General features: G+C 58.0%; 1 protein-coding gene across 7 annotated transcripts; it reads right to left on the bottom strand.

Moving 5' to 3' along the window:
* Window positions 1–38,889: 38,889 nt before the first annotated feature.
* On the bottom strand, window positions 38,890–67,942 carry TLE3 (TLE family member 3, transcriptional corepressor). Of its 7 annotated transcripts, none has more exons than XM_062584162.1 (20): window positions 67,698–67,942; window positions 67,185–67,332; window positions 66,937–67,037; window positions 66,650–66,713; window positions 65,694–65,738; window positions 56,550–56,612; window positions 55,688–55,792; window positions 50,299–50,503; window positions 48,940–48,956; window positions 46,693–46,812; window positions 46,243–46,449; window positions 45,991–46,123; window positions 45,170–45,366; window positions 44,537–44,613; window positions 44,186–44,435; window positions 43,757–44,004; window positions 42,970–43,117; window positions 41,011–41,161; window positions 40,363–40,439; window positions 38,890–40,171 (listed from the first exon to the last, which is right to left on the bottom strand). In XM_062584162.1, the coding sequence occupies exons 2-20, from the start codon at window positions 67,206–67,208 to the stop codon at window positions 40,064–40,066; spliced, it is 2,340 nt and encodes a 779-aa protein (XP_062440146.1). In that variant the 5' UTR covers window positions 67,209–67,332; window positions 67,698–67,942; the 3' UTR covers window positions 38,890–40,063. The 7 variants fall into 7 exon arrangements, with proteins under 7 accessions (XP_062440146.1, XP_062440148.1, XP_062440147.1 ...); XM_062584164.1 differs by having other exon boundaries at window positions 45,185–45,366; XM_062584163.1 differs by having other exon boundaries at window positions 50,299–50,500.
* Between the last annotated feature and the right edge of the window lie 994 nt (window positions 67,943–68,936).

Raw genomic sequence — 68,936 nt, 5'->3', positions numbered from 1 at the left:
TGGCGCACACGCACAGATGCCTGTCTCCCTCCCTGTCAAAGCTCGAGGCATTTGGAGGGGGAAGTCAAACGGCACAAATGTAATCCGGCCGTTCCGGGGCGCGCAGGATCCGTCTGGAGACGGGACGCTTTTAACGAACGTTTGCCCCTGTTCGGGGTCTGTGGGAAATGCATTCAGACTGCAAAAAGCAACCCAGCCGTCCTGCTGGATGCTTCAGCAGGTTGGCGTGAGGTGGAACAGAAACGGGCCCCGGCTTCCTCGTGCCGTCAGGGTGAGAGGGTACGGTTGCCCTTACGGGCACAGCTGAACCCAGCCTTTGGATAGAAAAGCTTTAAGTGTCTCAGGATGCCGGTTCAGCCACTTTCATTTAAACTCACATTTGAAAAATTAGACTCATCCTATCTTGTTCAATTTATCTTCTCTCTACCCCCCTTTCCTGTGGGGGGTGAGGAGATTAGGACGAGACGTGGACGTGCTGCTGCTTGCAGTAATGCTGTTTTCTGGTAATCATGAGAATTACCGCAAAGCCTAAAAGGCTTCTGGGAGACGTTCTGGAGCTGGAGCTGTGCTGAGCCACCTGGAAGGATGCAGGTGGAGCTACTGGGGCACATGGTTCCTGCACGGGGCCGCCTAGCTCGCTCCGTCGTCATGCTGTTGCACTCGGTGCCGTTTGGTTTCCACGCACTCCGTATTCCCAATCATTTCCCTCCCTGAGAGACCATCCATGAGCATATCCGCAAAAAAAGCAGGCTTTTCACCTCGAACCTCGCCTTAATCCGGCAGTTCTCCTGGCCACCAGGAGAAGGTTGGCTCCCCGAAGGGCACGAGACTTCGTGGGCTGGCGAGCGGGGCTTCTCGCGGGTGCAGCGAGCCCCGGCGTCCCGGCCAGGATGCATCCTGAGACGCAGGTAGTCTGGAGCTTTTGGAAATTCCTCCTCTCCTGCAGCAGCTCTTCCCGGTGCCGCTGTCCGTGGGGCGGCAGGGACCAGCGTTCGCCATCCAGCCACTGCTGCTCCTGGCTCGGCGATGGCGGCGTGATGACAGCTGAGTCCAAGGAGGAGGAGTTAACGAGCAAGGAAAATAGGAGATAAATAGCAAAAGCGCTTCAGCCCATCCATCCTGGAGCCTTACTAAATGTACCATGAATGATCCCTTACAAAACTGAGCTGTATGTACGCCGGCTTGGTGGCACTGCCGTGAATTGCTGCTTTACTGAATCTGTCGTGTGTGTGTAGGGTGGGTGGGTGGGTTGGCTGGTTTGTTTTAATGCAAGAACTGCTCCTCTCTTCGGCTTGAGTGTCTCTTGCCACGAGCAAAATTAGGTCCCATCGCGTCCGCCTGCGTCCCCGGTGTTCTTGCTGGGGGCTGCGGTAGGGGCTGCCCCCGCTCCTGGGGTGTCTCTGGGCGCCTCAGGTGCAGTGGTTTTTGCCCCGGGTGCGAGGGCCCTGCTCCCCGCACGAGCAGGACCACTGCACTTGAGGCAAATTCCTGGACGTCCTCCACGGCGCTGGAGGCCTCGTGCAGGCGCCCTGCAGCACCCTGTGCAGGTGCCTGGTTTCCTTATCGGTTAGTCTGGAAGAGGAATATTTCTTACTTTTACTCCACAGGGTCACTGAGAGGGTAAACACGTTAATGGGACTCCTGGGCGGATGGTGCTGTTAAAATAAAAAGTCTGGCTGTTATTTGTACACTGGATTTTGCTCCAAGGGCTGCCAGCAGCCGGCTGGTGGCTGTGTATTTACACGCTGTACTCCCAGTGCATGGGACAGAACAGATATATTTCTTAAGATACCTTCTTTTCCATAAAAAATATTTGATTGCACTATTGACAGAACTACTGATGTAAAAGGCCAAGGAAATATTTCCAAATGGTTTATCTGACAGCTGTGAATTTCATCTCATGTTGCTTATTGACCTCTAATTGTTTCCAGCGGTAGCAGGAGACAGGAAGATCAATAGGACCGTGGAGATAGTTAATATCCTCATGGTGCACTTAACTGTAGTTGGGAAATACTGGAATTCATCTTCCTGCAATTTTTAGCAGGTTTGTAATTGAAACATTAGGCGCCTGTATCTTGAACTTCTCCGTGGGTTGGTTTCTGTATAAAGCATTAATCTCATTGAGACAAGAGATTAGGGTACAAGATTATTTCCTCACTAAAGCATTTCCACATGAGAATGAGCAGAAACAGGAGGGACAAGTCAGCTGGTTTCCAAAAATGAAAAGAAAAAAAAGATCTGAATCTTTCCCCAGATCTCTTAGTGGTTTTAGGTCTGGATCAACCTCCTCCCTCCCTGTTCTCCTTCGTTTCCGAGCTGCTGGAGAGTTTCTGGTTCCCATTAGCAATACAGCAAGGGAAGCCCGGGCCGGGTGCGCGGAGCCGCCCTTCCCGCGGCTTTTGCCACTGGCGTTTGCATCGCCCGGCCTCAGTCGTTCATCTCGGGGCTCTTCCTTCTCCGGTGGTGGAGGTGCTGGCCGGAGGCGTTGCCTACCCGGGCCGCTGTTGCGCCCCGGTGCCTTCGCTTTGCTTTCGGTGGCCCCGCGGCCGCGCCAGCTCCATCCCCTGCGCGGAGAGCCGGCGCCCGCGCGCGCGGGTCGAAGCCTCCCTGCGCTGGACGCTCGAGCTCCCTTCCCCTCCTAGGCAAGCCGAACACCACGGAGAAGCGTCGTTCCCCGCGCGTGCGAAGCGACCCGTCCCTGCGGCCGCCCCGCGGGAACGGCCGCTCCTGCCCTCGCCCCGGTCAGACTCGCGGCTGCGAAGCACGATCGCCCGTCGTGCTCCCTGAGCTTTGCCTGCTCTGCTGGGAAAAGGCCGTGCAGAGCCTCAGTCTCCTCCCCAGGCTCATCTCTTACAATTCTGTCTTTTTTCCTCCGAAAACGATGACCTAATGAAGAGCGGCACTGGAGCGGGCTTGCCTGCGTGGGGGCACGTCTCCCGCGAGAAGGGCGAGTTTCCTGCTCTGTTGACATCAGCAGTTACGTGAGATATGACGTTTCCTTTGCAGCATTCTGGGTATATGTAACACTTTGTGTTTCATTTGCATTTTAGAAATTCAGATGACCCTAACCTAGTGCAAAGATGCAAATCGAGTTGCTCTTCCAAAGAGCCTGACCACCTCATTTGCGCAGTAACAAGCAAGGATTGTACTCTTTTTGCTGGCTAATGAGGAAATGCTGTGCCATCATCTGCAAAACAAACATTCATTCTTCATACATTTCAAATAACTCACTTGTATGTGGTTGCCTAGAGCTTTATATGGTCTCAGGAGCCTTGTTGCTTATCTCCATTTTTTTCGTGGTAACCCAACCAAACCACCTTTTCCCACATATTTTAAATTCAGCAGCTTCTCAGCAATACACCAGTCTAAGTGCTGCAATTTTCTTATGCTATGGAGGAAGGACATTTTGCAGTTTTCAACTTATGACCTTTAATGCCTCAAATAGTGAAATGATTTCCAGTTGCTCCTTTCTGAGCTGAAAGGCATGTGTATTGATTGGCTGCACATCTTATTCCCTCGGAGGTCTTGCTGTTATGCCATTAAAGCTACACAATTGGGTTATCCCTATATATCTCCGTGCGGGCAGGCACAGGCTCCAAGGTGATTTACGGACGATGCAGGAATATTGCCACCAAAACCTCCTTCCCAGAGCTGTCCTTGCCGAGAGCCGCGGTGCACGCGAGCCGGGAGGCTGCCGGAGGGCGGGGTGGGCGCTCGGCTCGGGTTTGGGGAGGGTTTAGCAGCCCTTGCTGTGCAGGGGTCACCGCGCCGCTGCCCCGGGGCGGCTCTGCCAGGTCTTATTGCAGTTTCTACCATCTTTCCTTTGGTTCCTTGACCTCTCTGCGCGCTGCTGGTGGCCAGGCGTCCGCTGCTCGCTTTGTGTGCTAACCCTTGACCCGCGGTGGCTGCACGCCCTGGAGGGCACGTTTACAGTGCAAAGCTAAGGCTCGCCCGCGAAAATCAGGTGCGCTTGCAGGTGTGCGGAGCAGAGCGGGCGCTACTTGTGTTTGCGGGGCGCTTCCAGCCGGGCTGCACGCCCGGCCGCCCACGGGAGCGGAGCCGGCGCCGCGCCGCGCGCGCTGTGCACGCTGCCTGGCAGCAGCACCGCTTGCAGCCGGAGCCAGGCAAGAGGAGGAATTCTTAGCAGTCCTTTAATCGTTCGTGTCGCTACACAGCAGATCTGTTTGGATTTTGGAGATAGTTTGGGCTGACCCAAAGTGAACTGTTGCAAGAGGTGAACATTTGCAAGAGGGAAATTTTTGTTTCCTTAGAAAAGGAGGAGGAGGCCCAGACCTGCAGGTACCTCCAGGGTTCAGCGGTGAGTGAACGGTCCTTGGGAATCGTAACAGCGCTAACTCCACCCGGCTCCTGGTTTCTGTAACAGGCAAAAGCAGGTCTGGTCCTGTAACCCCCCTTCTGGCCCTTGGATTGTCCCATCCCGGCGGGAAGAGGTGGTCTTCCTGTTGCACTCCCACGAGATCCCCGCTGGCGCGGGTTGCAGCGGGGACGAGAAGCGGCGGGGCCGCGTGCAGGACGGCCCGGCTGTGCCGGCGCCCGCGCGCGCCGCTCCGCTTCCAGCTTTTCAGGGGGAAGGTTTCCATTAAGATCAAGCGCATTCCCGTGCAGCGCAGAGACGTTTCATCTCCGAGCGTTTCCTCTCCTCGTGGCGTTTCCAGCGTATATTCTGTTCAGCGGCAACGTCTTGCGGGTTTAATGCATTTAGTGCAGTGTTACATTTTATTGCATAAACATGTGTAAACACAACAGTAATGGGCTATACGAGTGACGGCGCGGCACAATGAAAACCAGATTATATCCCATATGGACCAGTTTTGTTTACTCCAGGCCCCGGTGGCATAGGCTTACTTCTGGAAGTCCAGAAAGTGCGAGCAGACCTTCTCAAAGGTCTCGGAGCAGCGGCACGAAGTAAAGCCTTGTTCCGCTTTTCGGTGGGGGGGAATGTTTTCTTTCATCCCTTACAGTGGCAGAATTGGTCCGCCAAGCGTGGGATCCAGGCAAGCCAAAAGCCATGTGTCAAACAGGACAGAGACTTCTTCTAAATCGCCTTCCGTCCCGTTTTCTCAACGGATTTTCAGGAGCACATAGGAATTACCGTAGGCAGAGCTGCGCAGAGGAAAAGCAGTCGGATTCCATGAGTAATCTTGGCCAAAAAAAGGGAAAAATATGATAGTTTCCAAGTAGATTTCAAAGTCTTCCCTGATTGGTTGAAAACAAAACAAAAATTCGAGCAAAGCCTTTCAAGTGCTGTGCTGCGTTTTTGCATTTTTGCACTTTTGGCTGGCCGAGGGCCCAGCGCCGCACCGCCGCGGGGAGCGGGAACGTGCTCCGAAGGGCAGGCACGGCCCAAAATCCCGTTCCCTGCCCGGCCGGCGCTCGCCAGCCGCTGCTGGAGGGGAGCCGGCTGCGTCCCTCCGGCCCCACGGGAGCTTTGCAGGGCGGACGCGGCCTCTCCGCACGGGCACGCGGCGCTCGGCAGGGCGGGATCCTCGGCTTGTAGTTCCACGTGTTTTAGCATCCTCTGTTGTGATGCTCTAGAAAGCAAATTCGTACTCTGCCATTTGCCATTGTTTCAGCAAAATATTACCATAATGTATTTTACTTTGTCCAGTTAAAATGTTACAGCTTCTCTCATCTATTAAGTATTTCTGGATTTCAGCTCCTCAGCGTAGCTTGGCTCACTTCTGAGCCTGGAAGGTTGGAAATCCCAGTTCCTGAGCAAGTCTCAAGGACGGGGGACAGCGTAGCTCCTATAGCACGTGCCAAAGTCTGCAGCGAGCGCACTGCGAGGTGTATCCTGGAGCAGGAGAATTTCCTCTAGCGCGATCAAAAGTATCAATCAGATGATAGAAGATCTTTGCAAATCTTTGTCTACTCCAGCTCTGACTAAGAGTCTTCATTTTGCTTTGGGACACATGCTGTAGAGACTCTCGTGCCTTGCAGAAATGAGATTTTCTGTGAAAATTGCATCTCCAAATCCCTTAATTCTGAAAATCCTGCGCTTTCTCCCTAGTGCTCCGTTTCTAGCCGTTGTTTTGGGCAAGGCAGGATTTGTTCTCTTTTAAACTTGGGGGGGGGGGTCATGCTAAATTAGCACTCTCATAACGTTCTTTGGCATCTTTTTCTCCCTAATTCCTCAGATCATTTTACACAAATGCAGCCGTAAGAAGTCATTAGTGTAATCTGAGATGGTACCAAGGCAATCCATCGCAGCCGGCCGCGCGGGGCGGGAACAGCGGCTGGTGCTTAGCTTGTTGGCTTGAATTTATTTCTTCTGCAAGGTGCTAAACTGAAATCCCCGGAGGGCTGGGGATTGCTCCGTGGAGAGCGGCGGCGCGCCGGGCGGGACGGCGTTTGCTGGGGGGGAAACGTATCGGCCCCCCGGGAAGGGGCTGAGACGGCCCAGCGCCGACTCCCAGTGCAGCCCAGGCTCGGTGCCGCTGGATTTCCGGGTGGAAAGAAGGGTTTCCAGGCTGCGGGGCGGCGGGGAGGCGGCCGCTGGCCGGAGCGCAGCAGGGCCGGTGCGTCAGCCGGGACCGCGAGCGCGGGAGCCGCCGGCGAGCCGGGACCGCCCCGAGGACGCAGGTAGCAGGGAGTGAGTTACTGTCCGCCCAGGAAGCGAGGAGCAGCGCTGCCGCGACGCCTGTCATAACGAATCACGGCGGAGCAGTAATCTGTCATTAGAACATTCAGCACTAATTGCTGGCAAAACGCCACGTGCCTATTTTCTCATTTTAACAAAACATTTATGCATGAAAGATTTAATGCCAGGTATCAAGCATATCATTGTAAATTTACCACTAATTAAGCCTAATTAAAATAATTAAATGGCTGTGGAGTCACAATGTGAATTAAAATCGCGTTTCCTCTTGTGCATGCGCCTCTTACTACCCTTACTTCGAATTTAAGAGGTGAATATTTTCCTATGCAGATTCCCGCGAAGCGTCTGCGTGGCAGAGGGGATTTGATCATTAAGATAACGCTGTGATTCGATGGTAAGTTTTTCAATTTCAGGACCTCTTGAGATTCTCCTTTATCTGGATGAAGTATGGACAATTTGACAAATCTGTTCCTCCAAGCAGTCACTCGCTTTTGCATATTCATTACTCATTGGATTTTTAATCAAAGTCGCTGATGGACCCTTTGCACCACAAATAACTCGGTCATGAATAATTTATCGTGTTTAGCTCGTCGTTGTTTAGAGGCTCCGGGTGCGGCAGGCCCGGCGATTGGTCGTGCGCCTGGCCTACTGCGAGCACCACATGGCCGCTGCAGATGTTAGGTTTTCACATGTGCATAGCTCATCAAAACCAAAACCGACCTGTACCCATGGGCACGAGCCGTCCCTCGATAGGCCATCTGCTTCCCACCGAGTGCGAGGTGAAAACAAACCTCGGTGAATTGTGGGAGCGATATTTATTTTAGTGCATTTGGTGCAATCGATGCTATGCCTCCACGTACGTGCCTCTGATTTCCCTTTTTTTTTTTTTTTCTTTCCTGTGGAGGCTTTTTTCCTGCCCCATTTTCACAGCTGCATGTGATTTAGGTTATGTGAGCTTCAAAAGGTAGGTTGGCTTGGGGGCCTGCTCCATCAAAGCGTGCAGAGCTGCGCGCCGCTGCGCCCGGCGGAGTCTCGCCCGGGGCGTCCCGCAGAAGCCCGGCTCCCAGCGCCACGAGGATTTGCAGGGTTTTGCAAACCGGGCTGCGCCTGCGCACGTACAAGATTGCTCAGCCCGGCTGTCCGGCGGTGCTTGAGCTCAGCTAGTCCACCACGGCCCTTGCAGGAGGTGCTCTGAGCAATGGAGGCGCTGGAGGAGCTGCAAGAATTGCGCTCTCATCACCGAAGCAATTAAATGTGAAATATTTGTGGTTTTACCCTAAGAGGAGGTGGGGACATGAGGGGCAGGGGAAAGGAAGTCGTGGCTGAAGTCCGTGTCGGGAAACAGCACTGAGACGGCGGCGGCGGCCGGCGCTTCCCGGCGGGAGCCCTGGAGCGTCGGGGCTGCGAAGCGGGCAGCAGCGCGGGACGGCGGGCGCGTGGCTTCCCCGCGGAGACGCGTCCTTCCCCGGTGGCCCCCGGCCGCCGCGAGGCCTCGCGGGCAGCGCGGGCTCCGCTAATCCTCTCGGCTCTGCTGCAAGAATTGGAAACCGTTCAGCAGCTCGAGGAAATCTCTGCTTCAAAGGGGGCTGACTTCTCCTAGAGTCGTTATGATTATAAAAAAAAAAAAAAAAAAAGCTTATAACGCTGGTTTCTGTGGATAAAACTGCAATTGGTGTTATGAGGAAGCCAAAAAAGGAAAAACCCCGTTTGCGCTATAAAGGAGTTCTTCCTCGGCGTGTTTTCTGGGTGAGCGTGCGCTCACCCCTCTGCGCTCGCGCAGCGCTGGGCCAGTTCTGGAGGGCCCGAAGGGGCCGCGGGGGCCGCGGCTGTCCTTCCTTGCCCCTCGCGGGAGCGCGTGTTGCTTTGCTAACGGGCAAAGTGAGTTTGAGCCTAGACCTGGCGAGAAGCTTCCCCCGGGACGCAGGTTCGTCCCGCGAACGTCCCTTTCGCCCCGTCGCAGGGCAGCTCGCCGCGTCCGTCCTCTGCCCGAGCCGTCCGCGGGGCGGGAGCGGGCCGTGTCCGTGCAGCCCCCGACCCAGGCCGCTCGGAGCCCCTCCGAAAGCCTCTCCAGCTGGCCTTCTCTCAGAGGCACGAGGTCCTCAGCGTAGCACCAAACATATCGTCAAGCAGAAATTCCACGCGAGGGTCACTTTATTGACTCCTTTCCTTGGTTGATCATTGAGTTTTATCGACTGGTTATTGATTGCGTTGCTTGGTCCGTACCTAAGTGCTGTCTCGTTTCCGTGACTCGCTGGTGGTGGCACGGTGCCCTTTCGGGCTCTAGCACAACCCCGTCTTCCCAGCGGTTCTCCGGGTAGAAAAGGGGGGCAGGGTATTGCTGGCTCAGGGGAAACGCGGTGTCACGCACGAGTCAGGTGTGTTGTGCATCGAAGCCAAAACTGGCGGGGCCACCGGCTGGGGAGTTTGGGGCCCCTTTCGGGCAGAGTGACAGTGGTAACAACACTTGCTGACACTTTACTGCTGCAAACCCCGTTGTATCATCAGAGGTGACGGACCCTAGCAGAGCCTTCTGCTTGGATTATCAGTAGCAGACAAACGAGTGTGGGCCCCCGGGGCTCTGTTTGAGGCCTGGTGATAGCCAGAGTCTCCAGCAGTATCTGGGGGAAAATTAACCATGAGCCCTGGTAGCCGTCCTGCTGCTGCAGACGTTGGAGGGGTGGTAGATCGTGGGGGAAGGTCAGCTGTACAGCCACACGGGGCGCCCTGCGAAGGGGAGCGCACGCCAACCCAGCGAAATAAGTGCCAGGATGCACACGTGGGAATGAAGAAGTTGTCAAGGGTTCAAGAAGCGAGCTGATCACGGACAGGTCAGAGGAGGACATCTCCGGGCACGTCTGATTGCTAGAAGCCAGAAAAGTGCCGCGAGGAATAAGGCAAGGAAACGAGACGGTGGGCAGCTGGCTGGGGCCTGTGCTCCTGGGGAGGACACAACCCACCGGCCGCCTGAGCAGGCGGCTCCGGCCGGGCGGAGAGCTTGCGGGCTTGATGCGGAAACCTGGGGGAGCTCCTAAAGCTGGTAGCGCTTAGGAGCTTGCTAAATACTTCCTTGTGTTCTCGAACCCGCTGACGCTGAGGCTAATTGGAAATGAGTTACTCCAAGCCTCGTCGTGGCTTGTGTTTGACAGAGACAAAAGAGGTTCTTAGTTACTGCGTTCTTCCACTGCAACGCTGGAGACTTCCCTTTACTTTGAAGACTCTCAGCCTCCTTTTGGAGGCTCACCCGCTTGCGGAAATTCATCCTTGTCTGCGATGTGATTAGGAGGCTGTGGCAGCCTTGACAAACTTCTACCGGTGATGCACAGCTTGTTGGCCGCTCCTCGGGGGATACAGGCACAGCCGCGTCTTTGCTGGTCTCCCAAAGGCGTTTGTCAGTCAGCGTCGACGTGACACGCTGTTGTACGATTTGTCGCGGCTCAGGTCTGAACGTCGCCGTTGCTGTTTGTTCTGTCCGACCGCGCGCGGAGCTGGCTGCAGGTTAAGACGACGGGAGGAGAAGCCTGGTCCCCGCGGTGGGGAGTCACCGACCCGGCTCTGCGGGCTCTCGAAGGAAAGGGAAACTTCTGGCTCTTCTGGCTGTGAAGAAGAGCTTCAAAGACCGGAGCCGTGCCCGGAAAGCTGGGCGCACGGCTGTGCGCCGTGTCGCCTGCCCGTTGACCTGGAGGGTTTTACCCGAAGGTCCCTTGCTTTTCTGCCGGGCGAGAAAGGGGGGCGAGGGCAGGACTGTGCGCAGGAGACCCCCGCAGGGGCAAACCCGTGTCTCCGGGGGGGGCTGGCGGGGCGTTTGTAATCCGGCCGCGGTCATGCAGCCGGGCAGCGCGGCGCTGGCGCCTGGACCGGCGCCTGGCGAGGTAAACCCGGCCCGGCACTGCCCCGCGCTCCTGGGGCTCCTGCGAGAGGGGAGCGGGTCCGCGTGCTCGGCGTTACTTGTTTGCGTTCCTTGCCAAGGCTCTCGGCAGCCCCGCGCGCGGGGGGCTCCACGGAGGCAGCGACCGAGAGGGAGGTGGGGAGGAACCCGGCCCCGGCGGGGACGGGTGCAAGATCCCGCTCCCGCAGGGCCCCGATTTCCCGGGCTACGGCACGAGAGGTCGGGCGCACCGAAAGGAAGAGCGAGAGGGAGGCGGAGGTTATCGCAGCCGCGACGAGAGGCAGCGCGGGAGCAGGGCCCGGGGGGGGGGGGCGCGGGCCGGCCCCCGCGCACGGCGCTGCACCCGAGCTGGCCTCCGCTCGCGCCGCTGGACCCTCGTGTCCTCGGCGTGTGCGGTTACCCACCGAGCACGCGGTGTCCCGCGGCTGCACGGTGCTGCCCGGTCACCTCCTCCGTCGCCGCGGCTTGCGGCAGGGGCTGTATTCCTCTTTCTATAACCCAAGAAAGAAGCAGTTAGGTTTTCTTCTTTCTTTCTTTTAAAAGAAGGTGTTGGTTTTCCAAGCAAGCTGTCGCTAATTGTGTCTGTGGAGGTAGGTGCTCTGAAGCCTACGGGGAAACCCCCCTCCAGGTCCATGAACACCCGAGCGGTCTCTCGCAGAGAGACCCCGGCCCCCCCGCAGCCCCGGCCCCGAAGCCTGCCGTGAGCCCCGCGGCAGCGCCCGCCCGGCGCCTGGCCGCCCGCCTCCTAAAACGCTCATTGCCAAAGCCCTTCACCACCTTCTTCCTAACGATATGATGAATAATTAACTTCCCTGACTAATCACTCTGGGGCTTTATGCACCGGGTGCCTCATAAAGGAGCACTTCTGCTTCCCAGTTTAAATATTAAAAGCAACAGCAAAACGTTACGTCGGTGTCTGCTACAGGCCGGCAGCACTTCCAGAGCGGTCACCCGCGTGGCGGACCCTCGCTAGGGTTTCCCAGGGCCTGGAGCACCCTGCTCGGCCCCAAACGCTTCCTGGCAGGGCGAGAAGCAGCGCTGGAGCGGGAGCGTCGGGTGGGAGCGCCCGGAGAGAGGGGAAGGCTTCGGGAGCGGGGGGCAGCCTCCGCTTCTGTGACTTGGACCCCAAATTGACATGAGCCAAATGCCAAGGGAAAATACCCGAATAGCGTTTGCTCATGAGCCCCGCAATCATTTCACTAGCAGCGCTCCGCGCGTGACGTTTAAAAGTAGTTTTGCAGTTTCGGGTTTAAATGTAACCAGCAAGGGAGATGGTTAGAACCGTTCTTTATCTTGTTTTCTGAAGCGCAGTGGCTTGCAAGACGCACGATTTGCTGCGAGGTATCGTTTTTCCGGTTGTTTGCTATGCATCATATCTTCCCCAAGTGATAACGCTAACACAGGCACCTGTACGGACACAAGCATGTTGTTACAGAGTATTTAGAGGTACCTCTTGGCACAGTTATCCTGCCCCTTGTTGAACGCACTAAAAAGATTCCGATGCTTCAAATGGATTGAGCATTTAGTTTTACTTAGATTTTTTTTTTCCATGAGTATAAACCATTTTGCATTTCAAAATCCTTCAGCAAACAGAGCAGTTTGTCTTTGTGTTTGCTAATTTAAAAACAAATATTTGCCTGCCAAGCAAATATAGTCTCTTAGGATGTGCTATTAATAGGATAATTAGGCAGCCGGTAATGAAAAGGATTGCTGGTAATTATGGCAAGATTTGTTTTGGCATTTGAAGGCAGAAAGGGAGGCTGAAGTGCAAAAATCTACCTTAGAGTTAATTAGTGCTATTAGAATACACCTGAAAAAATAGGCCAAGTAATGAACACTTCAGTGTGCTTTTAAAGAGGCAGCGCGGGAATTTTGCCCTGGGGCGCTCAGCGAGGAAACACCAACCGGGAGGGAAAAACCCGGCGGGCGCCGGACCCCGGCGTCCCGCCGAAAGGGCCCTCGTTCCCCCGGCGTTTGCAAACGATGGCGCGACGGCAAACGCGGTTGTTCGGGAAGGGGAGCGCGGCTCCGCGGGGGCTTCCCGGGCTCTCGGCCGAGCGCGGGCTCGAGGGAGCGAAGCCGAGAGCTTTCTGCCGCGTCAAACCGCCCCTTTCTAATGACCCGCTTTTGTCTCGGGACCCGCTTGTCGGCGTAGGAAAGTGCGGCAGCGGGATCTAAAATGATTAATTAGAAAATTACGTTTATATAACCCTCTAATCTGTATTTATGTGTTGCCAAGGGCAGAGGGAGAGGTGGGGGAATTACATCCCGATTAGCTCTGATCCAAAAGAAGCCCAGATCTGAGATTATTTTGAGAGCAGAAATGATAAAATTGTAGTGATTCGAGGCAACAGAGCCAAAATTAGGATTTTTCTTAATTCTCCCTTCCCACGATTAAAAAAAAAAAGAGAGAGAGAGAGAGAGAAAATGAGTGGGCTGAGGTGGTGCCTGTCGGAGGTTACTGGGTAACGGCTCTGTAAAGCAAGAGGTGAGATTATAGAAAAAGCTTATTTCCAGCTGAACATGGCCTTCAGTTTCCCAAACAAAATTGCTTTTATTCTTCTCAACATGTGTTCAAAAAGATTAAAGAGCTGTAAGCTTGCACAGCTTAATAAGAGTATGCATTAGAAGAGTGGCCTGGAACAGCAATGCAGAACAAGTCCACTCTGGTTTGGGGAGGATTTGAAATCCTGTTTATTGAATTATAAAGAACCTTAAAGGATAAAGGATATTGAAGTAGGGATTTTAATACTTTGCGGTATTTGGGGGAGTTATTTGATCGCAACAAATCATTTAAAAAGTATTTTGTTTTCTGTGTGTGAGTGGTTTTCTCGATGTAAGGGAGTGGGATTGATTATGAAGAGTTAATTGAAAAATAGGACGTGGCTCTGATTGTTTTATCGATTTGGAACCTGATTGTTCAAAAGAATATGTTTGCTCTGTAATTATATGGGCAAATTAAAGAAGAAGCCTAAAGGCTTTTGTGGCTGCACTATTAACTGAAAATGTAAGACTCCAGAAACGTTCCCGAATAGATTCATGCGTGGCTTTTATGGTAGAAGGAAATTTTGGTTTAAGTTAATTCTGGAAGTCAGACGTAGCCGAACGCGTATTTTTGGTGTGTCAATCACAATGGTATTTAAATTGCTAATAAGATCCAGGGACAGGCAAATGGGTCGGAAGAGAAGAAGTGACTCAAGGGCCTGAAATTTCCGTCGGGCTATTTGGAGGCCCGAGGCTCGCGGTCACACCGGCGGGCAGCGGCGGTGCCGGCCTCGGCGGGCAGCGGAGCCGCGTCTCCGGCCAGCGCGGAGACCCCGGGCGCGCCGCAGCCCCGGCAGAGCTCCTCCGACCCGGAGCGCCCGGGTCCGCCGCCCGCCAGGAAGAGCAGCTGGAAAATGGGAATCTCGCTCGCTGGAAAAGGCGGTTCTGTGCTTTCTTCCCCGAAGCGCGGCGCTCCCGCCGTGCCGCCGGTCGTTGCCGCGTGCTTTCTGGAGCGGGATTCCCTAAAGAGTTAAGGGTTTGGCGGGATGGACGGACGGACGGACGGATTTATGGTTTCTAAGCAGCCCTGTTGCCTGTGATAACTTATGCTGTTCTGCTCCGTAAGAGGATTGGGCAGATTAAATGAAATCATGAGACATGCTATGCAAATTACATCCCGAATCAGATTTTCTGTCGGGGATTAGGGTTAAAATATTGGAAATGGTAAACTTTTTCCTTGACTGGTCTAGAGGGTGCACTTTCCAAATGAATTAGCAAGCGTCAGATTTAGAGCTAGAGCTGACACCTCGGTATTTTCAAGTCTGATGTCGAATAACAACCTCCCCCCCCCCCCCGCTGCCTTGTGTGGGGTCCGCAGCTTTGGGACCTCCCCACGTTTCCTGGGAGCAGATCTGCACCAGCAGCGAAGCCGATCCCTGCTCCGCGTTCGGCGCGCAGCGGCCCGCGGCCGTCGCCGTATCTGGCCTCCGCATCGACCGGGGCTTGTGCTTTCAGCAGGTCGGTGCTTCTGACGGGCGTCCGCTCCCGCCCGCGCGCGGGCAGAGACCTGAACGTGCTAAATTTCCCGAGTCCTGTGGCCAGGGATCTGCTGGAGTTTCACACCGGGTTACGTTATGTCTTTCTAATCTCTTTTGCTCCGTAGCTGGGCAATGCCATGTTGAGCGATGGATTCGGGGACGAAAGGCGTTACAGTCCCTGCAGCTCCCAGTCTGGAAATCCGCCGCAAGCTGATCCCGGTTTCAGGTGCTCGGCCTTCTCTGTGGGACAGCGAGGAGCAGGACGTGCTCGCTCCCGAGCCTGAACGCCGCGCTTGCAGCCCAAGAAACGCTTCCCCTGATCGTTCTCGCGTGTCAGAGAAATGCGCTCTTGCCGTGCACCCAAAAACCAAAGCAAGTGAAAACGCAAGTGCCTCTGCTATAGCGCGGAGCGCTGCTGGGCACGCGGTCAATCCGCAAAGCGGCACCGTCCGCTCAGGCGGTAGGCATGAGAAAAAGGGGCGGACGAGAATAGAAGTCTAGCACCAAATTTCTAAATAAAGAAATAAATAAAGATAAATCTCAGCCTTTCCATGACTCAGAGCAAACTGCAATGGAAAATATGTTTTAGCCAGTTGAGACTCCCCATACTGTTCTGGTGCCAGACGCAGGAGCGCGGCAGTATGTGCAGTGAGTGCACAGAGCTGCACGGCGGCGCGGCGCAGCACGGCACGGCACAGCGCGGCATGGATGCTGTGAGCACAGGGCACGGGCGTGGGTCGAGTGAAGAGCGCCGTGAAACCGCCTCCCAGCGCGAGCGACGTTTTCCTTCTCCGAGCGAAAGGCTGCATCTGCAGCAAGCCAGCGCTCGGAGGAGACTGAGCTTTCGGAGCTGCTCCGTTCCCATCGAGGTGTTCTGTCTGCAAAGTAAGACGCCGTGCCTCTGAAATTCAGCCCTGGGCAGCAGCGAGCCGTCTCCCGACGGCAGCAGCTCCGCGCCGGCGCGCGGGCGTCTGCAGGGCCACGGCCCGGCGCAGCGCTCTGCTCTGCTCCGCTCTGCTCCGCGCAGAGCTCGCATCCCGCTGCTGCGGGAGCAGGGATGTCGGAGGCCGGACGGCACGGCCGTCGCCGTCCCGGGAGCGCTTTGGCACGCAGCTGAGCGGCTGCGAGGAGGGACCCGCCGCGCCGCCCTGCCCGGACCGGGCTGCAGCGGCGGCCGCGGGGCAGCAGCCCTGGCCGCGGTGCCGCCGCTCTCCGAGGGGCCGCGGAGCGGGGCACCTGGGGCGCCGCGGGAAGCGCTCCGCGCGGCGGCGAGCCCTCGGGCATGCTCCTGCTCGGCAGGGCCGGGAGCCAGCCGCCCCGTCGTCAGCTGCCGAGGGAGCGAGGAGAGGGGCCGCTGCCACCGGCGCTGCGGAGTCTGTTTTTAAATGCATTAAATTGCAGTGAAATGAATCTCACTTCCAGTCTCGGCGCTGCTGACAGGGTGGAAACGTTTCGGGGCAGGCGGGGAGCGACGTGTGAAACCAACGGGAGCCGCGGTTTCCCGACGGGGGGGGAGGCCGGCGCGGCCCGCCAGCCTGCCGTTCGCCGCTTCTCCTCCCCGCGCCGCGCGCTCCGCGTTTCGGCCGGGGCTGCTTCGCCGCCGCGGTCGTGCCAGCCGCCGGCAGCGGAGGCAGCGACCGGCTCGCCTCTGCCGCCCTGGGCTTAAAAGCAGAACGGCCTGTATTGCAGAGGCGGTCTTTGTTGGAGACCTGCTTCTGGTAGGGATTTAACGGCACGGAAACGGCACGAGAAATCGCCGCAGCCAAGGGAAAGGACGGAGAGCTCCGAGTGCCGGTGCCGGGCGCGGAGAGCACCGGCCCCTGCCGCTGCCCAGCCCTGCGCGCTCCTCTGCCCGCCGGAGGTTTAGCCCTTCGCAGCCGCAGGCTGGGGATAGCTCAAGTCTCTAGCTGATCATTAACCCCTTTCGACAGTCTCATGTTCATTAGGCTTCATTATTTTTTGTTTTTTTTTAAAAACCCGGGATTGTAGCTCATGAACTGCATGTTCTGTTGGCTTCCTGCCACTTGGAAAACTATTCCATTTTTGGAGCAGCCTTTTCTGCTGTAAATCACGGCTGTTCCTATTAAAGCTTAAAGCCACTCGGTGAAATTTGCACAGGTTTTTGGGTTGCAGGGGCTTTGCTGGGTTTTTTAAGATGTCATTAGAGTTGCTGAGCTGCAAGTCCCTCTAGGACTACCCAGGCCGGTTACTTTGCAACGCGGCCAAGCCGTTCGCTTTGCTTAATTTTAGAGGCTTTGCTTTGCTGAGATTTGGCCTCTTGCAAAGCGTGCACACGTGCAAGAGCGTTCGTGTCTGTGCATCTCGACGCCGTGCACGTGCAATTCTGCGGGCACGGGCCAGGGCTCGTGCCACGCCGGGCTGGGGCTGGCGGGGGCTCCGGCAGCCGGAGGCACGCGTCGCCGCGCGACGTCCTGAGATCCGGACCGAAACGCCGCGCGGCGTTTCGCGTGACGCGGCGGGCTGTGCTGTTGGCTCGCGTGCTCTGTGCGATTCTTTTTAAACATTTCCAGCCTGGTTCAATTTGTTTTCTATTACCCTCAGCTTCGGTGCCTGCACAGTTTGTTGATCAAAGCAGAAGCCGTTGGCTGACATCGTAGCGCTTCCAAAAATGGGGGGGGGGACATGGCCTCTCCGTGACCTCCTCGGAAAAATGGTGTAACTCGAGGTTGACGGGCTGTTAGGGCTCGGGGGGGTTTGCGTGAAGCCCAGCTCCATCGTTTCATCGCAAACAGCCAAAACCGACCGCGAAGCCTGGGTGCGTTCTGAGCTCTGCTGCTCTAACGCGCGTCTCGCTCGCGGGCTCTGCGCCCGGGTGCCATCGCCGGCGGGGTGTGCGGCGAGCACCCCCGGCGCGGTGCGGGGCCGCCGCTGGCTCCCTCGCCGGCGCCGCCTGCAGCAGCTGAAGCCTCCCGAAGGCAGATGTCTGAGCTGGCATCGCGTTGCCGTTTTATTTGCGTGTTTTTTTTTTTTTTTTTTTTTGATCCGTTCCCGGAATGTAAATTAAGGCAGAGGAAAAACATATGGGGCCAAATTCTGCCTGGAGATACGCGGGCGCTAGTCCCGCTGGCTCCAACATCAAGGGGAGCTGCACCCGCGGCTCTGCCGGAGCTGGCGCAGGCCGCACGGGGAGGGCGGGGAGAGGCGATGAAGGGCTTGGGAAGCCCGGCGGGAGATTTACCCTAACGAGCAGCTCCGAAAGCCCGTCTCCCGGCAGGAAGGGCTCCAGCCCTCCCGCGGTTCCCGCGCCCGCCGAAGCCAGGCTCTCCCAGCCCCAGCTGCGCCGCGCGCCCCTGCAGCCCGGGCGGGAGGACGAGGTGTCCCTGGGTGCTGATCTTCGGTGGTGCACAGGGCTCAGTGTACCACCCTTTCAGCAAGGCGAGGAAATCTTCATCCCTTCGCAACGAGGTGAGCCTGGATGTGTTCCCTGAGCTGTGGGAGGTGGCATTACTCACCATAAATCCATGGGAACTGGATGCCTTTCCTGGGAAGCACCTCCAGCCAAGAACATCCTCCAGATGACACAGGGGCTGCCAGCCTTGCATCAGGTGTCTCTTCTAGGTGCCTCTGCATCTCCTGGAACGGGCTGGTGGGACAACGCAGAGAGACGACACCAAGCATGGGGTCAACATGGTCCTGGCTGCTCCAGTACGACTCTTCATGAAGACTAGGCCAAATGAATGCTGCTTCTCAAACAACCAGAAAAGGTGTGGTGGGAACTGTAAAGAGCAGTGGCAGGAGGTAGCGGGTCTGGAAGTGCCTGAAGGGGTAGAAACGGGCAAAGCTATAGCCAGAGAGTACGGCAGTTTGAAAACAAGGATGCCGTTGGGTCAGCTCCTAGAGCTTGAATAGGGGAGAAGATGCACGAGAGCTCAGCACAGCTCTCTGCGGGCCGTGTCCAGCCCAGCCTCCCGGCTCCGGCGTAAAGCCGTCCCTTCTCGTGCACCAAAGGCAGCTGATGAACTGCGGGTAAAATGTTGAAAGATCAGCTCAGCGATGGGGCCGAAGGCCCTCGTGTTCATCCCAGAGGGCTGAGGGACTTGCTACAATGTGAAAAGGGGCGCGTGAAATTTTGGTGTCAAAAGCAAACTCCAGAAAGTTAAACCCAGCTTGGAGGACTGGGAGGTTTGGAGGCAGGCAGGTTGAGTCTCCTCTCAGTCGGCCGTACTGGCCTCCTGAGCTGTTTTAGGGTCCAGATCGCGGCCTCCTCTGCCCCGCAGACATTTGCTGGATTTGTGCATTGAGAACCAAAGCTTTTGTGACGGGTTTCCGAGGCATATCGGCTGCCCGGCTTCGGAAATCACGTTGCGTCTCTGCGCGACCTTCACTGCGCAACGCGGAGCCGAAGCGCTGAGATTCATTACTCAGAGTGTCTCCTCCAGGCAGCGCGACTCAAGCGTTCCTAATACCTGATGGAGGCGATGCTCGTCGCCAGCAAGAGCAGCCCCGTAAGCTGAGCACCCTCGCCGCCTCCGGAGCGCCTTTAAGAAGCTGACGCTAAGTAAACAACGCTGGGTCGACGTGCGGGGCAGTGCCGTTTTCAGGTGCTGCAGTGTCGGGTTCAGCGACTGCCTGGCGTTTTCCTGAAGTTCCCATGACGCTGATGATCTAATACGCCAAAATGTGCTTCCTGAGCAGCAAAGCCACAGGGTAGGAACGTTTAGCATGAGAAAATCTTTTTTTTTCTGCGGGGGCTGTAGCTGCAAGCTGGAGACCCACGTTGCCCCGGCTGATGCCTGCGGGGCTGAGCCGGGGGCTCGCCCCCCACGCCGGGGGCTCGGCGGGCCGCGCAGAGCCCCTGCGTGTCGTCCGTCCCGAGAGCCGTCCGGAGCGAAGCCGGGGCAGATCTTCCCGCGCCCGAGCAAGCGGCGCGTGCCCGGCTCTCGGTCTGGCCGTCGCGCCGCTCCCCGTGCCCTCGTCGCAGGGGACGCAGCCTTCCGCCCGCGGGCTCCGCAGCGCCGGGTGTCGCGCGCCGTTGCGCTGCGATTAAAGCGCCAATGCTGGGAGCCGCGGTGCAGCGGCTGCCGCGGGAGGACGAGCGGTGCTCGCGAGCCCGGTGAGCGGGGCGGATCGTGCTCCCAAGCTGGCCCTGCCCGGAGCCCCACAACGCCGCCTGTGCCGCTCGGGCTTAATCTGATTTGTTCCAGCCGGAGCCAGGGGAAGTGGCAGCTGCAGCCAGGAATTGCTCCTGTGCCGGATGACGCACGTGAGAGCGGCGCCTTTGAGCTGCGCTTGTCCCCGGGAGAGGGGCGAGGTGCTTCCCGAGAGCGCCGGGCTGGGCGACGGCTTCTCGCGGCGCCCGATCGCCGGGCCGGAGGCGCGAGGACCGGGCGCCGTTGCCGGCGAGCAGGGTCCGTGGTTGCACAAAAGAGATTAAGCCTCGGGAACTCCACCGGGTTTTGGACTCTCCCTTTCTCAGCACTAAGCTCCCCTCAGCCCCCTCCTGCTTAATCAGCGCCATGGAAAGCCCGTGGCCTGCAGACAGCTGTATGGTAAATAGTTTACAGTATATTCCACCCGGGGACTCAAAGTTAATTTGGAAAGAGGCGGTATGGTTATTCAGAGCTTGTCAAGCGCAATGAAAACGTACAAACTTCAGACCGCCGCAGTGATTTCAGCACTCACCTGCAGAAATGTTCTCCCAAACACTCATTTGCTCTCCACCCTCCCGAGGAAAATCTCCAGGGCACAGCAGGAACTGTTTATTCTGAACACGCTTTCCTGTTACCTACCCGCTCAGAAATAAATCTCTCGGCTTACGGCCCCGCGCTGCCCCTGGCCCGCGCGGCGCTCCGGCCCCGCGCCGCGCCGGGGGACGGGTCGGCGCCCCGGCGCTGGGCTGCCGCTCTGCGCGGGCACCGCGTTCGTTTGCTCGTGCAAAGCCCGCCTTGCCCTGTTTCACAGCTCCCCTTTAAATACCAGGGCTGTAGCATCAGTTTGGCACACGGGTCGGGCTGGTTTTGAGCCGGCCAACGCGTTCCAGTTTGGGTGGCGGGAAGTAACGTCTTCCTCCTGCGCCGGGCGCCTCTGCAAAAGCTGCCTCGTTTCCCGAGGCGCTCGGCATTTGCAGCCCGCGGCCTCTCCCGGCGTTCGCCCGGTGCCAGACGGGGCGCGCTCCCCTCTGCCGCACCGCTGCTCCGGACGTGAATCGCAGCTGTCGGTGAAAGCAAGGCTTGCGAGGCGGCGCCGCTGCCCCGGTCGGACGTGTACCTTTCTGCTGCAAAGGAGGGGGCCGCTGTGCCGTGCCAGGCCGTCGTTCCGTCTGCTCAGTCCGGGAAGACAGAGCCGGCTTTCCCAGGAGCCGCGGGAACCCCCCGGCGGCGCTCGGCGCCCGTGCCGCGCGGCCGGCGCGGAGCCCGGTCCCGCCGCGGAGCGCGCCGCGTCCAGCGCCGAACCCCTTTGGCCACCTGCCTGACTAACTCCAGGTTGGGTCTGGTGTTCTGTTGTTTTATGTTTTCTAACAGAAAAGGCCTTTCGGCCACATTATTCAAATACGGGATTAAAATGTAACTTCCTGAATTCAAAGGTTAAAGTAAGTCGTGATTCCCCCATGCATTTCTGATTTGCCCTAGCAGCAGAGAAAAGTCTCTCTCCAGATCCATTTTAAATTATTCCAGAAGATGGATTATTGCTTCTTTTGTGCCTTGCAAATTTAAGGGGGGAGGGGGAAGATTTTTTATTTTCATGGATTAACCATCATAAGGGGAGCATAAAGGGTAAGTCATAATAATGTGGGTTTGAATTAAACTTCTAAACTTCAGGCCCCTAAGCCTAATAAGATTAGAATGTGCATACCTCAATACCACATTAAAAGGTCACGTTCGCTGCCTCCAATCCCTCAGCCACGGACTCTTGAACACATTGCAGTGGCATCCTGCATGAACTCCCAGTTGCACCATATTAAATTGGATATTAATGAAAACTTCCAAGGGATGTTTATATTAATTCCAGAGGAAGAAGTGCAGGGCACACCTCAAACCAGAATCCGAGCTCTGCGCCTCTCCTTTATGCAGAACTACCCACAGCTTTTTGTTATTATTATTTGTTTTCCAGCTAACGGGAGAAATAAGGTACTGCGCTTTCAGGAGCACAGCGTAATACTGAAGGGCTTGCTTGGAGGCAGCAAAGCCCTTTAGGGACGAAATTCTTCGCTGCGCCCCGGGTGCATTCACCGGGGTTTATGCTCTGGGTCGAGGCTCAGGGTTAGCCGGTGGCCACGGCTTCTGCGCAGGGAAGTTCCCCGGGCCCAAGGGCCGTGGCACTTGCCCATCGCTCCGCTGCCTCCTCTCCAGGAGGCACGTCCTCCAGGAGGCACCTCCAGGCCACGTCATTGCATCGCTTCCTGCTTCATCTCAGCCAGGCTTTGGTCTGCTAAAACCTTTGAATCCTGGCTCTGCAGCCCCAAGCCTTTTGACTGACCCAGACCAGGGAGCTGCTGCCCCAGCAGGCGGGAGAAGAAGGTGCCTCCGGCGCGAGCGGCCACGGGCCAGCAGAGGACAGAGGTGCCGCAGGGACGGAGCCGATACGGCCACGCGGGGCTCTAGGGAAAAACAGCAGCATCGCTCCAGCGATATCGCGAGGGTGGCTCGGCTCTGCTTGCCGGGCGCCCGTGAGCGCCGTGCCGCGGGGAGGAAACGCCGAGGGAGCCTGGGAGCTGCCCGGAGTCGTTGTCCGTAGACCTCCCCTGTTCAGCGCTTCTTACCCAGAGTGGCTGCACTTTTACGAGTCAGCTCTGCCATCAAGCTGGGCCTCTGCAACGTAAACGGAGACAGGGCACTTGTGTCAAACAGCTCCCCTAAAAGTCTACACAGGCTCCGCAACTTTGGATTTTAAGGTCTGCAATTCCTGTCGAGGAAAGCCGAAGAATGGGGTGGCCCCTGCGAAGAACGATGGCTTTGCATTGCCTAGCACGTGCAACGGTGGGGCTTGCTGATGTGCATCATCGAAGGCTCAGGCAGAACCAGTTTAAGACCAGAGGCATTAACCAGCTCTGTTTACGCCAGGGGCAGGTCCCAGCCCGTCTGGAGGCTGCCTGAGGAAGCGGAGGAGCCCTCGCAGGAGGGTCACCGCGGTCAGCAAGAGAACGGAGCTCCTGAGCTCCAGCCCAGCCCAGACACGAGGCAGTGGAGGGTCTGCAGTCCCCAGCGGATCGGTTGTCAGGGCAGGTCTGAACTCCACCAGGGATGATCGGGAAGCCAGGGCAGGCTGGCAGAGGCGGACGTGCTTTCTGCTTGACCGCCGTCGGCTGAGCCGCTCGCCAGCCCAGACCGCAAGCTGCGCTCCTTGGCCGTAGACGGGAAGGTGCTAGCAAGGCAGTGCTGGCCTTGCCCTCCCCGACTCTGGGCAGGCATCCAGGCTGTGCAGGTAGCTTCAGATCCCACGTCAGGTTGTCTCCACTCAGCCCTATCTAACACTTTCTCTAGCCTCTATTCAGGGGTGTTGTTCTTCCTAAAGATGGTCTCCAGCACCGCATGGAGATGCCTCTGCCTGGCCAGCGCTGGCCGTGCTCTCCTTTGGCAAGTCTCGCCGTTTAAGGTGTCACTGTCAACATCTGGGGTATCTAAAAACAGTTCTGAAAACCAGGAAGAAAAGATTTGGCATGTTGTTTGTTTCCTTCCCAGGGGTATGAGGTGAAAATGCCATCAGCATCCCCACTAACGGCACGTTCCTTCAAGGTGAGACTTGTATCCTTTGGGTCTTTTAATCTCCAGGGCTTGCCCCACCACCCCTCAAAAAATTTATTTCTTTTAACCCATATTCAAAGGCAGTAAATGAGTTTATGCACTGTGGTTTCTCTCCCTGTCAGATAGATAGACTAAGGAGATTACTATGCTGCAAATCTGATATAAAAGATTTCTTTTAAAGTCACTGATAGATCTCAATAAATAATGAGCTCAGTGTCTGAGACTGCTTCACAGAAATATTGGACTATAAAAAAATTTAAATGGCTGTTACTTAAAGTAAAATGCAAAAAAAAAAAAAAAATCCCTGTAGTGTATTGCATAAAAACAATACCAGTGGGAGAAAATGTGAAGTTCTGTCTCTGGGAAGAAGAATCATTTTAAATTGCTATCTATTCATACCTGAATGCATAATGTTTTTTGAGCTGCAAGTTTACATATATTTGCAGAAAGAAGACTATATTTGAAAGAAAGAACCAAGAATTTGTGTGTTATTTCCATGAGACAAAACGAATGCTACAGAAATGTTTTTATGCATAGCCAGTGAGTTGCCAATTGGTCTGGTATAAAGAGACAAAACGAAATTATTCTTGTTATAAGAGGCATGCAAACACAGCAAATACAAAAGAGGTATTTTAACCAATGTATAGCAAGAGCTGCGCTCTTTTTTTTCAAGGAAATTAAGACCGTCGCTTGCAGTCACGCTCCGTGCTGCGCGTTAGCGCTGGCTGGAGCAGGGAGTTCCTGGGAGGACCCGCCGGGGCGAGGCGCCGCTCCGCGCGCGGCCGCGGCAGGTAACCGTGAGAACAGACCGGCTGCAAAGGGCTTACGCGGCTGAAGAGTAAATCTCAGGTAAATAAGCGTTGTGCTGCCCGTGCCGGTGGGGTGCATCTCTGAGTGCCCCCGTTTTGGGGCAGCAGGGCCCAGCGCCTCCTTCCTCGGTGCCGCCTCGGAGCAGCAGTTCTGGGGGGGGAGGAGGGTCCCTGTTGAAAAACCCGACAAACAAACATCGGTTTTCCCTAAGACCCAAAGGAGCTGCAGGCAAAGCGCCTCTTTGGGAGAGTCTCCGTGCCCGGGGCTTTCCTGGGAGCTCCTCCGAGGAAAGTGCTCGGAGGCTTCGGAGCAGCGGAGAGCTCGGCCCTTTGAACGATGCAGATTTGGGCGAGACGGAAGTCGGGGGCAGCTGAGCGGATTCCAGGGAGGAGCAGAGCTGAAACCCCCTTCCCCAGCCGCGCACGCCGCCGGCGTGAGAAACGGCAGCCGGGCCCGGCGCTGGGGATGCGCACGCAGCGGACGAGCCCGTCGCGGCTCCGGGATCTCCTCCCGGCCCTGCCGTGGGCTCCTAACCCCCCCCCCAGGGCTTTGGAGACCCCCGAGGCTTGGCGTGCCCGGCAGGCGCCCGCCGGCCCCCGCGGCTGCCCCAGCTCCCCACGCCGGCCGCCGGGAAGAAGGGCTCTTCCTTCGTCCTAGATTTGCAGCTTGAGCCAGCTGCACAAACGACAGCGATGCTTGCAGCTGGCACAGAGGTACAAAGCTATTACTAAAAAACAATACTCGAAGGAAAGACTTCTGCTTGTTTTATCTTTATTTCATGGCAATTCCTGTTAGCGATCCAGTGTATCCACGCCTGTGCTGGCAGACAAGGGGGTTTAAATTCATCTCTCGCTCTCACCTGCAGCGCCCTGCCCGTAGCTCCCTTTCCCCGTAGTCCTCGAAGCGAGGAGCTGCCTCGGTGGAAATTGCCCAAAGCGGGCGCAGGGGGGGCGCGCGCTGAACGAGGCGGCGAGGCGGCTCCCGGGGGCTCGCCCGGCTCCTGGCCGCTTGCGCAGGGAGCCCGCTGCCGCGGCCGCAGGAGGAGCGCCTGCAGCAGCAGGGCCCCCCATCTGGGGTTTGCAAAATCTCACTGCTTGCCAAATAATCAATATCTTCCTTCCTTTTAATGCACAGGAAATGTAGGGGGGAGGAGTGGGGGGAGCTTGTTGTTTTTTCCTTTTTTTTTTTTTTTTTTTAAGGCAGCATGCATTCCATATCCATTTTAACTTAGTCCGCCCTGGGGGATTTATAGCCTCTATCCAGTTTTATTGTTGATACAGATCTTTATCTGCCCTGGGCTTATAACTGACATTTAAATTACACTGCAAACAATGAATCAATATTTATGGATTACTGGTCCAATACATTCGCCGAGCGAGTTGTTATGGGATTCGGTCTCCCGGCAAACAGGACGGCGAGGTCAAGGTCACGGCTTTGTGTGGCGGGAGCCGGGCGCAGGCAGGGGCTGCCCGCCCGGTGCCGGCTGCCTAATCGGAATGCATTTATGTTAGTCATTTAGCCGAATGTATTGAGCTCTTTGTTAATTTTCTCATTCCTGTCATTTTCCTGCTGATAATTGTTCATAATTTAGAGCCGGGAGCCCGGAGTGTTTCCCCCTGCCCATAGCAACCTGGGGGGGCAGCGGCCCCACCGAAGGCCCGAGGGAAAACACTTTCCCCCGGCACGGGAGCAGCGCGCACGCGCGTGCACGCTCCGTTCCCTCTCAGTCAAACATAGACTTGCAATGTTTTCTTCTTCTATTTTTTTTTCTTTTCCACCCATTTTTTCCGTGCCTGTGACTAGCTGCTCCCGGGCGGCGGTTATCACCTCCAGCAGCTGCCAGCAAATCCGACCGCGACTGCAGGCACCGAGGGCCGCCGGCCGCGTGCCCCCTCCGTCACGGACAGTCTGTGGGTTTCAGGCTGCCTGGCCTCAGGCCGGACTTCGCAAACTTCTCATCGGCTGAAATCAGAAGCCAAGCTGGCAAAAAAGAGCACTGCTTTTCTGCGGTTGTTTTGGTGCCCGTCGTGCAGAGGTAGCTGTTGTCTCCCCGCGGCGATAGCACCGTGGCGGCTTGTTAGGAAGCGGCAGAGAACTGCAAATCGCCCTCCGAAGGCCTTGCCGGGTTTTAGAAACACTGATTTATTGCGCTCCGTGGCACCCTGGGAAAATAAGGGAATGTTTTATTTTACTGATGCAGGAACTAAAATTTGCTGAAACTCAGCTTCTGCCTTTCCAAAGCAGTCGGACACTAGCAGCTGAGTGGGGAGCAAAGCCCAAGGTCAGCGGCGCGCCTGGTTTTCCCACGCAGCTTCGCCAGACGCGCGTGCGAGCGGGCGCCTGCCCGAGGTCACCGGGCAGGAGCAGGCAGAGGCGGTCGCGGCGCGGCGCGGACAGCGCGGCCGCGGCCCGGGAGCGCGGGGAAAGCCACCGCCGGGGCTCAGCGCGGCGCCGGGACGGCTCCGGCCGGGTCTCGCACGCGGCTCGGACCAGAGAAAATGCAAACAGGGAAGGGGGGGGGGAGTGCGTTTTGTGACACTTCTCTTAAAGGACGTGCTTATCCCCCTTGTTAAATGCCAGATGAAAAGTTTAAGGCCGAAATTAGTTTTGTCCTTTTGCATTCATTTATTTACATTATAATAATCCAGCGCCTGCGAATTGTGTCAATTATTCTTTCCTCTTGGCAAGCCGGGAATTCTTTGTTCCTCGCTAGTTTACAAAAGTGAAATATAGGTGAGGTTTAGGACCTTTTAATCCTCCTATGTAATTACTGTTCCCTGCAGACACCGCCGCGTTTTACAATCGCGGTGTGTAGCTGCTGGGCTCAGATTAGGCACACAAAGTCCCTCCACTTCATCAAAGGTTTCCTTATCTGTCCAAGGCAGCAAAACAACAAACGATCCACAAATCTCAGCGGACCCAGTGTTTATTTGGCCACCGCTGAAATAAATAAATTTGCTCCGGACAAACCCGCGGAGGCCTGGAAACGTCCCTGAGAACGCCGCGCTCGGGCGGCCCGTGGGTGGGAATCGCCCCCGCGCTGGGGGCTGGGGACTGCAGTGGGGCTTTTGAAGTGCTTTTTCCACATTTTATGAGACCAAATGAGGATGAAACTCAAATGACATGAAGAAATAATCCTGCATTCAGCCCTGAAAGGATTATTCTAATTACTTTGATTATTAAAGATCAGACAGATTTTTTTCAGCATATGAGCATAAGTAAACCAACCCAGAAATACAAATCCGCACTGGGAATTGAAGAACGTCTTAAGTAAACAGAGGGAACAAATGAGTTGTGTGACAGATATACAAGGCTTCTGTCTACAGCCTTAATCAGACGGGCCTACCACTGGCTTACTGGAGGCTAGGCTTTTGTGAAAGCCTGAATAGGGGCTAAATATCCCTTGAAATCAGAACTCTTTGGCTTCACGAGCGTATAGGCCACAGTCTTGCTCTTTTCAGATGCAAATGCAAGTGGTTTTCTTCTTTATCTCGGTGGTAAGATGGTGGTGTCAAGCTGGGCCTGGATGAATAAAACTGAGAATTTATGCTTTATTGAGATCTATTTTTTTCCCTAAGCCTCATTCCTCGCTCGCTCTGGGTGCGGGGGGGGGAGCACAGATGGTCTCTCCTGACCCGCTATTTATCATTCCCGCAAAAGCTTCCTCAGTGCGATGCTCCGCAGCAATTCAGTTAAGGACTCTGTTTGTTTCTGCTGATGAGGACTGTTAATTTGCACAGCAGTCTCATTAGGCCTAAACCACCAATTAATTTCCTTTGTTCTCATTAAATGGCTGATTCCTAAACATTTCTGCGGCGACAATGGGCGGCTCGGAGCGGCGGTGCAGCCGCCCTCCAGCGCGGGCGAGCGGGGCGGCCGGGCAGCAGGCAGCCGCCGCGCAGGGCGCTCCCGCCGCCCCGGCTCACAACGCGCTCGCTGATTTTCTCAGGCCCGATCCGGGCATGCAAAACGGTTCATTAAATACATACGTCTTGCCAGCAAACAGAGAGCTGAGAAACAAGTGTTCTTGAGTCCTGGAGGCTGCAATCACGCCGGCTTGGGGGCACATGAGCAGAATCCAGAAGCGCTTTTCCGATAGACGGGGACGTCAAAACAAAGAATTTCTCCAATCATTTCAACATGTCTAAAATGAGGGGTTTTTTTTGTCTGTGCTCCATTATGGTTTTATCTGATTATGGGTGCGTTCAGGCCAAGAATATCTTGTGGCTTGTATTTTCCAGCTTGGTCACACACTTTGCAGCTGCATTGAAGAGTCCTTGACTGTCTCTTAGCAATTTAATGCCAGAAAGTGTCAGCTTTTGTCTGACAGTGATGCTAGGGCAACTACTTAGCCTCATTTGACATTCCTGCAGTTCAGTCTTTCTTCAGAGAATAAAATACCCAAGATGAGGTTACAAAATGACTTGTGTTTTACCAAAAGAAAAAAAAAAAAGAAAAAAAAGAAAACCACCCCACAGTCAAGATAGATAACCTCTCCGAGACAGCGTTACATCAAAACTCTGCTGCAATCCAACTGCTTTCTAGAATAATGGGCTCACTTGCTCACTCTCAAAGTATTGCTGGAATTAATTTTCATATGGGCCTTGGATGTGCATTCAGGCATAATTGCTCTTTTAAAGCTGCTGCTCGGGGGGTGGCAGTGCTGGGGGAAGAATTTCTCATCCTGGTAGTGTCTGCAGTGCACATGATGCTGAAATGGGCACAGCAATAGTCGTGCATTTTTTTCTTTCCCTTCTTTCGCCTGGTAGCAGTGATCCTGCACTTTGCTGCATAAATATTTTCTTTCCTTTGCTGTGCACACTTTTGTTCTTTTCCCAGCAGTTAGGAGAGCTGGTGCACGGAGATAAAATAAACGGGGAGACAACGCTACGCTTCTCTGTCAACGTTAAGTCTGACAGATTGCGGCTTGTTTCACTTTGGGTGCAAACACTCATTTTTGTCCATCAGCCTCCCGTCTGCTTTGGCAGGCGCTGCTCCTACTGAGCGTGCCTCAGAGGACGAGGCTCCTTCGGGCCGTGGTGTGGCCGTGGACACGGGCGCGCGAGGACGGGCGCCAAAGGAGCCCCGCACCGCGTCGATGGCTCGAGCAGCTTGCGTTTGTCTGCCCTTCATTTGCTGATACCAATAAATTCCTTCGCGGGGGGTTTACCCCGCGGCCTTTGTGCGCTCCGCGAGCGTGTTTTGCACAGCTCTGCTTTTTGCAGGTCGCGAACGGCAGAGCACATCCGCCGTGGGCCCCCGGCGCTGGCGGGGAATAAACCCCGCAGGGTGCCTGGTGCCAGCTGCTGCGGGGACTTGGGCTGTGGAGAGAAACCCGCCCGCCACCTCGCGCAAAAATATTTGGAGGGGAAGCTGGCCGGGCAGGCGGGCTGGCGGAAAATGCGGCGTGTTTTTCATAGCACTTTTGACCGCTTGCTAATTGCAGCCTCGTACGCCTTGCAGAGCCGGGGCCGTTAACTCCCTCGCTGCCCGGCGGTTCCGGGGGAAAGCTGCCCGGCGCCTTGGAAGCTGCAATTACTGTAGGAAATGTCCCTTGATTACAAGTGCTTGCTAAGCTCCTGCTTTTGGTGCTTGCCCTGATTGGGGGGGGTTGTGAGCTGAAGCGTTTCGTCGTCCCCAAAGCCACCGGCTTTGTGCCCGCCGACGCCTGGCTCTGGGTCTCCAAACGGGCTGGAGCACGGCAGCGGTCGACGCACACGCCAGGCCCAAACCCATCAACCTTCCTAACATCACCCTGTCCTCACGCGGCCATCTATTAGCAGTCAGTTAGGAAGGGCTGTGGTTAAATATAATTACCACCAGACCGCGAACCACGCGGAGAGAAAGCAGGGTGCAAAACCGCCGGTGGGTCAGGAGCGGGCGATGCCGTTAAATAACAATTGCTTATTGTGCTTGCCGGATTCATTAGGATTTATGGTGTCATGGTGGCCTGCTGGCGTAAGCCAAGAGCCGCCGGCGAGCGCTGCTCCGGCCCCGGGCGGCCGCGGCGCCAGCGGCTCTGCCCCGAAGGCACCGTCGGGCAAGGTGGTCAGCCGGGGGCAGAAACGCCCGCCGGCAGGACGAGCGGAAAACCCCAGCCACGGTGTGAGGCTGGAGGAGATGCTGATGGCCGCAAATAGAAGGTAGCTATGAAAAATACATGTTTCTTTTTAAAAAAAACCAGAGCGTCACATAACACTAGAAGATGGGAATGGCAGTAAACCCGAGGCTGCGGTTTGCTGAGAACTGATGTGATTCCAGAAGAAACTCTAGGCCAGCAGAGGTTCCGGCCAAGCCGGCCTTTCGGAGCAGCCGGCACCTTGATGACGGACTCCCGATCAACTGGAGGAGCAAGAAAGGGCAGAAATGCTCCGTGAACGTTGTGCTGGTGGCTAGGAAGAAGCCAAGGTTTGGATCACTGGTTCGTGATGAAAGACTTTCCGTTCCCATGGGACTCGCGGGAACGTTAAACAGTTACTAAACCAGGTGTTTTTAAATCAGCAGGTCCAGTTAAGCTGCAGCCAAAGAGTTTCAAAGCAGTTGCTCGAGAACATTGGCCCATTAACGTTGATTTTCAATAAGTCTTTGAACACTGGGGAGGTTCCAGAAAAGAAAGCTAATGTTGTGCCGATATTTTAAAAGGGCAAACAAGATGACCCAGGTAATTACAGGCCTGTCAGGCTGACATCGATCCCAGGGAAAGTAATGGAACAGCTGATACGGGACTCAATTAATAGAGAATCAAAGGAGGACAGTGCAATTAATGCCAATCAGCATGGATTTATGGGAGACGGCTCGCATCAAGCGCTCGTGATGCCTCTGTGATGCGATCCCAAGTTTGGTGAGCAGAAGTAAATGCTGAAGTTACGGATTTCTGCAAAACATTTGTGTTTAAAGAAAGAACTGGACTAAGGGAAAAGCAACGTGGCGCGTTCAGTGGCGCAGGGCCTGGCAGACGGCTGGCCCTCGGGAGGCGCTTGGGAACGGGGCTCCTCGCTGGGCGGGTGGTTTTCTAAGCGGACCCCATGGGTGCTGGCTCTCGGGGACGGTTTAATATTTTTATCAGGAAGAACAGTGATTTTTACCGGAATTTGGCAGGTGGTGCAGAGATTAAGGGACCAGCAAATACGGACGAGGCCGGCAGCTCGCTGCTGCCCAGTGGTCCGCAGCGCTGGCTGAGGCCGGTGCAAGCAAACAATATGTGTGTTTTAACCCAGCCAAGCGTAAAGCTGTGCACCCGGGAGTGGGGCCCCGAGGGAGGCGGGCGAGACGCGGGGCTCCGGGTACCTCCGCCTGCAAAGGGCCCCGGCGGAGCCGTGCCAGCGGTACCCAAAACCTGTTGCCTGACCTGGGAGGCCATGTAGCCCTTTCAGGTTATTTCATCCTTATTTTAACCTTTAAAAGGCGGGGCAGTTTTTTAATAAAATTGAGGGGGGGAAAAAAAGAAAAAAAAAGGCTGCTTGTAAATGCAAAGGCCGAGTTGCATTTTGAAAATTCCCAGTTCTGAAACAAAATGTTTTCGAGTCTTCTTTAAAACAAAAATCCCCCTTGCTGTTTGTATTTTCAGGTGAAACCCATCAGCCGGTTGTGCGGCGGATTCCTGGCGTTCCCGATGCCGCTGGGCGCCGCCGCGAGCCCGGGGCGGCCGGCGGGGCTGGGAGGAGGCGACGCGGGGCGAGCGGCTCGCGGGACGGGGAGGGATCCTGTCGGCCGGCTCCGCACCCGCCCTCCAGCACCGCTGCGCCCGCCGCGGAGCAGCTGGAGCTCGCCACCGAACTCAGGCTGCCAGCGCGTTCGCACAGCCCGGCGGGGGCCCGGAGAGGTGCGGGCACCTGCACGGCCCCGTTTGCTCCTCACCCCGCTGCCCGGCCCCGTTAGCAATCAATCAATCAATTGCCTTCGGATGCAAAAGCCCCCCGGTGCCCCCGGTGCCCCCGGGCCCGTCCGCGCGGGACGGGCTGGGCGCAGGGCCCAGCACCGCGGCGCTGCCCCCGACGCCGGCTCGGCCCCGCTCCCGGCCGGCGCGGCTGGGCAAACCTTTTCTTTAAAGTATTAGGCAGGTTATAAAAACGTCACTGATGATTTGCTCATGTTTTCTAAACTGTCGTTAAAAATTTATAGTCAGGACAAAATGTAAAAGGGAGGAAAAAAAAAAAAAAAAAAAAAAGCCCTCATGTTTTCAGCTGAGCCTCTCCATAAATTAAAGAGATTTGCTTTTGAGGGTGGTCCGCAGAGCTGCGTGCCAAAATAGCGTGTGTTCAAAGAGCGAGGATCACGAGGTTAAGTGTTAGGAAAGGGGAGGGGAGAGGTGCATTTTTAAAGGCAGCGGCGCAGGGAGCCGAGCGAGGGCCCCGCGTCTGCCGGGGCGGCCACGGAAGGGCGGCGCGGGGGGCCGGCCGCCCGGCGCGCCAGCTGCCCTCCCGGGCGCGCGCCCCGCGCGGGCTGCGCCTTGAGGAATTTGCCCGTTCCTTCGGGAGATTGGCGCTCCGGGGCCGGTGGCTGCGGCAGGGCCGAGCGGGGCCGGGCGGGCGCCGTTCCCAGCGGCTCCGCGGGCGCTGGCGGGGCAGGCGGTCCCCGCGTCCGGGGGGTGCGGGCCCCCTGCGCCGGTGGCGGGGGTTGCCCTCCCGGGAGGGAGTTGTGGAAGGGGTCTCAGCACCCCGGCAAGGCCGGCGCCGGGGCAGGCTCGGCGAGCCGGGCGCGTTGCCTGCCGGCCGTCAGCGCGGCACCGCCGCCGCCGGCTCCGCGGGGCTCCTGGGCCGTTACCAGCCGGGCTGACGGCGCCTCTGCCCCAACAGCCCCTCTGCCTTGGATGGTTTTATCGGCGCAAACCTCCGAATTAAAGCTGGGCAGCGGGCTACAACCCCCGGGTCTGGGTTCGAGCCGCTCCAGGAGAAGGAGCTGGCTGCCTCGCGCTCCCCGGGGCCGCCCCGCGGATGTGCCGGCTCCCGGGAGAACCGGGAAGCAGCGCAGAAGTCCCGGAGCTGCCGGGAGCCCGCCGCGCCGCCCTGCGCGAGCCCTCCGGGGGCCGCGGCCGGTCCCGGGCCCTGCGCTGCGCTCCGGGCTCTGGTAGTACATTTTATGCTTTGACCTTTCCAGCTTTGATCTTTATCTTTCTTTGAAACTGCGTGTTTTCAGAGACGTATTGACTTTTAAACGTTCCCATCCTGCAAAAGAGCAAGCTGGGAGCAGCGAGGGCCTTCACGGGCTGCGGCTATCGCTGTAGCACCGCTGCTGCCCGGCGCTTGGAGGCGAAGGCGGGGGCTCGCCAGCGCCCGCGGCGCCGGGCATCCCGCTCCCGCGGCCCCCGGCTCCTCCCGGCCTCGCCAGGGAGAGGGGCTCAGCCCTGCTTTGACATTTGGAACCTTTTCGTCCATTTTTAACGGCTGAGCTACCAGAAACGCATTATCAGTGCAAATCTAATAGCATCCCCGGAAGATGAAACCCCATCCGTGATGCTTTCGATGCCCTTCCCCAGGCCCGGGTAGCCGAGGCCGGGCACCGCTGTGCAAGCGGGGCACAGGGCACTGCCCCCGCCACGGCCAAACCCAGCCAGGGTGCAACGAGCACCCCCCCAAGCCCTGATTAAGGGTAATGAGCCTGCATAAATAAAACGCAGCTATCAGCATGTCGCGTGCGAACAGCTCCCCCCCAGCCCGGGTGATACGTCGGGATAATATATTTATCTGCAAGCAAGGTGTAAGGCCAGGAGTCCAAAGCTACAAATCCTCGCAAGTGAGTATTAATGGATTATGCCTTTGCAATCCATTGCATGTTCTAGTTATACAACAAAAATTGGGATAATAAAACAGCTCTTAGTGTCAAAATGTAATTAAACTGCTTCAATATGCCTTGAGAACAGCACAGCTGCTTTGTGCTGCCATAAAGCATTTTAAAACTGCTGGGCCATTTGCTTGGGTGCCTAAATGTGAGCTCCCGGATTCGCCCGCGGCTCATCCAGCGCGACGCCTGCTGGGAGGCACGGCTCTGCCCGCATCCATCACCGCCGGCGTGCCCGCGCGTGTGAACGCGGCCCCCCACGCCTGGCTGATTTATGCTCCCCCTCTGCAGCCGCACCGGCGGGCCGCGCCGCCGCGGGCCGGCCCTCCAACCGGCACGGCCGGGAAGGCAACCGCTGCGAAGCGAGGGGCCGGCGCTGCCCGAGCCCTCCGCTCGCTCCGGCCGGCCCTGCCTTCCCGGGCCGGGACGCGCCGCTTCCGAGCCCGCGTCCCGCGCCGGGGGAGCCGGCGCGGGGGCAGGCGCCAAGTGAACGAGACCGTTCAATGTACTCTTGTTCGGTACTTCAAATGGGTAAATGAACCATTAATTAACCTCTCAGCGGAAGCTATCAAAACTTGCATGCACGAAATCCCAGTTATCAGGGAGACTCGGCACTCGTGCTCCTCCGGCGCGGGTGCCGCGGGGAGGCGGCGCCGGGGCGGGTGCAAGCCGCCCCCGCCGGCGCTCGCCCCGCGGGCTGCCCCGTCGCCCCGCCGCGCTCCCGCTCCACCGCCAAGCCCGGCAGGGCCGGCGCTAGCCGTGGCTCTCGCGGGCGCGCGCGCAGGCGCCGGCGCTTCACCCATCTCCTCCCCAGGGGGGGCGGGGGGGGGCAGCTTTTATGTGTAACAATAAAAACTTTCATTGTAGCAAAACATCGGCTGCTCGAAATTAGACTGGTTAATTCCAAAGAATTGTTTCATCTCAGCTCAACAGTAATAATGAGTCTTTTTTACAAGATGAATTGGTGAACAGCCAACTTCCTCCGGGGCAATTCCTGTGTAGTGTTGATCCCACTGGAATTTACCTTGGGAAAAAAAAAAGGAAAAAAAAAAGAAAAAAGAAAAGGTTTAAAACTATCAAATGCTACTATTCATGACAACATGTTATTTAGCCCAGGCATTTACTGACAGCATCCAGATGGAGCCAAGCCTTTTACAGAAACGCTCACACAACACTTTTCTCCTGAGCCAACCACAGCCTAGAAGAAATATTAGGTGCACGCAGGCGAGGTGCTGCCGCCCGAGCAGCCGCCGACCGCGGGGCCGCCTCTACAGCCCGCGACGGTCCCGGCGGCCGCCTCGCACCCGGGAGCGGGGCCGCGCGGCCGGCCAGCACGCCGGCGGGGCAGGAGCCTCCGCGCCCGGGCGGCCCCCGCGGGGCCACAGCCCGCACTAATGATTATTTTTTTTTTTTAAGTGGGCAAAAGCTCTGCAAGGTTTTTGTTGATGTGATGGGTTTGGGGCTTTTTTTTTCCCCCGTTTTTTTTTCAAGAGGGATTAAGCTAAATTAGTTTTTATCTGTTTCTGCAGTTTTCCACTGGGATTCAGTGAAGCACCAGTGCCTGAGAACAGAAAAACGATAAACATCTAAACGCAGACACTCTGAGTAGTGTTTTATCTGTGCCATTTGAAGTGATGACACCCTTCAACCAGATAAACAAAGCGGCGAGGAGGGGCATGTTGTTAGCTGGAGTGTGTAAGGCGCAGAATACTCCCTGCCACATTACAGACAATGGCAATGCACAATCATTCATTATAACTCAATTACAGTAATTAAAACTGGTGGGATGCAGAGGCAGAACAGACGAAGGGAGTAGTGCCAACAAAATTTACACTCCGTGTCATCAGCTAGCGATAACAACAGCTGATGGTGTCCCAGAGCCTCCCCCCGCCATCTGTTCGCAGCGCAGCGGCGAGAGCCTGGCATAGGTGCCGCAGCGGCAGAGCGTATGGCGCAGGGGAAGGGGGTGCGGAAGGGCTTGCAGCGCTGCCCCGCGGCTGCAGCGGGGCCGGGGCGCTGCGCGGCGCGGCGCTCGGCGGCTGCAAGGGCGCCAGGACAGCGCACGGCGCAGGGCACGGCGGCTGCAGTGCGGCCGGGGCGTTGCACGGCAGCTGCAGCGGGGCGGGGGCAGTGCACGATGTGGGGCACAGCGGCTGTGGTGGGGCGGGGGCAGTGCACGATGTGGGGCACAGCGGCTGCAGCAGTGCACTGTGGCTGCAGCAGGGCCGGGGCAGTGCACGGTGTGGGGCAGGGCAGCTGCAGCGGGGCCGGGGCGGCACACCGTGCGGGGGCAAGCTAACGACCTCTGTCTCAGTGCCAGGATTTAAACGCTGTAATTTGATAATTACTGGTTATTTGACGTGCAATTTGACCCGGCTACCAGCGCTGCCGGCTGGGCTGGGAAGGCCGCAAGGCGCCCAGCTCCGGGCCGGGGGCCGGGGCTGGGGCAGTGACCTGCACTGCATCCGTGCACCCACCCGCCTGCAGCCCGTCGCTCCCCGCTGACTGCAGCAGTCCCCACTGACAGGGCTGTTGCAGGACGCGAGCCAGGAACAAGCCAGAGCGCAGCCTCAGCGGTCACCCGCTCGCTTCCGACGCTTAGCGGCCACCAGGACAGAAGGCCCCGGGTGCCTCCCTTGCGGGAGACCGTCCCTGCACGCGCGCTCCTGCTTCCTTCAGAGCTGAAGTTCGCTCTTGCACCGAAGACCGGCCCAAATCCGTGCGCCGACATCGGGGCACTGCGTTTTCGTGCAAGGACGCTGGGATTCTGCACGGCCTCGTGCCCGGCAGCCGGGCATCGCGCAGCCGTGGCGCTGCCGGCCCTCGGTTTACGCTAACGCGGCTTTTTAGGCACCCCGTTCCCCGGAGTAACGGGGGAATCAGCCGCCCGCGCTGTCCAAACGGTCAAGCGCTTTGCTCACCTGGCAAGCGCGATCTCTGCCTCCGCACGACGGCCTTTCACAGCAACGTCGGGCCAAGGCTGAACTAAAAGCATTTTAAAACCCCCTTATGAATATCTAATCAAAAGTTAGCGTGTGGGGCTTGGACTGCTTTAATTACAAAGTACGTGCGTTCAGAGCCTTGCTGATAGCGTAAATGGAAATCAGAGCGACTGCTCGTGGATTTAACACCTTCTCCGTCAGCACTTTCTGAAAGGTTGTAGTCAAACCAAATTAATTACAAAGGGCAACAGTTTGCCGGGAAGCGTTGGAAGGCGGAGGCGGCAGAGCACGCGCGGCCCCGGGGCGGCGCGGGCAGCCCCCGGCCGAGGAGCCGCGCTCGCCCGGCCGAGCCCTTCTCCTCCCGCGCACCCAGCTCCCCGGAATCTTGCAACAAAGGTTTCTCGCAATTTTATCTTGTAATGGTCCCATGCGCATGTCCCTCATTCCGTTCAACTTAAAATCAGATTTAAACGCACTCATAACCATTTACCGCCGTACGTTATGGGAAACGCGAGCAGTTAGAGTGCTGCTCCTGCTTTTTGTTTCTGCCTCGCAGCAGGCTCTGTCGTGTTCGATACGTCACGGGAAGCCCCTGTAGGACGTTACATATGTCCCGGTCCGAGGAAAGCGCTCCGGCTCCGTCGGGGGAGCCCGGGCCAAAAGGCGAGGGACGCCCCGCTCGGCAGCCGAGGGTTTCGGCGCAGGGAGCGGCCCCCCGGCCCCCGACGCGCGGAGCCCGGGGCCGGTCGCGCCGCGCCGGGGGCTGCGGCCGCCCCGCCGCTGCTCCGCAGGGACCTGCCGAAGGCCGAGGGCAGCTCCGCGCCCGAGGCTCCGCTCCGTCCCGCTGCCGGGCGGCTCGCCGCCGCCTCCAGCAGCGCGAGCGAAGCGCCCCGCTTCCTCCTCCGGTCTCGTTTTGAGAAGAAAAAAAAAGACAGAGGGGGCCGGAGGGGCCTGGCAGCGCGCCCTGCCCGGCCTCCGAGGCGAGGGGGACACCGAGGGCGGCCCCGGGCAGCCCGGCGGCGCGGTGCGAGCCGACGGCGCTTTGCAAACCGCTGTCACGGGAACCGGCAAAGCAGAAAGGCTGGCAGCGACGCTCGGGAGGCTCGCTTGGCTGCTAAGGCGCTCGGCGCTTGCTCGGCGCTCGCTCGGCGTTCCCAGCCGACTCCGGCATCGTCTGCATCCCGTAAGAGCCGCAGGGCGGCGGGGAGGGGGGCACCGGGCGGGCACCCCTCTGCTCCGGGGCCCCGCCGCGTGGCTCTCCTAACGGCTCCGTGCAGGTTTCCAGAGATCAAATGGTTTATAGACACTTTGTTCTCATTTGCACTTCATTACATTTACTTTTTATTCTTTTTTCTTTCCCTTTTTCCCTTTTTTTTTTTTTTTTTTTTTTTTTTTTTACAAAAGACAGTTGTAGTTATTAACAGCTGTACACATTCTGCTACATACTTTGGTGTAAAGTTGAGAAGTCTGACTCAGAAACCCTCTGCCAACTGAGCTGCACGCAGTTCCTTTCTCTTTTTTTAGGAGGAAAAAAAAAAAAGGCGGCAGCAGCACCAACTTGCGAAGCAGCAACCACGCGGCTCAGGAGCTCGCGGCGGCCTTGCCGGCGGGGGAGCTGCCCACTTTCCCGACCGTCTCCAGCGCTGCGAAGCGCGGGATGCGCTCCGAGGACGCCCCCGGCGCCCGCCCCGCTGCGGCACGGCTCCGCCGCCGGCGCAGCCCTCGCGGAGGGTTCGCCGCCGCCCGTCCCGCCGGCGAGCTGCGGCCCCGGCGCGACGACAGCCAGCGCGCGGGGACGGGGGTCCCTCCTGCAGCACCGCCCCGGAGCCGCACAGCTGGGCGCCTTGAGCCGGGGAAGCTTCCCTTAGTTTTGCTTTTAGCAGAAAAGGGCAAAACATCTCAAAAAAAAAATTATTTTTTTTTTTTTAAGGGAAAGAGAAGCGCCTGCCACGAGACGAGCCCCCTGCCCTGCCCTCGGCACCGTCCCCGCTGGCGACGCGGCGAAAGCGGGTAGCTGTCACCCTGACTCCCAATTACTTGTTGACCAGTTTAAAAAACAAAAATCAAAACATAATTCATTGAAATGCAGTATCAAAATTCTCCTCCGTATGCTACAATACAGGGTGAGCACTTCTGCTACACAAATACTTTTATTTCCCGTTATTTCTTTTTTACCCTTTAGTACAAAACGCTGAAACGCAGGCCTGTGCGGGGATGGGGTTTGCTTCATTGAAACCTATATACCAGAAGACACAAGACCATATAGCCACAGGACCCTACCAAAGCCAGCCCCTTCCCCCCACCACACACAAACCCTACTTGTTAGTAAACTTTGTTTTAAAAAATTGTATTTTAAAGGTTATCAATTCTAATTCTTTACTTTCATTTGAATACAAAACACATAAGTTGCTATTATCTTTCGTGGCTCCCTGAGCTGAATTTACTATGCTTTCTTTGAAATCATTCCTCATCGTTTATGTCCGAAGAGCAAGAAGGGCTTGAGCAGAGGTTTCCTAAACAGGGACCTCCTGTTTTCTTCAAACGAACGAGCACAAAAATCCATATAAAAACTTGATTGTTTTGCTGATGTCCCGTCAGCAGCTGGAGACCCAACCGGCTTCGCTTCGGTCCATACAGTGTTCAAACATGACTAACACACTGAACAACTCACGTGTACAACAGTAGGAACAACTTTCACCAGTGGACACCTTTGCTCAGTCTGGTTACAAGCTGCGTGTCAGAGGAGCGACCCGAGCGGGCGCTTCGGGGGAAAGGAAAAAAAAAATTGCCACCACCAAAACCATCAGTGGAATACAATTACAGCAGACGAAAAATACACAACTAGTGTACCAGGAGGGGGCCCCCACCCTTCCGATTCTATTTACTAGTCCGTTATTTACATTTTTCACAAGTCTTATGCAGAATGCACCAAAAAAAAGTCACAATAAAAAATAAGTCCTGTATAGTGCCACCAAAGCGCAGACGGAAAGAACCAGAAAACCAAAAAAAAATAAAAAAATAAAAAAATAAAAAAAAGAAACCAAAACCCTAAAAACCAAAACAAAAATTTTGTTTAGGGCTTCAATGTGTGCCATATTTGCAGACCTCCAAATGAATCCGTACGTTTTCTAGCCAGGCCTCCAACGCGAAACGCCGCCGAGCCGCCTCGGTCCGCGCGCGCCTGGCCGAGCCCGGGGACCGGCGCGGCTGGCAGGACCGTCCCCGGCCGCGCGGCCGCTCCCGTCCGTCCGTCTGTCCGTCCGCCAGAGTCCTGCTGGAGCCGGCAGCCCCGTTAAAATCCACAGTTAATAGATGACCTCGTAGACTGTGGCCTTCTTGTCCCCGGAGCCAGTTACGATGTATTTGTCATCTGCCGAAATGTCACAGCTTAAGACAGACGAAGATTCCTTTGACTGGAAGAGGAAGGAGCGGGGAAAAAAGGCACAAGTCAGCGTGGCTTCCCGAGGAGGCTGCTGCAGCAGCGCTTCCCGCGCCCGGGGCCGCGTGGAAGTGCAGGACCGCGCGGACGCGCCCGGGGCCGCGCGGAGAGGCAGGACCGCGCGGCCGGTCCTGCCCCGCTCTCCCGCCCCGCAGCCGCCCGTACCTGGAATATGCTCGCCCCGTAGGGCGTCCTCCAGGCGTTGAGGAGGTTGTCTTTCCCGGTGCTCACAAACCATTTCCCTAAGGCCAGGAAGGACGGCGTTAGCAGCCGCGAGACGTCCCGAGTCCGGCTGCCGCTGCCAGGCGAGGGGCGACGGGGGGCACGGGGAGCTTTTACATCCCCCCCTTCTTCCACCCCACCTTGAAGCGGGCTGCGGGCACACACTGCCGCTGCCAGACCAGGCTCGTCCCAGCCCTCCCAGAGCCTTCCAGCTACTCACGCTCCAAATTTTTCTCCGCAGGTTTTCCTAACATGCCTGTCCCAGCCCCTTTCCTACGGAGCCACATCCTACGCTCCTGCTCCGAGCACTGCGCCCGTGCCCCGGCACAGCTTCAGATGCTCTCTGCCCCATCACAATTTTCTTTATTTGCCAATTGGCACCTTTGATTAAGGTTTTACAGGAATAATCCCCAATTTTGTCACCCACAAGACAAATCCTGCTGGAAGCCTCTGTGCTGAGCCCACTGCTGTGGCCTCGACCCTGCTGTGCATGGCACCTTGCTGCAGAGCTGGCCGCCGCAGTCCTCGCTCGAGGTCTTGTGCACAGGGCTAGCTTTAACCCAAGCAACTTTAAAGGCTGGAGGAACTTACCGCAGTAGGCAAACTTCAGCGAAAGGACGCAGCTCTCGTGGAGGTGCAGCTGGTATTTGTCGGGCTTAGTGTGGTGCAGCACCTCCACGTTGCTGCTCTCCATCCCCACCGCCAGCCACTCGCCCGTCGGGCAGTATCCCAGCGAGAAGATCTGCAAGGACACACAGACGGCCTCAGGGATGGGGGCTCCCAGCCTCCTCCGCCGGGCAAACCCCGGCGAGCCGGGCGCCACGCGGCCACCCCCGGTGCTAACGTGCGTCGTGGTCCGCCACCGGTCCCGCGGGTGGAAGGCAGGTCCCCACCGTCAGGGACCGAAGCTGAGCGCCCGAGGCACGAGCGGGACCACGCGACGGCGACCTAGGGATGGATCTGCCCTGCTAGCAAGGGAAGTTCACGCTCGCTGCCCGCTCTTCCCCACCTCACGTGCAGGCACGACTCAACCCGAGCGCAACTGCCGAGCTATCGCTGCAGAGCACTGCCCGGCTCCAGCTCCGGCTCCACCAGGGCACAGGACCAATAGCAGCCACGCAGCAGAAAGGCTCTACTTTAATACATCTTGATTTTTCAGGGAGACATTCGGGCACGTCAATGATGGCACCAGGCTGTACCGAGCACGCGATTCTCTGCAGCACTGCCCATTTCTCTTCTCTCCGATCCAGGCACAGTTTAATAAAAAATGAAGGCCCGCAGCCCTCTGGCTGAGCTTTGCCCGCAGAGCTGACAGCAAGGCCAGCGATTCAGAAGAGAAACGGCCTGACGGGCTGGAAAGGACGCGGCCCAGTCCTCGCAAATCACCAACTGTCCCGCGCTGTCGAAACGCCGGGTTCAACAAATCCGGGAGCCAGAAGAAAACGGCTCTGCCCCAGCAGCATAATCCTCCTCCCTGTTCTGAACGAGGCACCCCAGGCTGAAACACAGCCTCTTCCAGGGACAGGACTCCCGCCAGGGTATTTATGTATTTGGACAGAAAGTATCTTTCTGGCATTCTCCAGAACAGGGGACTCTGCATGGAAGGCAGCGCGACTAAATAAGCTCTAAGTCATGGTTCCTCGCAACTGGAAACCACGGCGGGGCGGGCTCTGCGTGCCTGGCCTCGCACTGCCAAGTGCTACTACAGGGGAAATCCCGGCCGCCAGGGCCTTGGGGTAGCAGCTGGGACCCGGCAGAGACCTCGGAAACGCTGCCGCCTCTCTGCACCCTCAGCACGCGCTCGCGTTTTCCCGTCGCACGGTATTTATGGAGCTTGCCGGCCAGCCTTGAAGAGCTGCAGCAGGATTTGGAAGCACATGCACACGTTAAGTGGGAGCTGGGGCTTCGGAGCTGTGGCACGAGCCCTGGGGACACGGGGACTGCTCCATCTCCACAGATACGGCCACGTCTGCTCCCAGTAGGACACCAAGTCCCAGCTCTGCCCCGCTGGACACGAGCTCTGGGGAGCTCCCCAGGACGCAGGTGCCGGGGCCCTGCAGCGATCCCGCGGGTGCTGGGCACCGAGAGCGCGCGGCAGGGCCGGCGAAGACCTGAGCAGCATCCCCAGGCACACAGCTTAACGGCAGCCTAGTCTTGCAGCAGATGAAAAAGCAATGAAAGAGGAGCCAAAACAACAGCCAGAGGAGCCCTGCAGCTCTTACTCTCTTGAACACTTTTACATTACACCTGGGACATCCCTGCACGAAGCTAGCGAGGGCTGGCAAAGACCATCCTCCAAGCAGGAAAAGCCTCGCATCGCTACTGCGCAGGGGTCAGTTGCTCCTGCCACCTCCGAGCGGCCGGGCCAGCTTCTGTGCTGGTGGATAAGCCCTGCGGGTCTCCTGCCTCGAGAGTGCATCCAGCCTGCGGCTGCCACCTCCTTGGGTCGACGTGCACCACGCAAGACTAAGCGCTCAGCAAGGCAGCGAGCTCCGCAGCACAGCCAGGACGTTTCCCCCCTTGCAGGGCCCAGGGGCACCCAGCGCTTACCTGGGACGTGAAGTCATGCTGCTGCAGCTGCCTGCCTTCCCGTAGGTCCCAGGAACGCACCGTGTTGTCCAGACCACCCGTCCACAGCTTCGTACCATCGTGTGAGATATCTATGCAGCTGGCACCATCCGTGTGGCCTTGGAATTGCCTTCAAAGAAAGAAATTTAACCCTTCAAGGAGGAGCGTTAGCAAAAACCACGTAGGTGATTTCAAAGGAAGCTCAGAAGACACCTGCCGCTGTGCAACCCAAGGCTAAGAAAGGCAAGACGCAGGGAGCTGAGGCATGAAAAGGGAAGGAGGCGTTTTAAACAGAGCAGTCGGGGAATCATGTTTCTGATGTGCCCTACAGGCCTCCTACGGGCTTTGCGGGGAGGAGGGAGCTGCCTGCCTGACATGCCCTACCCTGCACTATGCTCTCCAGAAACCCCAGTGTGTCCCTACAGCCATTTCCACTTCGGTTGCATTTTCAAGGCTTTCCTCACAACCAAGGGCATCTGGAAACCCAACTGTTCTCCTCTCATCCCCTTAATTCAAGCTCAGCCACTGGCAAACTAGCAGCTAGCATGAAAGAAGGTCTCCTTTGCCAGGGCACGCCAGCCTGAAGGAGCCCATTCAATTAAGTTAAGGGCAGAAAGCGCCACAAGTTGGCTCTCTCGTTGCCATCCCTGAGGTTCTCATACCAAAACACAGCCAAAAATATCCCAGATCATACACGAGCACAATCAGCTTGCTCCAAAGCTCCCCACCCTCCTGCTTTGGCCACGCACGCGGCTAGAGGCACACGCACCTGACGAGCGTTTGGTTGTGCAGATCCCACACGGCGATGTTGCCGTCGCTGCAGCAGGAGAAGCAGACCTTGGCATCGGGGCTGATGGCCAGGGCGTAGCAGGCCGGGGCGGAGGAGGTCAGCTCGGCCTTGATGCGGGGCGTGGGGGACGCCAGGTCCCAGATGGTGAGCGTGCTGGCCTCCCCTCCCACGATCAGCGTGCGGCCGTCGGGCAGGAGCTTGCAGGAGCGGATGTAGTTATCCCTGTTCTGGGGGCGGGAGAGCAACAGGAGGGATGAATAACCCACCGCGCCAGAGACCAGGACACCGGAGGGGACAAGTTCTGCTTAGTGACGAGCACATGCGGTGGGGGCTCGCGCAGGTGTCAGGGATGCTCCAGGCCCCCGGGCGAGGGGACACGGTCCTGCCCCGAGCCCACCCTCCCCTTACCAGGCAGTCCAGCTGCGAGATGGGGCTCTTGCTGCCCGGCTGGCTGATGTCCCAGATCTTCACGCAGCCTTTGCCCCCGGTGTAGACGTGCCTGGTGGGATTGCTGATGGTCACGGCGCACACCACCTCGCCGTGGCTCAGCGTGTTGATCTGGCGGGCGTGCCGGGGGATGCCGGGGCCCGCGAGGGCGTCGTGGGGAAAAGGCACCGGCTGCATCTGCCCGTCGGCGCTCACGTGGAACGAGTAGGCTCTGCCGAGGGAGGGCAAAGGAGCCGTCAGCCCCGGGCAGCGAGCGCCGCTGCAAACGCCGCAGCACCGCGACCGGAGACGCGAGGAACGGAGAGGGCTTACGGCTTTCCTCCGGGGATGGAGGCCAGGCTGGTGGGCAGTCCGGGGGCCCTCATGGGCGGGTGCGGGTCGAAACCAACCTGCCGAGAGACACGGGGATGAGGGCGGCCCGTGCCGCGAATGCGGCCGAGCAGCTCCCGCCCCGCGAGCCCAGGCCGGCGCCGGTCAGAGCACGGCGGCTCCCACTTCTCCCCGACTACTGCAGAGCTTAATGCTACTTTTCTATTTTTTTTCCCTCCTCCCTCAGCAGTAAGGGGAAAGGACTTGGGAACTAGCCAAGGGTCTGCAGCGACGGGGCCAGATGCACTCGCCGCGTCCCAGCGCCACGAGCAGCCAAGCCGTGCCCCAGCCCTGCACCGTGCCCCGGCGGAAACCCCCCCCCGCAGCGTTTTCGCTGTCATTTTGCTTGGGTTTCGCCTCGGCCATATGCGAGCGGGCATTCAGGGAGAAAAGGGGAAGGCGGCGGCACGGCGAGCATTTCCCAGGGCAGCAGCTAACGGGAACGCCGGTGCGTGCACGCGCTCGGGCACCCTCCGACAGCAAGGAGCCGCCGACACCGCGGCCCACGCCGCGGAGCCCCCCTGCCCCGCTTCCCCCCGCCCGCGAGCCAGAAAAGGAGCTAAAAGTGCTACGTACAGCTCCAAAGCTCACCATTGGCGACCGGCCGTAGGCAGCAGCGGCAGCGGCGGCAGCGCTCATCTGCGGAGGGATGTTGTGGAGCCCGGCGTAGGCGCCGGGGCTGGTCAGGGAGCCGTTCATCTCGTGGTGCCCCATCATGGCGAAGGGGGCCGCGTACGAGCCCCCGATGGAGATGGGCGTCCTCAGGGCCGAGGCTGCGGGCAGCGGAGGGACGCGGTCACGGCGGGGGAGCCAGCCGGGGCGCCGCGCGGCTCCGGCCGGGTCCCCGCTCGTCCCAAAGGAGGGGATGCAAAACGCGATGGCTGCGCCTCCCGCCTTATCCCCTATCCGGCGACGGGGCAGCCCGAGCGACCTGCATCCTCGTCCCAAGCTGGGTTAAGCCCCTGACAAGCCTCGTGTCCCCCGGGCTGCTGTGCTGCCGCTGGGAGCACATGCCGAAGCTGTGCTGGGGGAGCTGGCGGAGCAGCAGTGCCGGGATCCCCGCAGCACCGGGAAGCGCAGGGATCCCCATGGCTCTGGGAAGCATGTGGCACCAGGAAGCGTGCAGCACTGGGGTCCCTGGGGCTCTGGGAAGCACATGGCACCGGGAAGCATGTGTCACTGGGAAGCGCACTGCACCGGGGTCCGTGGGGTGCACATGGCACCGGGGTCCCTGGGGCTCTGGGGAACATGCGGCACTGGGGTCCCCGTGGCTCTGGGAAGCATGTGGCACTGGGGTCCCCGTGGCTCTGGGAAGCATGTGGCACTGGGGTCCCCGTGGCTCTGGGGAACATGCGGCACCAGGAAGCGTGCGGCACCGGGGTCCCCGCGGCACCCACCCAGCGGGTCCATGCCTGTTGGCTTTCCAGGCATCGGCCGGAGGCCGGGGGTTGTACTCGTCCCCGGGGTCGGGGCGTCGTTCCTCGGCGTGGGAGTGTTCGACTTGAGCCCAGGCGTCGACGATTTGTCGTTCTGGCCGGAGAAGGGAGGAAGCAGAGGAGGAGGTTCAGGCGGCAGTGCAAGGCGGGGCGCCCAGCAGCGCCCCGCTCGGCACGGCCGGCTCCGCGGGCGCAGCGCGGCGCAGCACCTACGTGGCCCAAGTCTTTAGTCTTGGAGGAGGGAGTGCTGCTGGACGAGGCGACCGAGGCCGGGCTGGTCGGCGCCTCGCCTTTCTTCAGCCCGCGGGTTTTGTCGATGCCGTTCTCCGGCGGGGAGTGGGCCGGGCTGACGCGAGGGGTGGCGGGGTCCTCGTTGGACACGTCCACGACCAGGTCGTCGCTTTTGTCGCCGTCGCTGTCCTGAAACGCGAAGCGGGTCACAACCCCGCGCGGAGCCCCCAGACCCCGGCGGCACCGCGTCAGGCAGAAGCCCCCCCGGGCGCGCTTGAAAGATTTCACCCCGAACCCGCTTCCCTCCCGTGGAAGTCCAACCCGAGGGACGCCAGGCGCCCCGGCGGGCACCTCCGCCCCTCGTTACGTCCAGCATCGCGTTTTCTGTCCCCGCGCCGCCCAGGCTGGCTCTAGACCGCCTTCGCGACTCACATATCGGCTCATGCTGTCCTTCTCCTCCGCTTTCCGCTTTTTGGAGTCGATGCTGTAGTCCGTGGAGCTCCGGTGCTTCTCACTGGCTCTCAGGCTTTCCGAGGGCGAGACAGAATTATTCTGGAAAAACAGGAAAAAGAAAGAAAAAAAGATTTTTTTTCATAGTTGGAAACGTGAGTGAACGGGATTTCACAAGCAGCAGCTCAGGAGGCAGAGCGAAGGGGGCCCTGCCGCGCTGCGTGGCCGCGGAGCGCGCGTGCCAGGCTCCTAAACCTGCGAGCAGACGCGTCCGCGCAGACCCCGCGCGAGGGGGCCGTTTCGGGGGGCATCGGAGGCTGTTTACCGCCAGCAAAGTGTGAGAAAAAAAGAATTAAAAGAATAAAAAGGGAGAGGAGCTGTTTGTTATTTGAAAACGAAAACCCTGCAAGGAAGTTGCTTGCAAAGGCAGCGCCTCCCAGGCGGGCGCTGCAATCACTCAGGCAGTTACTAGTAAATAAAGACGCACAAAAAGGTGCGTCCCTGCACCCAGCAGTGCCCCCGGGCAGGGCGAAGGGCTCCGAGCGGCACCGGGGACGGCTCCATCTCCGCCACGGCTGAACGGCATCAGCGACCGAGCTCGGCCGAGCCAGGCGGCTTGCAAAAAACGTTCCAGAAAAGCCGTGTCAACAAGCGCCGGGAGGGGTGGTGGAGCCGAGAGCCACCCGGCGCGGCTCCGCTTAGGGAGGGGGGTTTTGTGTTCGTTTGCAAGCTCTAAAAATCCAGAAAACACTAAACACATTGGCTTTTCCAGGAAGGCCCCTCGCGTGCCAAATGCTGGCTCGGAGCGAAAATGGCAGCGCGAAGCTTCCTTCAGCGAGGCCTGGAAAAACCCCAGCAGCTCGGCCCTACCTACAGCCCTGCAGAACAGCGACATCCCCGTACAGATGCAATTCAATTAGTTTCTCCAAGCTGCAGGAGAAATCACCATCATTTCATTTCTTATAACAGAGCCTGCCACCCCTGCTAAGTAGAAATGTTTCTAAGCTCCTCTGCCTCCCTTTCTTTCCCGTCTGAAAAGGAGAACTAAAGCAGTTCATGTTTCTCCTCGGTACCCAATAAGCAGCTTTGGATAACACCGGGGTCTTTCTTCTCGGGCAGTCATGCTGAAAAACCTTGCAGCTACCAGAGAATCATGTCAGGCATTTAGAGGCATCGATCCATTCAGCCTGCTGCTGGCCCACCGCCAAGAAACTAAATATTTTTTATTGCTCAGGCAAGGCTAGGAAAAATATGAATGACTAACTCTGATTATCGTGCGCATTAAACCTCCGCAGGGAATGCTCTGTATTTTATTTTACGGCTGAGGAACGTTCCCATCTTCCACAGCCCCCTCCCCACTGGCAGGTTAACGATGCCCAGGATGCCCCGGTTCCCCTCTGCCCGCCGCTCCGCTCCCCCCTTGGCCCCCGGCTCTCCGGAGGGCCGGATCCGCGGGCGCAGGCTCGGCCGCCCCGCGCCGCCTCCCAGCCACGGCTTCCCCCGGCCGCTGCCCACGGAAAACACTCGCGGCCCGGCCACCTTCCCCTTTCTTCTTGCTAAACGCCCGCCCGCGCACTTTAAGGCAGAACGCGGCCAAAACAAGAACTAAAACACCGCCATGAACGCAGAGATGTCAGAGGACAAGAAAAAAAAAGGGAAAAAAAAAAGAGAAAAAAAGAAAAGCAGAAAAGCGGCAGTGGCGCTGGAGGTGACGGCTGCCCTCCACCGCGGCTGCTTAGATGGTTAGTTAACTGCTTGACCTTCCAAGTCCTACTTAACGCGGCATAATAGCCCAAACCATCCCGACAGATTAGATGACCCAAGATAATAGAGGAGTGATCAGGAATAAAATAGCTTTCCTAATCGCCGAAGGATTTTTATCCACGCGGACTTGACCGCGCTCATTCGCAAAGCTTAGTCAATTGAAACCGAACCTTAAAGCCGTGCGGCAATCAGAAAGGTTTAAACCAAATCTCCTAACTGGCGCGGAGGAGGTCTCCTGGCACGGTGCAGTGGGCAGCCACACGCCCCTTTCTGATTATTATTATTATTATTTTATTCATTTATTTATTTATTTTTACGTGACCCACAAAAGACACCTCTCACGCTCCCGCCCAGAAGTCTGGTTTTTAAAGCAATAGATTAAATAGACGTGCACAGCAATCAGAAACTAAGATAATAGCAAGAAAAGAAAAAAAAAAAAGAAAAAGAGGCGGTGACTGCACTTACTGCACTCGAGTCTCGCTCTTTCAGGGGAAGCCAGCGTCAGAGGCGAGGTCACAGCCAACACGCAGAGAAGACAGAAAAACAAAACAAGTTAGAATAAGTGTTAAAACAGAAAACAAACCTAGAGGCTCCTCGTTACCTAAAGCCTCCTGCCTTAACTCAGGATGTATCTGGTCTCTCTGTAGCTTCATTTTAAAATCGATTTCCCCCGCTCAGCAGCTCCCACTATCTCCTCCCCCAGCTTTTTTTTCTGTCAAAGTGATTTACATGGCAAAACATACAGTGCATAAAGGAAACGCACTGAAGCACAAAAGGAAATAGCATCAACCTGAGGTATCGATACGCTAAGTCACTAATGCGGGAGAAGGCGGCGCTGCACATCCAGACTGCCCCTCTCTGCAGAACGGCAAAGGCATTGCCACGTTAGCGGGATGTGGCTTAGTCATTAATTTATACACAAATAGCCTCATTTTCCCTGGGATCTCCTGATAATTTAAATCGATACAGAAAAGTGAATGCAATTGGATAACTGCTTCCAACAGATTTTTCTCACTGACTTTCATGGTGGAAGAAAAAAAAAAAAACAAATACAAAAGCAGCAGAACCTAATAGGTTCATGACATTAAGATAACTACCCTATAATTGGACATATTAGGAGGAAAGATCTCAGATCTTGATATATTAATAGGCAGGTGGACTTGCAGGGAAAATCTTCAACAGTGTTGATTTGCAACTGAAGTCATGCACCATTTTTCTACTAAAGAGACTCTCTTATTTCTAATAAAAAAAAGATAAAACAACAAGTTTGCTAGTAAATACTGTTGGCTTCCAGAGCAGCAAAAGCCTCTGGGTGGGCTGAAGAGGAGACAGCAGGAGGGCTGCATTGCAATTCATCAAGGCCTGACAACCTTTCTGCTTATTTGGGGCTGTTTTATTTTATTTTATCTTTTTTTTTGGGGGGGGGGGGGTGATCCGTTGGCTTTTTTTAAGCCGTCCCTAACCCACGAGCATTCCCACGCGCTCTAGCAAGGCTTTGCCTCCTACTGCTACTCCCGTGGCCAAGCGCAAGGGATTGCCTGCGAAAAGCGACGCCTGCAAAGCACGCGAGCGCACGCCGGCTGCTGGTTGCAATCCCCGCAGAGGAGCCTCCGGCGCAGGCGGAGGCCGGATTTGCCACAAGCCTTCACCAAAGCCTCCAGGGACTCCTCCAAGCTGGGTGTAAGCTCGGGGCGGGGGGGACGCGAGCAAGTCAACCAGTCAGGGCTCAGTTTGCTGCATCGCTTTTTTAGCAGCAGCAGCAGCAGCAATTTGCGTTTGCTGTCCTAAGCGGGGCAAAGCCAGCGCGGAGCGAGGGGCCCTCACCTCGGTGGTCCAGGTCGTGGTGGTTCTTCTCGTCCTTGACGGCGAGGTGCGCCTGGCTGCCCAGGGCGCCGAGGGCCAGCAGCCCCGAGCTGCTGCCGGTGACCGGCGGGATGCCCGGCGGCTGGAGGCCCGAGGGGTGCGGCGGCAGCTGGACCGGGGGGCCGTGCGCGGCGTGGGAGAGGTGCTGGGCCTGGAGCTGCTGCTGCTGCAATGAAAGCACCAGTGAGCCAGGCAGGGGGGGGGGCAGGGGGCTTTGGGGAGCTTCCGGGAGCTTGGCAGACTCTGGAGCGAGGCCGCGCGGCGGCGGCAGAGCCCCGGGCAGGGGCTGCCCAGCTCGCCCACCTGAAAGGAGAAGCCTCGTTAGCGGGGCCGGGGAGGGCGGGAGGGGCGGCGCGAGCGCTCCCGCGGCCGCCGCGGGGTCCTCTCCGAGCCGGGTCGGCGCCGCAGAGCCGGCCGCCTCCGCTCGCCGGCGGGCGCGAGCCAGAAAGCACGGCGCCGCGCGCGAGGCGGAAAACACCTCGGAGCGCCAGGCGCGAGGCGAGGTCGGACCCAGAATCCGCGAGCGTCCAGGGCTCCTTCCGCACCGCCGCGGAAAGGAAGGTCTTTGCTCGTTTGCTAGAGACTAGTTTTGAGGCATCTCACGGTGAAAACAAAGCCACCAGCGCAGCACCTCCGCGCGACGAGCCGGCCCCGCTGCCCGGGGCCGAGCAGGGCTGCGGCACGGCCAAAGGCTCCCACGCACGAACCGCCGCGGCTCCAGGCACCCCGGCTCGGAAACGGCCGCCGGCCGCCCGGAGCGGCGGCATCCCGGGTCGGGTCCCCGCGCACGGCGGGCTGCAGCGCCGGCCGCTGCGCTGCGCCAGGCTCCGGCCCCACCTGCACGCAGAGGGCCGGGGCGGGCGGCGCGGCACCAACAGCGCGCCGGGCTCGCTCGGCGCTAACGAACACCGAGGGCTGTTAACTGCGGCTCGGCGCTGGCCCCCCGCGGCTCCGAGCTCGCGGGCACAGCGCATGCTCCGTGCAAAACGGGTGTCACGCGTGTCACCCGTGCCGCCTGCGGGGCAAAGCCCCCGAGCGCCCTGCAAGGACGCGCAGCGCTCTGCCCTGCTCACTCGCCTCTCCCCGGGGCTCCCTGGAAAGCCGCTAAGCCCGGGGGTCCAGGCACGCGCGGGAAGAGCCCGCTCGCTTCTGGCTGGAGAAAGCTGAACTACAGCTCTGGGGAAAGGAAGCAAAAAAAAGAATAAAAAATAAAATAAAATAAAATAAAATAAAATAAAATAAAAAAATAAAATAAAAAAAGGGCACTTCGCAGCCCTTGCAGGCCCCAAGGCTCCCCGCCTTTGCCACGGGGTTTCACCCCTCTCCGCCGCAGCCATGGCCGGCAGAGAGAGTCACCCGAGAGGGCGGCTTTCTACAAAGCCGGGCTTCTCCAGCGCAAGTCCACGGCTCGGAAAGCCTGGATGACGTTCACCCCCGACGGCCCCAGAGGAGCCTTTTGCACCAGCCGCGTCAAGAGCACGAGCACGCGGCAGGAAGGGGCGGCCGGAGCCAGGCCCCGCTGCCGCTCAGTGCCTGCAAACGCTTTCCGGCCGACCTCGGCCAGGGCGATGGGCACCCAGGCTGGCACCCGCGGGAAACCCGTGCCCTGGACGGAGCAAACCCGCACACCGACCGCCTGGCCCCAGCTCGCAGGCAGCAGCCCCTGTGCTCCCGCTGCAGCGCCAGCGGGACACGGCACTCTCGGGGGGGATAAAAACCCTGAAGCGTGCACTGAGGCCGTTTCCTCCGGGGAAGCACCGCTCCCACCCCCTCGTGCAGGCACTCGTGCTCACAAGCACCTATTTTGAGTAGTAGCAGGAATCGGTGACTTGCCATCACATGCTGCTGCGGTGCAGAGCAGGGCCAGGCAAGAGGCAGAGCCGGGCGCGGGAACGCTGGGCGACCCACACCTGCACGCGAGCTTTCGGTTTCTTGGCCCTGCACCAGGGGAGAGGGGAAATTCCCCCCACCCTGAGGATGCGACCTCGGTCAGGCTTGAAAGAAAGTAGCTGCTCTTCTAGGGCTGTGCGTTATCTTAAAGTGCAGTTTCTTCCAGGCAGCACAAAGGCCTTAGATGCAGGAGAAGTCAAAATCTAGAAGGCAACCAGGCATTTGCAATGCTACTAAAAAAAAAAAAAAAAAAAAAGGAAAATTATTCTGTCCTCAAAAGCAGGAGCCCAGGGGCTGGGCTGCATGGGGCCAGGGTGCCCTCGGCGAGCTGGGCGCTGCCTCCTCCGAGCCCAAAGCGGGGACAGAGGCTCATCCCTAGCAGAAGTCAATGAGGCTCCTTCCCGTCCAAGCCGCACGCGTGGTTCCCGCTCGCCTCCGCGGGGCCCAGGGGCCGGACGGGCCTTTTTGCCGGAGCACGGGCCAAACAGCCGCCGACCGCCTTGCCACACTTCTCTCTCCCGCTAGCGTCCCAGCGGTGCCCATCACCGTGGCGCTGGGACGCACCAAGACCCGGCGGCGCTTTCCCAGCAGCCTTTCCACAGTTTTCCCGGCGGGCAGGACCGTCCCTCCGGCCACCGGAGCAGCACGGGGAGGCGGCGTGCCGCGTGCCCGCGCTCGCCCGGGAAGGGGCCGCGCCGCTGCGCTCCCGCCCGGCCCCGCGCTCCGGCCCTCCGCCCCGCGGGAGGGAGCCGGCTGGGGACGCGCAGCACAGCGAGGACGACGGTTTGCTCCCGGGGTCCCCAGGCACACGCCGGGCAACCACGGCCAAGGTACGAAGAAGTTACATTTTACGAGGAAGGCTGGCAAGGAATATCTCATACGTAGAGTGTTTTTAATTGGATTATGTACATCATGCTTCATGCCTTTGTTAACTGATTTAATGGTTCACCACTTAAGTTCACCACTTGCGTTAAATTTAGTAAAGTAGTCTAATCATTTCCAGAGCTATAACCAAATCAAGGGCTCAATTTCACAGAAGCCTGAAGCGGAGGAACTGTAAGACAATGGCCTAGATGCATAAAATTAACAGTTCTTGACCTCAAAAGGGGTGAAAAGAATGGTTTTAATGATTTGGTGCATTTGTATGGGTGCTAGTTCTTTTTTGCACACCTGCACCGAGACGCTGATGTGGCGCCTGAACAGAATTGCCTTCCCTCGCCGCGAGGCGGCCCAGGAGCCCCCGCGCAGCCCCCGGCGCGCTCCTCCCCGCTCGAGGGGGGCACGCACGCGCGACCCCCCTGCAGCAGCACACCGGCACGGGCTGCTGACCCGCCGCCGGACCCACCGCAGGCGACGGCGCTTCGCCGGGGCGGCCCCGGGCTCCGACGGCGGAGGGTCTCTGCCGCTCGCCGGGCGCTCTGCCCGGCGCCGGCCTCTCCGCCACCGCTCTCGGGCGACGCCGCCTTCGAGGCGGCTATGAACCACCTCTGCAGGCTCCGAGAGGAGAAGCGTGCTGCGTTTTTAAGTGACAGGCTCTGCCCTCCTCTTCAGTGGTCAAAAGGCATGGTAATTTCTTGCTATCCTCCTGCCAGCAGCCACCTCAGGATCCCTCCCTCGACAAGATAAAAATAAATAAATAAGTCAAATGAAACCTCTCGCCTCTCCCCAGCCCTGCGCCGGCGCTTGCCCAGATTAACCGCGGGTTCGCGGCGAGCGTGCAGCCAAGCGTGGCCCCACTGCTCAACGCTCTCCTCTGCTGCCCATAATTCCTGCCTTGTGAAAGTTCGTCAGGCAAAGCGATTAAATGGCTGGCTGCTTAATGATGGGACGACGCTTGCGTTAGCTCTGATCCGAGGAAGCAATTACCTTGAAAATGGGGGTCACGGGCCCCGCTCATTTACCTTAATTGAATTCCAATATCTGCCTCCAGCTGCCTTGACTCCTAACCATGACTTAAAGAAGCTAATCACAGCACCGCGTCTCCCTCGTTTGCACGTTCCTGCTAGGGATTCAGGAGTTCACCTTCCCGGCTCGTCGGTGCAAAGGAGGCGCGCGGTACCGCCGGGGCGGCGAGAGCCCCGGCAGGCTGCAGCCAGCGCGCCGCAGGCCCGCTCCCGCGACGGGGGCGGAGAACGGGAGGTCACAGGGACACACGTGCCACGCCAGGATACGTGCAAATAAGGAACTGCAACCTCTCGAACACCTCTAAGGGATCGCGGGCCAGCACAGAACGACCGAGGCGCACTCCTACGTCTACCCGCGTCTCCATGGCCCCGCGCCGGCACCAGCATCCCAGCCCCCCTGCAGCGCGTCCAGGGCGCGGGCGAGCGGCTGCAGCCAATGCTCTGATCTACCTTAAGAGTCGTTAGAATTCAGAGCACGCTCCTCCACTTACATCCACCCATAAAAAAAAAAAAAAAAAATTGTATACACAGTCTTCGAGTTTCACAGGATATACAAAATCAGCAAGAGCTCTACGCTGGCAGCAGCTCCCATCACTGCTGCGATGAGGCTGCTCCAAAAGGGTTCGTTAAAAAGCAGGAAGAATCAAGAGCAGGTTAAGCACAAGCTGACAGAAGCACGGAGGAGAAGATTCCTTGCAGCTTGAGAAAGAAGTGCAAATAGTTACTTAAAAAAAAACAAAACAAACACACCTAAACTCAGAAGTGCTCTAATGAAAGTCTAAAGCCAGCGTGTGAGGACACCATGATCGGGGACTCGGGTGTCCCACAGATAAGGCCATTCGGGGCTTCAATAGAGGGCAAGCTTCCTGCGGGACCGAGGAGACCGTTACGTCAATTAAAGAGAGTTGCATCAATTAAAGAGACGATAAAAATCGTTAGTCGGAGAAGGCAGGAGGTCGCGGCGACAGACCCCGGGTATCCCAATGCATGGAACAACAACTCCGCCCGGCTTACAGCACATTTCACATCAACAGTACGAACAGAGACAAGCCTGGGCGCAGGGGACCTCCCGGAGGGCTGGCGTGCCCCCCCCCCGCCTTGGGACCCCCGGGACCGCCCAGCGCCTCCCGCTCGGATCGGGGAGCGCGGGGAGGGGCGGCAGCGCAGGCCCCCTGGCAGCCTCTGCGCTGGCCTCCCTGCCCAGACACTCTTGGAAACCAGCCCCCCAAAACACGACCACCCCTCTTAAAAAAAAGAAAAATAAATAAAGGGGGGGGGTGGGGGTGGGGGGCTCTGCCCCTGCACCCACACCACCAAACTTGGGGCCCCCCAAACATAGCCCGTACGGGCTCTTGGCGTTGCATTAGCGCCCGGCGGGTGATCCGGCCCCCACGTCCCGCTCCATGCCCAGCGGGGCATTTCTGGCGGTTCAGGGCTGCCTGGCGGCAGCGGGGTCCCCGGGGCGGGGGGCTGCAAGCCGCCCTCCTGTACCACCACCTGAGCGCAGGCTTGTCTCTGGCTATGGTAAATGATAGGAATAAAAGGGGTATACACACGGTGAGAGGCAGATTGGGAAGTCCACGTACCCCGATGATAGCATTCAACTCCGTCATGGTCACTTGCTTGGCACGTTCAACAGCCTGTGCGACTTGCTGTTGGTGCTGAGGGGACAGAGGGTCGCGGCAGCGTCAGAGCCAGCCGGGACCCCCAGCCGGGACCCCCACGCCCAGGCCACCCCTCGCCCTGCAGCATCGAGCTGGCTGGGACCCCCGTGCCTGGGGCGGTCCCACGCAGGCTGCGCCCAGCCCCACGGCGCAGAGGGGCCGGCAGGAGCTCAGCACCCCCCTTCCGTCTACGTTCGCTTTGCAGTTCCCCTCCCCGAGCTAACTACGGGGGGCAGCAGCAGGCGGCCCGGCGGCTTTCAGCCCGCTCCTCCTCTGCAGGCTCAGCGTGCTGCAGAGGGAGCGCAGACCTGTGCAGCCAAGCAGAGCCTCTTGCAAATGCACTTCCCTTCCCCAGCCCTGCACTGCCGACCCTCCGAGCAGCCCGCAACCCCCTGGGGAGCACGGGGGAGCTCCAAGGGTGCTGGCTCCACGAAGGACCCCGAGGAGCGTCCCTCCTCCCGGCGGGGTGATGCTTGGCTGCACTGCACCTGCACCCAGGCTCCAAAGCAGGGAGCTCTGCTGCTCCCCCAGGGTCCCATCACCCACCCGTGGTCCCAGCCCCACGTCTCATGCACCACCGAAGAGCCATCCTCATCTCCCACCCCACCGTGCCGTGGGTTTCACCCAGGCGCGGGGCTGCATCCTGCCCACAGCTGCCTCCCCGGCCCCCAGCAGCCACAGCACTGGGTTTCAGGGAAAACCCACACAGAGGAGCACCTCCATCCCCCCGCCTGAAGCGTGAAAACCTCCTTACCTCTTGTGACAGAAAAGGCATGATCTGAGCTAAAATTGTATTCAGTCTTTTAGCAATTTCTGTCTAAAAAAAGAGAAGAAAAAAGGCAACAGTTAGCACAAAGTGATCTTGTATGGACTGCACAGAGACACTGAAAACATTAAAATTAAGCTTCTCAGAATAAGCGATTTGCATCCCCTCCCCACCCCCTCCCAGTTACACAAGAGGAAGTAGCTACTCCCAAAAGAGGCAACGAAAGCACACTTGTGTGCGGGCTCTGCACGCGCCAGCTCGGGAACATGGGCGCACTCTCCCCACTTTGTACTTTTTTTACATTTTGGTCTCGTTTCTATCACAAGATCAAGTGTTGCAAAGCAACTCCAGCAGCTTCACGCTAGTCTGCACTTCCTCGGTTTCAAGAAAATGAAGATGCAGTCCATAGCGGCAAGGCATCCTTGCCAGCTCCAGCCTGCTAGAATGCACCCCTTCAGTGCAAATCTTCAGGAAGTTACTACAAAAACATCCTTTTTAGCCCTCTAGCAACGACAGACTTATGGAAACCATTCATATTGGCTCTTATAAAACCTACTTTGCAATATCTTACACAGACAAACATCACTTCCATTTACTCTCGTGCAATTAAGCCTGGGACTGCAGTGCAGAGCTGCAGTTCTTGCTCATTTATCCAAGCATCCAACAAAGCACCAGGGCAGCGGGTGCTCCCCGAAGCAGGAAGGTCAGTATTCCTCTCTCCTACTACCCTGCTCCATTGGAAAGGGAGCCTGGAAGGGGTTGGTGCAGCTCCCTGCTTTGAAGGCCATGCTGCCTGCCACAGTTCGGGAGACTTCTCCGACTGCACAGCTTCCGAAAAGACTGGATTATCTAAAACGGATTTTGCGCGTTCAGCCCGAACCGTGCGTGTGTGACAGCCTGTCAAGATCACGTTCCATTCCTGCTGCTTATTTGCAGGAGTTAAGTTTCTTCACGAGAAACCTCTGCAAACATTAACCACCCGGTGCATTAAGTGTTTAGTCAACAGCAAGTCTTGGCCAGTGCCATGAACAATGTATGGTTTACTCTGATCTTGACTTCGAGATCTTTCCCCACCCCCAAACTAAAGCCATTTGAGCTACTTTTGCCATCCTTACATCACACTCGAGAAATTTAACCCATAACCATTTACACCTGTCAGCTTGACCACATAATTTAGGAGTTTAATAATAACAGCCTATGCTGTCAAACTGTGGTTTCTGCAACATCTTTATTAACTTGGAATAACATTTTCCTCGAGTGAAAACCTGGATTCGCATTTCATGCGAGTCAGCAGTTCGTATTTTAAACCCTGCTGCTAGGAGCTCCCATTCGGATCTGCACCGCGCTCCCTGCACAACGCTCGTGCTCCGCAAACGGACCCGAAAGCGGGCGCCGAAGCACCACGCAGCCAGTCCCAGGCGACGCACGGCACGGCAGCCAGGCCCTGTCCTGACACCGAGCACCAAGAGGCGCAGCCGCACGAGGACCCGCCGAGACGCAGGGTCGCGCCGTGCCGTGCCGCGCCAGCCGGCCAGGCGAGCCCCGCTCAGCTTCTGCGAAAGGCTCCACGTTAGAGCCCTGAAACGCAGCCGGTGCCGGGTGCTCGGAAACAGGATTTCAACCCCTGGCGCTTCAGCCAAGAGGAAAAGCCCCCTTGGACCATGCACCGCGGCGAGGTGAGAAACCCAGCACCGCGCAGCCCCCGGGCTGGCGCCGGGGCTTCCCGGAGGAGCCCTGCAGCACCGGAGCGCGCCTCGCATCTCAAGGGTTAACCCGGGCAGCCGCACCGACCAAGGCAGCTGTTAAAACAGCTCTTGGTCCAACTCAAACAAGGTCTGAACAGCCATAAAGATTCAACTCAGCAACAATGGCCAGAGCAGCGCCCTGGAACGCAATCAAACGCCGAAAAATTCCTTCTGATCGCTCCAAACTGCTCGTTATCGATAAAGCAGAAGTGATTAACGGGGTCTCGCTTGCTTCCCCCCTGCACTGCTCCCCGCGTGCAAGGTGCCTCTTCCACGAGACGGCCAGCAGCTGTCTGCCTGGGGAGAGAGGGGCGGAAACGCTGGAAATCCCAATGTTTCCATCGAGGGGGAAACGCGCACCGCTCGCTTCAGGGAACCGCGCAGAGGCTGGAGGCACTTCGGCACGACTGGTCTAGCGCTAGGTGAGACGCCAAAGCAAGAGGACAGCTGACAGGTCACAACGTCCACGCTGCAAGCAGGCGCTTGGAGAACCCCAGACCTTCATAAGCCAGACTTGTCCTGCAGAGGAAATCGCTCCTGGGACCAGCACATCCCTCCAGGGCTCCCAGGGCTCCTCAGGCCATGCCCGGTCCTGCGGCAGCACATAGCTTAAAACAAATAGAAAGGCAGCACCTCTGCTCCGGCGTTGCTAGCTGTACTTCAAAGCAATGGCGATATTTCTGGAAGTCTTTTCAGAAAGCATCCCGGTGATCAGATTACACCTGATGCTTTTATTAGCGCTTTTAGAGGTCAGGAGAATTTGCCGACACTCCGTTTCGAGCAGGAGGCATCTGAAAGTTCCTGCATTTTGGATTCAGGTGCAGTAGATCCAGCCTCAAACTCTGCCGATGTCGGCACCGTAACAGACTTGCACGCCAGGCTCACGAGGGAGTCTGTAAATCGAACACCCCCCTCGCCCAGAAGAAAGGGCTTCCAGCCGCGCTGGCCAAACGCGGTTTCATCTGGCAGCTCCGAAATGCATTTTGGACTTTCCATCCAGAGCCCCCAGAGCACTTTAGGAAGGTGACATTGCCCGTGAGCACGTGGGAACCAGCCGGGAAGGTGACGCCAGCCCCAGGCTCAGCCCGACCTGGCTGCGCTACCTCCGACCAGCGGGACCCCAGCCCCCCCCACTCACCCAGCAAAGTTGGGCCACGAGCTAAAAAGCCGAGATTAGACCCAGCCAAGCTGCCGCTCGCAGAGGAGCCCGCGCCCCGGCAAGGCCGGCAGCCCGCAGCGGCTTCAAAGCGCGGCGGTGCCGCAGATAACCGCCGTGCCGCTCACATCACAAATTGCTCGGCGATAGGTAAACCTCTTTAAAGGCCTTTTTGGCATTGACATATCGATTAGATTATATATAAACTACAGCTCCATTAAATATTTATTCCTAATAATGGATGAAGCCTATTGGATTCTCGGTGCAACAAGCACTAAATGTATTGCTCTTTCAGGGCGACTGCTCCTCAGGAGGAGCTCCTCTTAGCTCTTTCTTGCTAGCCCCTAAAAAACTCTAGAACAAATGCAATCCTTATTTGCAGGGAAAACAGCGGCGCCAGCATGAACAGTTCCTCTAGCAGCATATCAGAAAGGTCACTTAGGTGCAAAGGAAAGACTCCAACATCCAAGCAGGTCGGTTCAGCAGAGGAAGGAGAGGTGGCTCCTGCCTTTCCCTGGACGCCGGCGAGTGCTACCGCAATCCAGATAAACCCAATGCACAGAAAACAACCACCATCGGATTTAAATCCAGTTTTGCCCAATCTTCCAATATGGGTTTGAGGAAAACCTTCATGGTTCGTAGAGAGAGTGACTTCCCCTGTGGAATTCAGCAAGCAGGGACACAAGATGTCCAAAATGTCACGTTTACAGCTGCGAGGTTCCCTGTTCACATGTGATTCAATAACCTTTAAGTGCTTCTTCACATCAACCGTTCCCGTTCCCAAGCAGACTGGGCTCTGGTCGCCCCAGCTGGGCGTCGCGGCTCCGGCCTCGAGTCCTCGCACGGTCCAAGGCGCAGCCTCCCCAGGCCAGGCTTCGCGTCTCCTCCTGGCCCAGCGCTGGGGAGAGGCAAACGTGGGGCAAAGCCACCCAAACGCTCTGCTCTGCAGAGAACACCGCGGCAGGAGGAGAGGGGCCAGCGCAGGCGTCGCTGCGGGCGCAGCCCCGCAATCCCGCGCCATCGCGGCGAGCCCCTCTTGCCAGGGCTACAGCGGGTCCGGGCATGGGGACCCAGCCTCACCCCAGCGCCCCTGCGGCCCCCTCCGCATCGGCGAGCGGAAAGCACCGTTCCTGCACCCGCAGGGCGGACAGCGGGCTGCAGGAGCAGCCTTGGGAGAGCGAACCCCGCTCGCCCTGGCCGCCCGCACCCCCTGCGCGGCTGCCGTCCCTCCCGGGAAGCCCGCTGTGCCCGGCTCGGCACTGCGGGGAGCCGGAGGGGACGGGGCGCGCCGAGCCCTCGCTCGAGGTTCACCCGGGGCAGCGGGATGCCCGAGGCCAGCTCCGCTGCACTCATTAAAAAGGGCAAGGAGGCAGGAGAGCCTGAAGTCCCGACTAACCCCCCCTCAGCCTCCCACTCCTGCCGGGAATCCGACCTGCCGCAGCGCAGGAGCCACTGCTGGTTTGGCACTTCACGAGCGGGGAGAGGGTAAGCAAGAGCATTTGCACTGGCTATAAATCTGCTACAGCAAGAGATGGCCAGCAGCACCTGCAAGCACCGCCACCCACGCTCGGCACAGCCAGAACGACTACCGGAGCCCCGGGGTGCCAACCGGTGCGGCGGAGCAGGGCCGAGAGCCGCTGGCCCGCCTCGGCCACGTCGCGGCACGCTGCTCAGCGGCTCCCGAGGCCGGGTTGCGGCCGGCGGCCCCTGGCCTGGCCTCCCACCTCGGCACCTTTACACCTGGACGAAGCGGCAGAGGGAAGCTCAGGAATAACGCTCCCGGCCTTCGGTCGCAGAGACGCGGCGCGCCACCGGACCCGAAAGCATCCGAGCGCAAACAGGAGGAGCTGCAGCCTTAAACCAGCCTGTCGCTGCCCCGGGAAGGGTGGGGGCACCCGAGGGGACCTGGGGCACACTACACTGTCACCATGCCCCACAGACACTGTTTGAGCAGCAAAGGCATCCACTGTGCCAAAAAAAGACAAAAAAAAAAAAAAAAAAAAAAGCCTTGCCCTCGGTCAAGCAAGCAAAAGCTGCATCGCTACTTAACTTTAGTGGGGCCCGGCCTCGCCACCGTGCGCACGGCCGCCCGGAGCCGTGCCAGCGCCCTGCGAACGGCTCCGGCTTCGCCGGGGCCAGGCCCAGGCCCAACGGGCGCGGGGCTCGCGGCGCCGCTGCCCGGGGCTCGGACCAGCCGGGCGAAGGGCGCCCCGGGCGCACGGCATCAGAGGCGCCGGGGCTAGCGGCCACACTAGCGGGCACCCGCGGCACCAGAGCCGTTGCGAGGGAGAAGGCGAGAGATTCCCCAGGAGAAACCCTCGCCTGCAACGCTAACGAGCTCCCGGCCGGCCCCGGCGGAGCCGGGCTCTGTCCCGGGCTCCGGAACACCGGGAACTCCGCACACACCTCGGAGCCGCCTCCCGGGGGGGCCAGGCGGGTCCCTCCCGCCCGCCGCTGCCCACCACGAAGCCGTAAGCAAGCGCGGGAAAGGAGCGCGCGGACGACCACGGAGAACGGAAAGGAAAGGAGCAAATCGTGCCACCGGGGAAGCACCAGAAGCATTTGTTGAAACCAGGATATTGTCTCTTTAAGCACATGAAAATAAGGCCCTTGAGCAGTGTGGTTCTCACTCCGGCACACAATTATGGGCACTTTCAGCTGTCTACCACTATTTCAAGTGCTCTCTCCAACCAGGCTGTCAATGGCATGTTGAAAGCTATTTGCGGCTGCTATCATTATTAGCAAAGTGGAGAGCTTCGCTGATGAGAATTAAATTCGGGGAGGGGGCGCGGAGGGGCGGCCGCGAGCAGCCGTTACGGAATCGGCACCGGCCGCAGGCACCTGGGGCGCGAGGCGCCCGCGGGCGCCCAAACCTGCCCCGGGGCTCGGCCGCGCCAGCGCCACCGCCCCGGCCAGGTGCCACCAAGCATTTAAACTGCCTGAAAGCCATTTGTTTCTACCTTGGGAGACTGAAGGTATCATACTAACAAATTACTTGGCTTCTGAAGTATTTAGCAAATTATTACCTGGCACTCCTTGTTAACAAGCATGACAAAGTATATTGTGTTCTCAGAATATTCCAGAAAAAGCAGCCTTCTTTTCTCATGCAAGTGTCAGTAGGGTTTAAATTTGTTCCAAAGCATTAAGTGTTTAAGCACAAAAACAAGGAGCGCTTATGTGGAGAGTTCTCAGGCATAACAAAAAAAAAAAAAAAAAAAAAAATCAGGAACAAAGGTTCTCTCCTCCAAGGTGTCTTGTTTCCCAACCTGAAATTAGTTTTTCTTTTGGAATGATTATTCCCTCTAGATTGCATTTTGCGATTATCTAGAAAGATCTGAATAAAAACAGTGTGAAAACAACATGAGAAAGAAAGTTTCTTTGTAAAATCAATTAACCTTAAGAGTTTCATTCAGGTTAAAAAAAAAGGGGGGGGGGGGAAGCCTTATTTAAGAAAGCCGAGCTTGGGTAACAGTATTTTATTCAGCAGGAAGACTGCGTCAGATGTAAGCAGCAATTCACTGCATTATATGCAACAAAGTGGGTAGTCACTTCCTAAATATTTCCTTGCATATGGAGTTATGAAACTACATTTTTTACTTAAGAAACAAAATGTGAATAAAGAAATGCACATGGACACATATGCGCAACACTTAATATTCAGTGTAGAAGAGATAATCTGTTATATAAGCCTACAGACAGACAATCCCCTTTTGCTTAAAGATGAAGTATCCATCAATGTTTGTCTCAAGCAGATGTAATCACAAGCAGTCAAGTCTGGAGGGCAGGACACTGCATGAATAATTCAAGCACTTCAGTCTACTTGATTGTGTGCAGATAAACACAAGTCAACCGCTAAACAGGTCAGCTGATAAACTTGTTTGTTCAGGACTAGCCACCCTCAACCAGATGCACCCAGGACCCAGCTGCAATTAGCAGGGGATGTGTTTAGCGAGGATGCCGCAGTCAAGCACCGGGGGCAAACCCTCTCCAGAGGATCCCTGCAAGCTCCAGGCTGAGCTCCCCGCGCTCGGGCCGCCGCTCCCTCGCCCCGCTTCCGCCTGGCAGCGCGCTCCGAGCGTGAGCTTCAGCTGCCGGCTGCTTTGTTTTCCTGCAGCACCATGCACATCGCTGTCAATTACAGAGCAGGACAGCTTCGCCTCCCCAGACTTCCCAGGGCAGGCAGAGCACCAGGCACGCAGCACGTGTCACCCAGCGCAGCCAGCGCGGGCTTTGCGCAGGCTCCAACAGTTCGGGGAGCGCTCCTGTGCCGAGTTTTAAGGCCGCGAGGCTCGGAGCAAGGCACACCAGAGGGACGCCCGGTTTGGGTTCCCGGTACGGCCACGCGCCGCCGCGCCGCGGAGCGGGAAGCACGCCACGCCGTCACGCTCGCTCGCCCCCGAGAGACAGACTCGCCGCAGCAGCACAGGACGCAGCGCTCCGCTGGCTCCAGGCAGCCTCGCTAGGCTAAAACGGCCACTAAGCATTTCCAGGTTCCTCAGCCACCCTCCGAAACCATCCCAAACACTTTGCCTCACCACATGCCGCCGGAGAGGGCACCATATTTGATTACACTGCATTACAGAGCGGATGTCAGAGCCAAGAGCAGAACATCCCATCGACATACTGCAGAGGCAACAGCAGCTACAGGCTCTCCTCACCCCTCTCCAAGCCCCTGACACTCGTCCAACAGTGCAAACCCTCTCAGACTAGCTTCTGGCTGCAACCACTCACTGCCGAAAAACGCACCACACACCTCGGGAAACACCAACAGTTCCCAAAGCTTCGATTCACAGGAGAAACTTAGTGTTTTGCAGAATCATTTTGATATCTCCCAGCATTCGCACAGAGCGAAGCCATTCCGGCACCGCGTGACCAAGCGCACTCCCTCGCAGCAGAGAGGCTTGCCCGATCGCCCGCTTCGCCCTCGTCCCTTGAGCGTTTCTGAGGAGACTGCAGGTTCCATTTTCCCTTTGATGCCTGCAGCCCTGGGAAGAGGCGCTCCACAGGAGCCCAAAACAGCCTAAGCACAAATTCGACGGTCGGGGATATTTCTGGCCACGCCAAGACAAAAGGTCTTGCCTTTAGGCTGCCCCGGGGCCCTCCTCGCCCCGCGGTTCCCGGTTCACCCGGCGCAGGGGGGCCGGAGCCGCGGGCTTGCTCACAGCCCTCACAAAGGCACCCGGCGACGGGAGAGAGCTGCAGGCACAAGGACACTTTTGTCCAGGCAGAAGCAATGAAGAGAAAGAAGTCAGGATTATCTGCATGGAAGAAGATATTTTTGAAAAACTGAAGACTAAGCAGTAATTATTTTTGTTACTATGTGAATATGTACCAGAAAGCCAAAGGGAACCGCATGTGAAGGAGAGAGGCAGATTCACAGACATACTGCTTTGAATTTAATCAGCCTGTGAACAACACTTTCCTGCTTAGGACAAGCGAGGCTGCCATCACAAAAAAAAAAAAACACTTTGGAGTTGAACAGGGTTGGTTTGTGAATTGCAAAGCTGACGTCGCCTGAAGTTCTTAATTAGAACTACTTCTAAAACCAGTAAGCAGCAGCAGCACAAATAATCAGGTCTAATCTCAATAATAACTTTATTCCTTTAAGTTTTACCATCATGTGCCCAGCCCTTAGGCTCTTTAACTATAATCTTATCAAGGTAGCACACCACATTCTGCTAGAGTCCTCTACATTTTTCCTTCAGGCAAGTTATATGTTAGAGCAGACCAAAAAAAATTGCTTCATTTTCCAGATGCAAAGACAAACACATGACATTGAGCAACACACCATTAGATACCAGTATCCTCAAAGATAATTCCCTTCTAAGTCTCACGCTACAGTGCCGTAAGTATCAGAGGTATGACCTTAAAAACAGTCAAGTTGTACCAATAACAAAGCCAGAGGAAAACGCACTAGATAACAATATTTTTCAAGCGCACAGAACATACTAATCCAGGTACAGAACCCTCAGTATGGAAGTCACTGTTATTTTCACCTCCGCTTATTTTTAAGAACTCAAGTTTCTTCTGAATATATGCAAAACCCCCCACTAGCCTGTCACAAACCTACTGTTCCAAACATAGCTACTGGGCCAAGAGATCTAACTTGAAGTCACATCCCTGTCTTTAGCACTTATTCCCCATTTATTGGGATCAGGATCTAATTCTTCCTCAGGTTGAGAAAAGGGCAACAGGAGATCAACCAGAATTTCCCCCCTTTAAATTACTCACCTGTTTGTGCATTTCAATATTCAAACCATATGACATTTCATAGTACTGGGGAAAAAAGCCAAAAAAAATAATTAATTTAACATAAGGTATTTGCATAAGGTTATTACCAGAAAGAAAACTGGTCAAAACTGTGCTTAAAGCATTTCTAGCCAAGGAAGTTATACCTTGTAATAAGCATATGTTTATAAGGTTTAACTGGCACGCATTTAACAAGAGGACACTCCTTTTTACTCCTGGTTTCTTCTCCTAAGCTACTTAGGAAAACAAAGAGCAGGGCTGCGTGCGACAGGCGCCGGCGAGCCCCAGCAGGGCAGGTACCACCCGCAGCCCGGCCGCCGAGCCGGCTCCCCCCGGGGGCCCGCAGGCATTCCCCCCTTCCGCGGGCAGCACCGCCGCCGCCGGCGCTCGGGGGGCGGGTCTGCCCTCTCCCCCCCGCTCCTGTTAACCCGATTAGAAATGCAAATGCGAGCATTCCCACCTATGGCCCTGAAAAGCAAATTTAGCGGAGAGGCTTCCGCGGCAACAAAAGAGCCCTGGCAGCGCCCGCGCGGGCGGGGCGGGGGGCCCGGGGCCGGCGGCGCAGGCGGCCGCGGCCCGGCGAGCCGCGGGCGGGAGCCGCGGGGCCGGGCTCCCCGCCGGGCGGCGGCGGCGCAACGGGTTAACAGGAAACTTGCGTTATGTTTGCAGCCGTTTGAAGTCTCTGCTGCGCTCTGGCAGCGGCCAAGCCCAGCGCGAGCGCCGCGGGCGAGGGAGGGGGCTGCGGGCCCGGGCGCGCCCCCGCCGCCGCGGCGAGACCCCGGCCGGGGGCAGGGGGCGCGCGGGGGACGCCTTGTTCCGCAGCGGCGATTCGCCTTCCGAGCGTATCGCGGCACGGCCAGTCCCCTCGCCTGTTTACGGCTCCATTATCAGCTAATGACATTTGCAGTCTGATGCAAAATCTGATTAAAGTCTCTTACCATAACATAATGGCGCTGCATTTCTGTCTTTTCGTTAGCAAGCTTATCGTATTCCACTTTAAGACTAAGAGGATAAAACAAAACAAATATACGTTTAAGATCCCGCAGCGATAAAGCGACAAGTCCACGTTAGGGGCGGCAGGGAGGAAAGGCAGCGCTGCCCTCCTTAACGGCACTTCCCGAGGCGCCGCCACCGAGGCCGGCAGCTCATCGCAGCTGTGAGGCAGGCGGGGCCGGCGCCCGGGGCGGCCCGGCGCCCGGGGGCGGCCCGGCCCGGCCCGGCTCACCTGTGGTACTGCGCCTGCAGGAACTGGAACTCGTCCTTGATCCTGTCGCAGGACTCGGCCACAGTGAATTTGAAGCCCGGCTGGCCCGGCTGGTGCGGAGCCTGCGGGGAGCAGGCAGGGAAGGGCGCTGAGCGGCGCGGCCCCAGCGCGCCGGCCCCGGCGGGGCCCGGGCCCGGGCTCGGCCCCGCGGCGGCGCGCGGCGGCGCGGGGGGCGCCGCGGCCCCCGGGCACCGGCCGCCGGGACTCACCGGGTGCCGGCCCTGGGGGTACATGGCAGGGCTGGGGGCGCCGATTACAGGAGCCAGCCGCCGGCGCCGCCGCGCCTTGCCTCGCTACGGCGATCGCGACGTGCGCAGCTGCCCGCCGGCCACGGAGCGCTCCCGGAGAGGCCGAAAACTGGAACAAAGAGACAAGAGGAAAGTCCGTGCGGGGGGCGGAGAGGAGGAAGGGGGGGGAGCGGGCACGGCCCGGCCCGGCTCGCTGCGCGCCCCCCGCGCGGCGCGGCGCGGCGCAGCGCAGCGCACCGCCGGAGAGGCGCTGCGCGCCCGCGGAGCGCGGCTCGGCCCGGCGGCGGGGGAAAGCCGCCGCCCGTAGCGCCGCTGCTCGCGCCGTCGGGGGCCGGGGGCCACCCCCCGTTCGCCTCGCTCTTCTCCGCTATCCTCCTTTTCCTCTCTGCCCCCCCGGGCTCCCCCCTCAAAAAAAAAAAATCCCCAAGATATTCCTCCTGCGAGAAGAAGGGGGAAGCAAAGCCAGGAACTAACGCCGGAGTAGCACGACTGCCATGGAGGAGAAGGAGGAGGAGGGAGAGAAGGCCATACACATCCGACTTTCCGGGTGCCGCAGACATGCAGAGTGCGAGCCTTGACTCCGGCGGCCGCTCTCGCCTCTCGCCGGGCAGCCAGCGCCGAGCCGGGGGCGGCGCGGGGGGGCCGCTCAGCTCCTTCCAGCCGTCACCGCCGTAACTCCACAAGCCATGGTGCCGCCGCGCCGCGCCGCGCCGCGCCGCTGCGGGATCCCGCGGCCGCGGGGCTGGAGAGCCGGGCGGGGGGTGTCCAAAAGCGGGGGGGGGGGGGGGGGGGGGGGAGAGCCCGAGGCGCGAGGAGAGGCCGCCGCCGGCGGTGCCGGTGCCGCGCTGCCCCGGCCCCCGCGATGCCACACGCAGACTGGAGGCAGGAGCACGCGGTCCGCGCCGCCGCGAGAGCGCTCCGGCGAGGGGCGGTCGCCTGACAAAACCCGGGCGGCCTCCCCGCCGCCGGCCAATGGCAGCGCGGGGAGCCCACGTGGGGCGGGCGAGCGCGGCCGGCGAGTGGGCGCCGCCGACGGCAACGTCACAATGCCATCTTGTGTCTGAAACTATGTATCGAGCGCGGCGGCGGGGCTGCCCCGGCGCGGCCGCGTGTGCAGCGCCGCGCACTCGCCCCCCGCGCGCCGCGGCTGCGCGCCCCCGGCCCGACCGCGCCGGCGACGCTGGGGCTCGCTTCGCCTCGTCGGAGAGCGCGCGCGCGCACAGCGAGGAGGCCCGAAAAAATCGCCAGCCGGGGCGTACGACACCGCCTCTCCTTTTGCCGGGGTGGCGCCTAAGCCAGGCGGCAGCTCCGCGCGGCGCGGCGTGTTTTTCGAGACCTCGGCTCCCCCCGTTGACTAATACCCCTCGGAGGGAAGGGTGGGAGCCATCAGCCTCGTAGCTATAAGTAATAATTTATCGGTTTATTCTCCAGCCTGTGAACGATAGCTTTCCCCATAATCTCATTAGATCTGCAAAGCAGTCCAATTAGATACTATAAAACAAACAGAATCGCTTTGTCACTTTAATGTTTTCACTTCATAAGATTTAATACCGATAAAATAGTCGGTACAAAAGTAGGAGAGGGGAAAAATAAGCCTCCTTCACCAAAGAAAAGAAAAGAAAAAAAGGCAGCTGGAGAATGGCAGGATGGCTTTCCTTCCTTCTTCCCCTCTCTCATTCCTCCCCTTTTCCCATCTAAACTACAAGAAAAGCA

The sequence above is a fragment of the Rhea pennata genome, chromosome 10, assembly GCF_028389875.1.
Source record: "Rhea pennata isolate bPtePen1 chromosome 10, bPtePen1.pri, whole genome shotgun sequence".
In the NCBI taxonomy this organism is placed as follows: Eukaryota; Metazoa; Chordata; class Aves; order Rheiformes; family Rheidae; genus Rhea; species Rhea pennata.
The sequence above is the reverse complement of the archived record's forward strand: the minus strand, read 5'-3'. Positions and strand labels throughout refer to the sequence as shown.

Excerpts from the sequence above, each read along its gene's own strand:
- TLE3 (XM_062584162.1), bottom strand. The coding sequence starts at position 67,208 with ATGTACCCCCAGGGCCGGCACCCG. Across the intron at positions 65,739-66,649 it reads TGCAGCGCCATTATGTTATG|TACTATGAAATGTCATATGG; the intron begins GTAAGAGACTTT and ends TTTTTTCCCCAG. Across the intron at positions 50,504-55,687 it reads TTCCCAATCTGCCTCTCACC|CAGCAGCAGCTCCAGGCCCA; the intron begins GTGTGTATACCC and ends CTTTCATTGCAG.